This window comes from Gracilinanus agilis, chromosome 1 (genome assembly GCF_016433145.1).
Source record: "Gracilinanus agilis isolate LMUSP501 chromosome 1, AgileGrace, whole genome shotgun sequence".
NCBI lineage: Eukaryota > Metazoa > Chordata > Mammalia > Didelphimorphia > Didelphidae > Gracilinanus > Gracilinanus agilis.
The window spans coordinates 786,114,212-786,186,300 of record NC_058130.1 but is presented as its reverse complement, the minus strand read 5'-3'; the positions used below and the strand labels follow the sequence as shown (position 1 = coordinate 786,186,300).

Below are 72,089 nucleotides of genomic sequence, written 5' to 3'. Positions count from 1 at the left end.
ACAGCTTTGCGCCCTTCAGGACCCGAGACAGCCCACATGAGTTCCCATCACGTCCAGAGGCTGCCACGGTGGGGAGGAGCCGGGAGGAGAGAGGTCCAGTAACTGGAGTCCTCCACCGGGGAACTACAAGACGTGCGTGATGTCATGACACAGGCATTCTGGGAAATGAAGTCCTCCTGTCTAGGCCACTCCCCGTAGAGGCTTGGTAGGGGAGGGGTCATAGGAGGATTTTTTTTTCCCCCAACCTGGGGGGCTGCATCCTTCTCCTCCCCACCCCCATTACCCCTTCCTGCCCAGCCTTGCTGCTTCTTTAGACTCGAAGCTGCCTCAGGCTACAGCCTGGCATACAGCAAGTGCCTAATAAAGAAATGGGAAGCCCAAGACCGGATTATGGGGAGAGGCTGATGCTTTACCATGGCTAGGACAAACCTCTGTTACTTTAAGGTGATAAAAGAAGGTCCTTCCAGTGTGCTGTGTCTCCTGTCATTAAACAGGGGTCCGGTTTTGTTGGTCCTCTTCCGATAACACCTGATTAATTACCTGGCTTGGAAAATTTGACTTTATTTATCCACGTGGACTAATTCTTTTTTTTTTTTTTTTAATTTTAAACCCTTAACTTCTGTGTATTGACTTATAGGTGGAAGAGTGGTAAGGTTAGGCAATGGGGGTCAAGTGACTTGCCCAGGGTCACACAGCTGGCACGTGGACTAATTCTTAAGAACAATGTTAGCACATCACAACAGAAGCTTGCAGGCAGCCTGTTTCTAAGGTGGAGGAGAATCCCAGGAGCCCTCCAGGGTGGGCAGGACTGAGGCTAGTGGAGGAAAGCAGGGAAGTAATCTGAACCCTGCAGTGTGTGTATGGGAGGCTGGAAAGCTTAGAGGTGAGCCCTCACCAGTCTTAGAGGGAAAGAGGGAGACAAAGAGGCTCTCCAGCTGCCCCCCAGAGGCCTGGTCCACTCAGACCTATAAATGATGTGCATTCCTGCAGGCTTAGAAGATGCTCGAAGCCATCCCAGGCCTGATGCTCTAGCAAGAGGGAAAGAATTCACTTATGTCAAGTTCTTCTGAAGCCTGAAAGAGGAGGCTGTAGAAGCTGCTCCTCCTGGGAGTATTACTCAAGCAGGCTTTTAACAGAATGTCTTGTGTCTTTTGTAAATCTGTGTCCTGTGTCCTGTGTGTGCACACTGGGGAGGTTTTTGTGGAAGGAAACCTCTGATTGATGAGGTACTCTTGTCTCTCACCTCCATTTATCCAGAGAAATGGGGTGGGGAGATCAGAGAATTAAGTTTAAGTAATTAAAAAAGAACAATTCTGTGTGGATTTGTGGTTTGTTAAACCTTGAGATAATTTAAGTGAAAAGAAATCTTGCATTTTGTCCTCTGCTCTTTCTACAAGACAGGCTGGAAAATTATTCATTGTTTCTCCCTCTTCTTCCAATGGCCAACAAAGAAGAGAGAAAAGAACAGAGAGATGCTTTGCTCTCATCATTAGATAAATTTTAAGACTGATGTCTGTGGTTTTTGAAAATCACAAATGATTCTGAATTGTATTTGTGGAAGATTCTGTATAATATAAGACTTTGGGTTTACGAAAATGTGGAAACGTTATTTTGATATATGTACTATTGAGGTGTGAGCATCAAGTAAAAATGTAATAACCTCTGAGATTGAGTTTTAAAATTTTTAAGTTTTAAAATTTGTAAATTTGAAATGGAGCCTGTACTAAGGGTCTGAGATATTAAGAATTTCTAGATTTTTTATTGAATTGTAATATATTGATTATTACCAAAACATGTATTTTGTGCAAGCATGATTCTGCTAAAATTGTAAATAGGTGTTTAAATGTAAATGTATGTTTAGAAGTAATTTGTTAGAATTTGATCATGTTTACTCACAAATGATCTGCAATTCATACTATAAATTAAATGTTTGGGGTAAATTGGTTAGCTTTAGAGACTAGTTTTGATTTGCAGTAGAGAAAAAGTTAGTAGAAGAGTAGATATTTACAAACTTGTAAGGTGGTGAGACGCCATTAGAGTAAAGAGGTAGAATAAAAGTTCGGATTATGGAAGCATGAGGAACAAAATTGGGTTATTGGGGGTAATTCTCTCTAAGCTGAAATAGGTGAGACTTGTCATGTAAGGCAAAAAGGTTTTTAGGATCTTGACAGGGTATTGTAAGCTTGAAATTGTGTAAATAGAATTAGCTTGATCCCGTTAATAGTCAAAATTCTACTCTACCTAGGCGTGCTAATGATGTCACCCTAACCTCCCTTAGTGGGGAGGGGAGACGAGTTACCCACACGTGACAATAAGTAACAAATCAAGAATAAGGGACTGCCCTTTGGGCAGTCCAAATCAATGTAGAAATTGCCATTTGTCCATTTGAATTAGAGGTGGACCACAGGAAGTGATGAAAGACACGATCTCTTTAAGTAAGTTAGTGAACTTCCTGTGGGGGCAGTTGCCGTCTCGAACTGGAAGAAGAAGCATCTCCTGAGACCACAGACAGCTTACACTCTATATTGTCACATGGGTAAGTTAGGCTGACTTCCTTGGCCTAGCTGGGCCAATTCTAAACTCTGCCTATCTGGCTGTTGGGCCTTGTGGCTTACAGCTTCATTTATTAAGCTTTATAACCTTCTTCTCTCTCTCCCTTTTTCTCTTTATTCCTACTTTTTACCTACCAGACTGTAAATAAACTCTTCAACCCGATGCTGACTTGGGTCTGATTTAATTACGGAATCAATCTAAATTGTTGATTCCTGGCAGCCACATATTTTAATATATATATATCTATAAATACCTAAATTTTCCTTCTTACAAAATCCAATTGTGGCTATATGAAGTGCTCAGAGGGAAGCCCTTAGAAGTCAGGGTGGTGATCCCAGTCTAAAGCTGAGAGAGGACTCCCCTCTTTTAAGTAAGGCTTATGATCCCTGAGTAGAAGTTCTGGCATGAGCCAGTGACACAGCTTCAGCTTGTACATGATTCAGTGTCCTTTTGAAACATGAGGATAACCTTTCCCTTTTTGACAAATTCTTATGAACAGCACAAAAAACAAATTGTAAGATGGAAGTTCTGAAGTTTCTTTTTCCAAAGTGAATCATAGTGTAAAAGGGAATTCTTTCTTCTCTTTGAGTTTACACTTGTTAAAGGGAATCTTTTATTCCCTTTGTCTATTTTGAGTTAACACTCTGGTTCACAATAACTTAAGTACCCCTACTTAGTACCTCACCAGATTGTGAAGACAGGATTAACTCTCCTTTGTCTACTTTTGAATCAAGAAAAGCTTAAACACCCCTTTTCACCTCAATCAACCAGGAATCTGTGAACTCTTTTGATGAATTTTCACCTCTCCAGAAGGTGAGAAGTAGTTCCTACAAACACTGCCCCATGGGCAGTGCTGGGCAATTTGGAAGCTGTGATTAGCCCTTGTGAAAAGTTGAAGGGAAAAGAAGTCAGTATAAAAAAGGCCCTGAATTTCTGGCACTAGGGAAGAGGACTTGAAGAAGGAAGTCAGCTTCAAGAAGAAGCTCAGCTTCAAGGAGGAGCTGGGCTTCAAGAAGAAAGTTGGCCTCAGGAATCACCTTCAGCTCAAGTCATCATCTTGGTGTACCTCTTGGAAGGAACATGGGTGAGTGGATAGCTGGCTTTCCCTCTCTGTCTTCTGGAGAGTTTAATTCCAGTTGAAGGTCAAATCCTAGCTTAGTCTAGCACCAGGGCAATATTTAGTTAGATAGGCTAATGTCTTCTCTACCCTTTTGTATTTCTCTGCTTTCACTCTTTCCACCTCTTTTGTAAACAAAAGCTATTAAAGTCATTTCTACTTTGAGCAATAATACTTTGAATTGGTGACCACCATTATTACTTATAATTTTCATATATTTTAGTCAAACCATTAAAATTTAATTCCTACAATAGTCAGGGATTAGAGATTAGATCTCCAGAAAATTCTGCATCCCATAGAACCTGGGGTAGAGAAAGTGGTTTGTCAAAAAAGTGTCATATGTTATGATTCCTTTTAGCAAAAGTATCACCAAAGAATCTACAAACAATTCTGGAATTGCAGGAATTGAGAAGATTCTTTTTGGATGAAGACAACTTCTGAAGATGGGGTGCATCTAGTTAGCAATATTGATGTTTCTTGTTGTTTAAAGGGGAGGCAAGTGAGAATAACACAACCTTGAAAGTTAAAATTGGAGGGTTTGTGTGCAGAGACATTAGCGTGTTATTCTCAAGTTATTAATAATGCCAAAGAATTAGTAAAAGCTGGTTTCACCGCCACCATCTATTCCCTATAGAACAGCTTTAAGTATTTGGGTTGGGTCTTTGGAATTTGCCTGGGAACTTGCCTGGGGAAGGTGCCCCAGACTGACATGATCGAATCTTAAGTATCAATCTTGAGTACTTTTGGCTTAGAGGTCTCTCCTATTGAATGTTTGTATTTGGATTATTGAAGCTTCTTCTAGGAGGTCAAGCCCCACTCCTAGATAATCTAGTCCCTAACTACTCCCTTAAAATATTGATTTGTTTGGATGTATCCATTGTAAAGCTATTCTCCAATAGCTTGAATGTGTTCATTGTAAAGCCATTGTAAAGCTATTCAATGCTGTCTCCTACCATTGCAAAAATGTTAAAATCCCTTCTGGGAGACTTGATTTCATCAGGATTCTCCTTATAGTTAAGGGGTTTTTCTCTGTAAATTTTGGGAAGCAGCATGTGTCTTAGGTCAATAGCTTGAGGCAGTGCCCTACATTTTTCTCTGTAAGCCTTGGGAGCATCTGTCTTGGGATAATGACCTGAGACAGTGCCCCCTCCCCTATCTCTCTCAATAAAGCATTATATTTTAAATGAGTAATTTCCCTGGGTTTTATATATAAGTACATGTACATATATATATTTAATGAGCGGTAAAAGAGGGTGAACTTTGAAATTTCCAAGGTCCCCTCAATTTCCACTCCATAAAACAATAATCCTGAGAGGAAAATGGTAATATTATTCTCATTTGACAAATTAGTAAATTGAGGCAGACAGCCCTTAAGTGTCTATTCCAGGGTCACACAGGTAGGTAGAGGTACTTTTAAGTTCTTGATTTGATTAAAAATAAGACAAAGGGTAAGTTAATTCTATCTTCACAGATCCCATTATTATCTTTTAGATCCTTACCTTCCTTCTTGGAATCAATGTTGTATATGGCTTCCAAGGCACAAGAATGGTAAGAGTTAGGCAATGGGGTTAAGTGACTTGCCCAGTTTCACACAGCTAGGAAATGTTTAAGGCTAGATTTGAACCTAGAACCTCCCATCTCTAGTATACCTGTCTACCAATCCACCAACTCACCTAGCTAACTCTATGTTATTGTAACTTTAACAGAATATTCATATTAGATGGCCTAATAAAGGGTTTTAGATGTATTAGAAACAGAGAAATAAGAATAAGCAGATCTGTGTAAGGCAATTTGATAGTTCTGTTTCAGGTTTCAAACTCAGTATATTGTTTATGAAAAGGTGAAAGCTGGCAAACCATTATAAAGATATGCTACAGAAAAGCAGCTTCTCTTACAATCTGGATGTTGCTAGATTATAAACTAAATTTTTTAAAAAGTGTAAAAATAGACATTTGAAAGAAAATCCATGTATTTTATCAACCCTGTTGATCATGTGTTTTAGTCAAGTATTGTTTATTAATTTCAATCCCAATTTCAGATATAAATCTAATTCTCAAGGACTGTTTCATTCTGAATTTGACAATCCTTTATGGAAACAATAAAATAATTTGGGTTATCATAAAATTATACTATTATGTGATAATGGTCGTAACAGAATCTATAATATGGTATTACACAAAATAATCTATTAAATATAACAATATAATACAATGTGTAATACTGTATCATTTAATATTGTATGATATCGATATTGTTAAAAACCATCAAATGTTTCTTTGGCTATATTTGAAAGGAAAAATTGAAGAGATCTACTTAAATCTCCTTGTTTCCTTGTAAGGATAAGATCAAATGAAATTCTTAACCCCTTCTCCATTATACTGCCTCTTTGAATAAAGGGAAAGTAATTATTAAAGGGAGGAGGAGTAATCAGGACTCTGTTCATCTTATAAAAATATCTTACTGTGTAGCATTCAGATTTTAACCAATGAAGAATCTGAGACTATTTCTCTGAGGATAATATGGTTTTTGAATGAGAGCATGGGATATGAATGAGTAAAAAACGTGTCTCTTTCACCATTGTTCCTAGAAAAGAGGGTGCCTTGCCTCTTACTTATGAAGGGAATTGTGTCCTATTTCTTTTTAGCTCAAAGTTAGGATGTTCCCTGAATCCCCATTGGTTGATATTTCAAGAGATAAGGTGGTCTTGGAGACCTCAACTCCTCTCTTATTACTTCATCAGAGGGGTTGGACTTCTGCTCAGAAATCAGCCAACTACATCATGAACCTGTATCCTTGGAAAGAATGGACTGACCAGGAGGGATCAGGTCTCTTATTCCTTCCACATCTTCCCCATGCACTCTTTGTTTGGTAAGAACTATAAGTGACAGCAAAAAAACAAGAAACAAGTGAGTGCCAATTTATGAGGCAATAGTTAAAAAAAAAATAACAGACGAATGCCAACAAATAGTGAGGAAGAATAACAATTAGAATTTCAAAGAAAAAATCCTTATTGTAGTATTTTTTGCACAATATGAAATTTGAGGTGTTTAATGAGGGCTACTCTGTGGGAAAGTCTATGAAGTCTGTACTACAGCAAAATGACTTTCCTAGTGAATTAGAGGCACTGAATCTTTCATTCTTTGAACATCCCTTCATTATAGAAAGAATGTTGTTCAACACTGAACATACAACTCTCCTCCATAATTTCATATTTTATTTTTTGACAACTATTATGTATAAAAAAACCCCAACATTTAAAAAAAATTGAGTCTTAGATTTTCTTTCCCACACCCAAGAGATGTTAAGCAATCTTATATAAATTTTGCATGTGAAATCTTATAAAACATTTTTCCATATTGATCTTTCTGTGGAACTAAACTTGAACAAATGACAAAAATTTAAAAAGTGAAAAATTGCCACTCAGCTGCCCCCTACATCATTGTATTGTTGAGAATAACTCAATTCACAGTTGTTACGCATACAACATTTTTGTCACAATATGCAATGGTTCTCCTGGTATTGCTGAATTCACTCTGCATCAGTTCTCAAGTCTTTCTAGTTTTTTTCCCAGCTCCTCCTTCTACTCATTAATTATAAAACAACAGTATTCCACTACAATCATATGCCACAATTTACTCAGCTATCTCACAATTGATGAGTTCACTCTTACTTTCCAATTCTTTTGTCACCACAAAAAGAGGAGCTTTAAGTGTTGAGGTTTTTAAAAAATACATATAGGTCCTTTTCCTTTTTGCTTCTTAATGCCATTTGGACATAGTTCAAAATTGCTCTATCCAGTTCACAACTCGACTAAATATTTCATTAATATCTCTTTCCCACTCTAATTTTTGTCCTTTTCCTTTTCTATAATAGATAATAGTCTATTATCTATACAGATAATATAATTAGATAATAGTCAATCTAATAGATGTGGGGTGGTCCCTCAGACTTATAGTGATCACCCTCATCCTGAGGAAAACACAAACAAGTAGAGCACATTCATTCAGTTTTTCTGTACTGTGAATCCTCTGATATGAAGTAAGAAATAATCTCTGTATGAAAGCCTTCCTAGAGGGAATCCATCTAAAACTAGTTTGATGAGAAGACATTTTCTCATACTGAACAAGCTCTGCATTCTCCATTTCAATGTCTTTCATCTTTCAGGATAGCAATCAGACTCTTATCCAAAAGGAATTCTCAACTGGGAATAAGAGAAGATTGTTGCCTGAAGGTCTTACCCACATTCATCATAGTCCTAAAGTTTTTCTCCAGTGTGGATCCACTTATGTTAAATTATCTAAAAGTGGCAATTATAAGATCAACCTCACTCATGAAGTTTTTCTCCAAAGAAGATCTTCTGTCATGAAGCAACAGTAGGGCTTTTCACATGGTTTATATTCATAATGTTTGGAGTGGCATCTCAGGGTCTGCATCCCCACTCAAATTAGCAGACAAGAGACTTGTAAGATTTAAATTAATGTCCAAATACTCCAAGTAGTGTAATTTATAAAGTTTATTATCTAACAAAATAGAACCATGTGACTAAGTTTTTCTACCTGCTCAAAAGTCCCATGTCCACAGTTGCCCTCACAGGAAGAGAAGAGAGCAAGAGATGGAACTCCACAGAATTTATATCCTGTCAGGTGGAGTGGTAGGAATCATAGTTTTTTTAGGGTAACAGATTCTAATTTGTCCTACCTTCCTTAATTTTCCCAGCATTGTTGAATCCATCAGAGCATTTAAGTTTGCAATTTCTAAGTTGAGTCAGAAATTTAGACACTGCCAGGGCCTTTCAGACTGAAACATTTAGGACAAAGAGTTAAGATTTTAGCTGTAAGTTTTTAATACTTTTCACATGGAAATGGCAATCTAACCTCTTAATCCATGAATTAAAAAAAATTTAAGAGGAGAAAAAGTGGAGTTTTGGCCACATTAAAAAAGTGAATAAAGGGCAGATATTTATGTATATATAAAAAGATGCTGGGGGAGAAGATTTCTCTATTCTTTATAAGGAGAGATTAGTATCTCCCTTCAGAAGAGAACCTAACTTTCACTAATTTATTAAAGGAAGTTTCCAATTTGCCATTACTCATATTAATAAATGTCAGATGTAGAATTATGCATGATTTTATCCTTTACAAAAGGTTTCTCTCTAGTGTGGATTTTCTGATGTCTAGTGAGAGATCCCGTCTCTGTGAAAGCCTTTCCACACCGTTTACATTCATAAGGTTTCTCTTCAGTGTGAATTCTCTGATGTACAGCAAGATGGCTCCTCTGTGTGAAAGCCTTTCCACAGTATTCACATTCATAAGGTTTCTCTCCAGTGTGGATTTTCTGATGTGCTGCAAGAGAGCCTCTCTGTGCAAAAGCCTTTCCACACTGTTGACATTCATAAGGTTTCTCTCTAGTGTGGATTCTCTGATGTACAGCAAGATGGCCCCTCTCTGTGAAAGCCTTTCCGCACTGTTTACATTCATGAGGTTTCTCTCCAGTGTGGATTCTCTGATGTGTAGCAAGATTGCCCCTTTGTGTGAAAGCCTTTCCACACTGTTTACATTCATAAGGTTTCTCTCCAGTGTGGATTCTCTGATGTGCAGCAAGATGGGCCCTTTGTGTGAAAGCCTTTCCACACTGTGTACATTCATAAGGTTTCTCTCCATCATGAATGCTCTGATGTTTAGCAAGATGGCCCTTCTCTGTGAAAGCCTTTCCACACTGTTTGCATTCATAAGGTTTCTCTCCAGTGTGAATGATCTGATGTGCAGTGAGAGAGCCTCTCTGTGTGAAAGCCTTTCCACACTGTTGACATTCATAAGGTTTCTCTCCAGTGTGGATTCTCTGATGTGCAGCAAGAGATCCCCTCAATGTAAAAGCCTTTCCACACTGTTTACATTCATAAGGTTTCTCTCCAGTGTGGATTCTCAGGTGTGCAACAAGACAATTCCTCTGTGTGAAAGCCTTTCCACACTGTTTACATTTATAAGGTTTCTCTCCAGTGTGGATTTTATAATGTTGAGAAAGATAGTCCCTTTTTGTGAAAGCCTTTCCACAGAGTCCACAGTCATAAGGTTTCTCTTCAGTGTGGATTCTCTGATGTGCAACAAGACAATTCCTCTGTTTGAAAGCCTTTCCACACTGTTTACATTCATGAGGTTTCTTGTCAGTGTGGATTTTCTGATGTAGAGCAAGATGGCCCCTTTTTATGAAAGCCTTTCCACAGTGTTTATATTCATAAGGTTTCTCTCCAGAATGGATTATTTGATGTGCAACAAGCTCAGAGTTTTGACTGAAAGGTCTCCCTCCTTTATCATTCACAGAAATCATCTCTACATGTTTACTTTTTGGATGTTTAATGAAAACTAAACTGCAGCCAAAGGCCATTCCTTCTTGGTTACCTTGATACGTGGACTTTTCAAGAGGTTTCTCACTTGACTGAACAAGTCCTATTTCTTCAGGAAAGCATTTTCTGTGTTGACTATCCTGACAACATTCATTTCCCGAAATCAATTTCATAAACTGATTTAGGGCTGAAAATTGGCTGAATTTTTCTGCAGTTTCATCAAATTCACAGCCGCTCTTTAGATTTTTATTTACCTTGATATCAGAGTCAAAGATTTCTCTCAAAATCAAGTCACAGGGACCCTCATTCATACATCTTTGGGGGCCAGATCCTTCCACAAAAAGCCTCAGCTTTGTAGACATCTCCTTCACTTCAAAATTAGTGCCTGCATCTGAAGAAAACAAATACTGATATAACACAGAAGGAAGGAGGACATACACACACATAGAGCAATATAAGTTCTTTCCTCTGATAGCAGAAAGTAAACTGATTTTTATTCTATTTCTCCAGGCAAAAAGGAGTTTTTAAACTTAAACAAGCAGAACTAATCTTTGGATACACCATTTGGTCATATCAGCAAGATGGATGAATTTAGAAAGTATTTTACATATAATAACAATGAATCCTCACAATGGACCTACGACACAGGTAGGCCCAAGATTCTTATCATACTTCACAACTAATGTCATGAGTAAAGAATGGAGGTATGACATGACCAACTTCCTTGCAGCTAGACAACAACTCAAACTCTGTGCCTGAGCATACTTTGTCCTCTATATTGGATAGTACATCTTTCTATCTTTCCTAAAAAGTTATTCATCCATCATTAGTACAATTTTGTGAATCTCAGGTAACCTCCTATAGCAAGGATGGGCAAACTAAGGCCCACAGGCCAGATGCGGCCCCCTGAAATGTTCTATCTGGTCTGCGTGACATTATTCCTAATCTGACAAATAAAAAAGGATACAGGCTATAAGAAAAATAAATATTTTTTTCTTTTTTTCCTCTCTTTCATTTTATATCAGTGATGACATACACATTTATTGACTTATCCTAGATATTGGAATGTTATGTTGAGTGAGGGGCACTGGTTGCTGGCAACTTTGTAGAGAAGAGTAAAACTGGCAACTGGGGTGGGGAGGGGGGAAAATCACAAAGGTGATTTAGCTATGGCTCCCAAGGTGGGTGGGGTAGGCGCTGAAAGGGGACTTAAACCAGTTTCCTTAACTTCTTTAAAATCCAAACTTCCTGTAGGGAATTGGACTCTCCTCCTGGGGATTGCAAATTGATAACTCTTCTTCCTCCCTCACAGCCTAGGCCTTCTGAGTCCAGGTCAACTGGAACCCTGCTCTCTAGTTTTCCACGTTTTACCCTAACATCTGCTGTACGCTGTGACTTCTGGGGCTCTAGGAGCTGCTGCTGCCACTGCCTCCGTCCCAGATCAATGGAGCCTCCTCACAGTAACTTACCCCCTCTACCACGTCTAGATATTCTTAATGTTCCAAAATTAGAGTTCTACAAATCCTTGTTCAGATCCACTTTCCCAAATCTGATATCTCATGCTCAGAAAGTTACTGTTGTTTGCTTCATCATATATATGTGAACAGGTGTTTTCTACAATGAAACTTCAAAAGAGTTGCCTTAGAAACAGACTCACAGATGAGCATTTAATGTCTCTTGTAAGAACAAGTGCATCCCAGTTCAAACCAAATTATGAAAAACTTTTGGAAATGCAGTCAGTTTCATTCATCACATTCTCCTTCATAATCTTTCAGTCATTAATAGGGCTTAGTATCACAAAAAATACAAGAATTAAGTAAAATATATCATTGTTATTTTTTAATAAATTATATTGGCCTGCCTAAAATTTTTTCCTTTCCTTTGGCCCCCTCTTTAAAAAGTTTGCTCATCACTGCTCTATACTGTTCTCATTATTTTCGATGCACTATCACATGGTCATTCTTGGTAAATTTTTTATGCTAAGCAGAAAAACAACTTCACTCTTTTTAACTCTCATGCAGTAATTTTCAAAATGGAATATAAATTTCCTTCTTCTCTTTATACATGCAAAAATATTAAGCCATTCAATTTGGAATTATGTCCAATGGGCTTTAAAAAATGCATGCCCTTTGATCTAGCAACACCACTACTGGGTTTGTATTCCAAAGAGATAATTTAAAAATGGTTTTACAAAAACTCTTTTCCCCACTGTTTGTGGTGTGTGAAATTAGAAAATGAAGGGAAATCTCTTGATTAAAGAATGACTACAGAAATTGTGGTATATGATATTGATGGAATACTATTATGCTATAAGGAGCAATGAATTCGAGGATTTCAATATGAACTGGAAGAACCTCCATGAACTGATGCAGAGTGAAATGAGCAGAATCAAGAGAACATTGAACAGAGAAAGTGAAACTTTGTGGAACAATCGAATGTACTGAACTTTGTTACTAGTAGCAATGCAATGATTCAGGACAATCCTGAGAGACTTGTGAGAAAGAATGCTATCTACATTGAGGGAAAGAACTGTGGGAGTAGAAACAGAGAAGAAAAATATGTGATTTATCACTTATATATATGAGTACTGTGAGTGTGAAACCCCCTGTCTCTTTTATGATTATAATAGTATTATCCTTTATGATTACTTTAATAACATAATCATTAGTGTTAATAGTCAAAAATATAGTTTGCTTTATAAGAATTATAAACATTAGCAAAAAAAATAAAGTTTAGGGTGGTATCAACTCTTGTTTACAGGCATTTTGACCTTAAGCTTATAACCCAAGTTTCCACTCAGTCCATCACACCCCTGTTTTTGTATAACAAGATAGTCAGACAGGAGATGGGGGGTCTATGGTTTTTTTTGTATAAAAAGATACTCAGAAAGGCACCCAACTGCTGACTCCTAGTATTTCATAATGATTGTCAGCAGAAAAATAATTAGCCTCCAACCCTTTCTTGCAGAGGCCTTGGAAGGGTCAGCTATAATAATAGACATAAGTTACTGCCCATAGTAATTTTTTTTACACTTTCTAACTTAATCAGCACTTGCATCATTAATTAATAACTGTTCATATGAAAAATTTTGCATCCATTCTATTTTAATTTTGATTGTATTTTCAGTCACTTTGTCATCAGATTTCTTGACATAAAAAAGGCTATCTCCTATACCTCAGAGTCTCTGGTTCTGACCTTGACAAGAGTCCTGCTTTACTGTAAGACTGGTCTCCTCTCAATAAACCTATTATTATTTTAAACCTTGGCCTTCCGTCTTAGAGTCAATACTGTGTATTGACTCCAAGGCAGAAGAGTGGTAAGGGTAGGCAATGGGGGTCAAGTGACTTGCCCAGGGTCACACAGCTGGGAAGTGTCTGAGGCCAGATTTGAACCTAGGACCTCCCGTCTCTAGGCCTTGCTCTCAATACACTGAGCTACCCAGCTGCCCCCTTAAACCTATTATTTAGATTGTAGTTTTGTACTGATGTGATAAATTTTCAGTAAAGTACATGATGTGGGATTTTAGTTTTAAAAGATTGCTCTACTGCAAAAATGAATAATATGGAAAGAAGTATCAAGTGAGAACATTTGTATAACCCAGTGTAATTGCTTGTTGGCTCCAGGAAAGGGGAGGGAAGAGGAGTGGGAAAGAAAATGAATCATGTAAACATGGAAAAATATTTTTAAAATTAAAAATAAAAAAGGGGGGAAATGATCTTATGCCATTTAGTGCACACATACTAACTATTCACCTTATTTTGCGATTTACAATATGTAATGTCTGATGACCTACACTGAGTCCCTTATCCATCTCTCAGAAAATGAACAGCATGATTCAGCATAGATCTGCCAATCCCTAAGTCTAGCACTCTCTTCACTACAACAGATAAAAGTCTTCAAATAACAGCACTTATACACCTGCTTTCACTTCACTCACCTGAACAGGAGCACCTTGGACCTTTTCGCTCTAGCAGCCTTGGTGTTTTCCCTTGCTGAAAACAGGAGGCACAATATTTTCTAGGAACTGGAAGACCTGGGCATAAGAAAGAAGGGATCAGGAGAGAGAAATAAAATATATAATCCATCATAAAGGAAAGGAGACACGAAAGTAAGGCCTACAGAATGGCTTCTGTTGTATTTACTTTTGGGATATCTGTAGGAGGGCAAATATCATGGAAACCATTTTAAATCAGAAAATTCCATCTGGACCTCTTGTAATAATAGGATAGGGACATTCCACAACCTCCATTACAAATAAATTAATGGTAGCCAGTAGTGAAGGGATGAGAAATCAGAACTTGGACTCAGAAAAGCAAATTTAATCCAGCCTAAGAGAGATGGCAAGTGGGTGCCCTTAGGTATATGTTATTTAAACTCTGTTTGCCTCAATTGCCTCAGCTGTGAATTGAGGGAAATAAGAGTATCAAACTCATGGGGGTGTTGTAAAGTTATTGATAATCATGAACTCCTTTACTCAGTAGAGAGCATAGAACAGATATTTTGAACTATTTATTCCCTTTCTTTCCATTCTCATTATCTAGCCATGGATTTGATGGAAGAATGAGGGAGGAATAAGGATAAACTTGCTAGACTAGGCAGAATTAACTGTGAGCTACAGTTTTCCATTCTCATTATCTAGCCATGGATTTGATGGAAGAATGAGGGAGGAATAAGGATAAACTTGCTAGACTAGGCAGAATTAACTGTCAGCTACAGTTTAATACTTTCTTTTTTTATTTTCATGTTGTTATGGAAATAACAGTCCCCTTACCATTACTCTCTAAATGTCTACTTGCATATGTCAAATGTGTTTCTTGTGAACAAAATATACAATTCTGGTTTTTAATACACTCTGCTATATGGTTCCATTTTTGGGGTGAGTGCATCTCATTTATAATTCCAGTTATGATTACCATCTCAGTATTCCCCTTCATCTTGTTTTCCTTTTTTAATCCTACACATTCTCCTTTCACTCTCTATCCACATATTTTTCTTTTAATCACTCCCCCCACTTCCCTTCCCTTCCCTTATATTATTCCCTCCCCTACCACAACCCTTCATATTCTTCTCTTACTTCTCTATAGGGCCTTTTAATCACTCCCCAAATAGCACCTCCTTTATATTATTGCCCTCCCTCCACCACCTTTCTTATTCAACTTGCTGTTCCTCTATAGAATAAAATAAGATTCTACACACCACTTAATCTGGCAGTTATTCCCAATGAGAATAAGTTATACTGATTGCCTGTCACCACCCTCATCATCCCCTCCATTGTAATAGTTTTTCTTCCCATGCCTCTTTATTTGATAAAATTTACCCCATGTTACTTCTCTCTTCTATTTTCTTTCGGTGGTATCCTCTTTGCATCCCTTAAATTTTTTTCACATATCTTAAAACTTTAGTACCACACCTTCTGTCTAAGTATACATCTTCTAACTACTATGAAAATGAGAGAAATTTTAAGAATTACAAATATCTTTCCATCAGGGATATAAACAATTTAACCTTTTTGACTCCTTTAAATTTTCTCTTTCTTATTTAATTTTTTATGTTTCTCTTGAATTTTGTATTGGGACATCAACTTTTCTGTTTTGATCTGTTCTTTTCATCAGTAATGCTTGGATCTCCCCTTTTTTATTCAATAATGATTTTTCTCCTTGAAAGAACAGAGTCCAACTTGATGGGTGGGTAATTCATGGTTATAAACCCAGTCTCCATGCCTTTTAGAATATCATATTCCAAGTATTTTGATGCTTTAATATAGAACTCCCCAGAACCTGGATACTTAACACTAGGGCTCCATGAAATCTGAATTATTTCTTATTGACTTAATGCAGTACTTTTTCCTTAGCATGGAAATTCTTAAATTGGGCTATAATATTACTGGGAGTTGTCATTTGGAGATTTATTGGTAGGAGGCAATCTGTGGTTTCATTCCATTTCTCTTTTCACCCATGTTTCCAGAAAATCAAGGCAGTTTTCTTTGATAATTTCACAGAATATAACACCTAGGCTTTTTCGGGGGAAGATGGAGCCTAATAAATCTTACATTGTTTTTCCTTGACCTATTTGCCAGATCAGGTGTTTTTTTCAGTCAGATATTTCATATTTTCTTCTATTTTTAAATTCTTTTGATTTTGTTTTATTGTTTCTTGATGTCTCATGAAGTCATTATTAGCTTTATATGCCCAATTATAATTTTAAAAGAAGGATTTTCTTCCATGACCTTTTGATCCTCATTTTCCATTTGGTCCATTTTACTTTTCCTAGAACTCTTTTCTACATTGGATTTTTTTACCCTTTTTTTCCCAGTTAGTCAACACTACTTTTTTTTCCCTTTTTTTAAAATCCGTATCTTCTGTGTATTGGTTCATTGGCTCATAGGTGTAAGAGTGGTAAGGGTGGGCAATGGGAGTGAAGTGACTTGCCCAAGGTCACACAGCTGGGAAGTGTCTGAGGCCAGATTTAAACCTAGGACCTCCCGTCTCTAGGCCTGATTCTCAATCCACTGAGCTACCCAGCTGCCCCTCAACACTACTTTTTATGAAACTTTTCTTTATAGGATTTTTGTGCTTCTTTTGCTACTTGATCAATTTTGCTTTTTCAGCTCTTATTTTCTCTTTGTAATACTTTCATTTATTTTCCCCATTTTTCTTCTACTTTATTCGTTTAATTTTTTAAATTCCTTTTTGAACTCTTATAGGACCTGAGACCAATTACCATTATTAATTAACATTTTGCAGGTGGAGGCTTTTATTATCCCAATCCCCAGCTCAGTGTGTCCCTTGCCCTTCTTTGCCTCCTCAGATATTTTCTATTGTTAGATTATTCTTTCTGTTCTTCAACAGAGTAAGATAAGATTCTATATACCCTTTTGCTACAACATTCTGTACATCTGGCTTGGAATAGACCTTCCCTTAATAGCAGATTCAGAGTTAACAATGGAAATGGTCCTTACCCACAGAGAGTAGATTCTGTACATTCTCCAACATGACCTCCAGGTACAGCTTCTTCTGGGAAAGGTCCAATAGGCACCATTCTTCCTGGGTGAAGTCCACAGCCACATCCTTGAATGTTATTGACCCCTAAAACAGCAAATTTCAAGATTTAGAACTGAACCTTCAGAAATCATCTAGTACAACCCTTATGCACTGACTGGAGGAAAATGAAACACACAAGGGATTTACCCAAACTCCTAACCTTGAAGGATGTCAGAGTCAGCACTGGAGACCAGTCATTCAGAACCCAATGCAATATTGACAAAAGCATTTTGTGTCTAAAGTGAGAATCATGTTGTAAAGAGTAAAACCTGGAGAAGTGTCTTACTCTGAAATGCTTTTTCTGTGGAATTAGGGAGATGGAAAGTGCTCTCTTAGTAAGATGGGTCATTCTGTGGAGGAGAAATAGAGAGATGATCTGAAATTCCTCTTTATCACAAGAGTCAGAACTGATTTGGTAAGAACATTTTTTTGAAGAATTTATGAGAAGGCAGCATATACTGTGTATACCAGGGGGAAAATATTACCAATGATCAATGAGGAGAAAACAAAGAAAAAGCAATTCTCTTCTTAAGTTCTTAAAAGTCTGAAACACTCTTTTCTAGAAGAAAGTATAAAGAGGAGTCCATAGAGTTATATGGGATCAGAATGATTTTCCCAAAGTGAAAAAGCTCAGTCTTATGCTACATTGAGAATTTGGGGAACCACTGGGTATGATGTGCCATAGCCAAAACATTATGTCTTTGCTTTATGATAATTTTCTTACTTGAATATAGTCAGTTATTTTATACTTACATAGGAAGAAGTATGATGAGGAAAAGAAGGGTGTTCATTTAAAATATTTTTGCGATTAAACTATTCAAAAGAAAGATACTGACAGTGTAAATGATTGGAATTCTCAAAAGGCATAATTTCTTCTTTTGAAAAAATTAATTGACTGGTCATTTAATGTGGTCAGTTGACACTCCCCAAAATCTAAAAGAACAAAAATAGGCAGGATGAGCTAATATAGTAAAAATGACTATCCTATCTAAATTAATTTACTTATTCAGGGTCATAATGTAAAAGGGAATTCTTGGTTCTTTTTGAGTTCACACTTGTGAAAAGGGAATCCTTTGTTCTCTTTGCCTACTTGGAGTTAACACTGGTTGGCAAATAACTGAATCAACACAAGCTTGAACTAGGTGGTAGAAGCTTGAAAACCACTTAGTGAGTTCACATTTTACTTGATGCTAGGTGAGAAGAAGAGTTCACACACTCAGAAAGATGTGAATCCAAAGGTGACAACTCAGACAATTTGGAAACCATGATTGGCCCCCATGAAAAGGGGCAGGGACAGGAAACCACCATAAAGCAGGCAGGCTGGTGAAGGAGTCTCGTAGAGAGTGAACTCCAAGAAGGAAGTTGGCTTCAAGAAGTAGTTCAGCTCAAAGAAGAAAGTCAGCCTCAGGAGTCACCTTCAGGTCCACTCATTGTCTTAGGTTAACAAGTCCAGGCTGAGATTTAGTTAGATAGGTTAAAGTCTTTTCTACCCTTTTGTATTTCTCTACTTTCTAAATAAAAGATTTATAATTGTGATATATTTAGCCAAACCATTAAATTTAACCCTTGTAATAATAAACTACCAAAAAACTTTTTTATAAAATTAGAAAAAAATTATACTAAAGTTCATCTGGAATAAAGAAAAGATCAAGAATATCAAGGGAACTAACAAAAAAAAAAAAAGGGAAGGATGGTGGTCTAGCAGTACCAGACCTTTAAACTGTACAAAAAAGCAATAATCATCAAAACAATATGGCATTTGCTTAGAGATAGAAGGGTAGATCAATGGAATAGACCAGGGGTAAATGACTTAAAAGAGAAAAACAGTAGTTCTCTCTTCTAGACCATGTCTTTTGTCTGTCTTTCAGTCTCTCTCTCTCTCTCTTCCTCCTTTCCTTTCTCCTCCCTTTTTCCCCCTCCCTACCTCTCTTTCTCTTCCTACCCCCAACCCTCTCTGGCTAGCTCACCACTCAGTCCCTCCCCTGAGATCTCAGATTCATAAATGATCTCTGAGGAGGGGATCTTGGCAGACCTCATCTCCTCCCTCACTACCCTCCTACACAGGGTAAAGATGCTGCTCTAATAACTCTGGACATTTTCAGAAGAAATCTTTGCTCTCCCCACGTGCCCTCCCAGACAGATGGGAGACCCTCCATCTAAGGAGGGCAGCAGGCGGGTGCTGAGCCCTGAACCTCTGCAGCTACTCAGGACCACCAGCAGCAGCAGCATCTCTGCTCAGCTCAGCCTGAGTGGCTGCTGGTGTCTCCCAGCAGCTGCTGCCCTTCCCAGGGAGCCCAACATCCTCCACACTGTCTGTGCCTGGCAGAGAGCTGGCCATTCCCGTAAAGCTGATCCTCGGCTGTATCTCTCTGATCTTTGGGATCCTACACTGCACACGGAGCCTCCACACTGTGAGCCATAGCAGGTTCCTCCTCCTCCAGGAGCCTCTGGAGTATTCTGAAGGCTGTCCCTGTCCTGGCAGGTTTCTGTCCAGCCTGACCAGCTCCTGGAAGGGCTTCTGAAGTCAGTGAAAGCCCCAAAAAGCTCCTGTTAGAGGGATTCCCATAGCTAGAGATGTCATACAACAGGGAGGATGAATGAATTGCAGGGCCTGGGCCTGTCTGGCTGGAACCTGGGTGGCTCCTTCAGGCAGGGGCTCCCGAGGCAGGAGAACCCCAGAACAGGGTGGATGTGGGGGCATCCCACATCCTGGAGCTCCCCCTGAGAACAAGCAGAGATGGCACCCGTGGAGGCCTGGCAGAGACACAGCTCTGAGTTCTGCTAGATTCCAGCCTGGGAGAGCTTGGCCAGGCCTGGGGAGGGGCTGCACTCACCTGTGGCGGGGGTCTCAGGGTCCCGGGGGACATTCCCTCTGGCTCTGGGGTCTCTGCTTGGGCCATACTGGGGTCCTTCAGGGAGGGGGAGCCCCCAGGTGGGGAGATTTTCTCTTTGGATGCCTGTGGGGGAAGGAGAGGCAGGAGGGCTCAGAGGAGCTCCCTGGGCCCTTCCCTGGCCTCAGGGGTGACCCTCCCCAACAGGGAGCCTCAGGCTTGGAAAGGACCTCAGACTGGCCAGGAAGAAGCCTCCCCACCCTCTCTGCTGCCATCTTTGGCTTCATTCCACTCAGACTCTGCATTGGGTGTATAAAAAGGAATTCTGCCTAGAGGTCCTCCTACCATAGAGATGTGAAGGGATTAACTGGCCCACAATGACAGGAAGTAGGATCTGGGGATCCCTGTGCTGGGCCAGCATCAGTTGGTTGGAGCTGTAAGTTCCTGACAGGGGCGTCAGTTGCTGAAAGTTGGAGCTGGCAGTTGTGGGGAAGATGGCTGCTGTCCCGGAGCACAGGAACACCTTCCCCCCGCCCTTGGCTGTCCCCTGGCCAGGCTCAGGTTGGCTGTTTCTCTCATTGACATGTTCTGACCTGGATGTCCACCCCTGGGGAAAGACCTGGACTAGCCCCTCCCACCATTCAATGACTGCATCACCCACCCAGTGCCCTCCTGGCTCCGGGGCTGGGGCCCCATTCTCTCGCCCCGGGGGAGGGTAAAGCCCCGCCATGGCTCCTGGAATAGACAGAGCCACTGCGGCCTGAGCTCCTGTTAGAGGGATTCTCATAACTAGAGACATCACACAGGAGGGAGGATGAATGAGTGGCAGCGCCTGGGCCTGTCTAGCTGGAACCTGGGCTGCTTTTTCAGGCAGGGGCTCCTGAGGCAGGAAAACCCCAGAACAGGGTGGCTGGGGGGCAGCCGGGGTGGACCCTGGAGCTCCCCCTGAGGACAAGCAGGGATGGAGCCCCTGGAGGCCTGGCAGAGACACAGCTCTGAGTTCTGCTGGATTCCAGCCTGGGGGAATCCACTGGCAAGGCCTGGGGAGGGGCTACACTCACCTGGGAGGGGGGCCTCGGGGTCCCGGATGACATTCCCTCTGGCTCTGGGGTCTCTGCTTGTGCCATACTGGGGTCCTTCTGGGAGCGGGAGCCCCCAGGTGGGGAGACTTCCTCTTTGGACACCTGTGAGGGAAAGAGGGGGGGGGGCTCAGAGGGGTTCCCAGAGCCCTTCCCTGGCCTCAGGGGTGACCCTCCCCAACAGGGAGCCTCCAGTATGGAAAGAAACTTTCTGATAATTATAATAATTAAAATTAAATTTTATTATTAAATTGCCTGTAGTTCTTCTTCCTGTCTGTAGAAGGTGCCACCCCAGTGTGTCCTGGCAAGGGGTCAGGATCTGGCAGGGCTACAAGGTGGGATGTCCTAAAGACTAGGAAGAAAAAGGGGTGTATGTGCAGACAGGCCCTAGTTTACTATCCTTTGGATGGGGGGCTGGAAAAGCCTCCACCTGAGGCCAAAAGGTGGTGAGGGAGGTTTGGGAGGAAAAAAAAAGAAAAAGAAAAAAGGTTTTTACTTCAGGCAAAAGAAAACTCCCTCCTGGTAGGTAAAACCCCCTTCAGGGCACAGCCAGGGTGACCAGCTGCTCCCAAGGGGGCCTCCAGGGCAGGGGCTGGGCACTAGCTCGGAGGGCTGCCTGAAGGCTGAGGCTTTCCTGGGAAAGGCTTACAGGGAGCCTCTTCTCTGAGCTGGCCTGGAGGGCAAAAGCCTGGGGTGGAGAGCACAGGCTATGGTGGGGTCCCTGCTGGGGTTTTGTCCTGATTAGGCCCTGAAATGCTGCTCAGGGTTAAGGGAGCAGCTATAGGGATCTTGCTGCTACTTTCTCAAAGCCTCACCTCCCATTTAAGCTAATATTAGCTAGAGGTTCATGGGGTCTCAGAAAGGGCTTTAAAAAAATAAAAAAAGGACTCCCAGGAGCAAGATACTCTTCTTTAAAGGGCTAGAATTGCAGAGATTTGGTTACACCTGGGTTTAGGTCAGGAAATCAGAGCTTAATTCCCAAAATCTGGCTCTTTTGGGGGAGAAAAAGAGAGAAAACTAAAAGCCAAGCTTGTTAACCTCCTCCAATACTTAGCCCCTTCTCACCAATATAGAGTTCTGGGCCAAGAGGTAGTAGCTTTGATCAGTCCTGATTACTGAACCTGGTACACACACTGTAGTTTTTAGCCAATCTCACTTAGATACTAAGAAACTTACTTTTGTAAAAGTGAAATTTGGGAAATGTATCAAACTACATTTCCCGTGGTCCAACGGGTTTCCGTTTCCGGTTTTTGGACTTGGGAAGGCTTACGTCTTGACGCAGGGAAGGGTTTAAATCTCCTGGGTTAGGAGGAAGTGGTCTCTTTTGCCAGTAGGCTCGCTCTTTGGCGAGTAGGCGCTTGGCTAGGAGGCAGTAATGGAGGCGGCAGTTTTGAATGCTTACAAGCGCGTGGTCTGATAACTTTATCTATCAACATGGCTTTAATTAAAATACTAATTTATATTATTATCACAGCCTTTATCATTTTTCATATTTACACTTAAGAATAGTTTAGAAAGAATAAAAAATGAAGAAGCTGAAGAAAATGAGAGTACTCATTGTTCGTGGTCACCAAACTATAATAATTAAAATTAAATTATGAGGCTGTTAGTAACTTTAACAATTTAATTGAATCAAAGTAGTGATAGTGAAGAGAGGGAAATGTAGGAAAGAGTTAGAGAGCAGCTTAGGTAAATACCCTAATTGCTGTCCTGATGGATTAAAGCACACCACCAACACTGGTCCTTCAGGTTCCAATCTCCAGTCAGGAGAGGGTGAGAATGAGACACCGGGGTCTTGGTCTGCCCTTTATAAGCAGTTTTCTCTACCCACTAACTAAACTTGTTAACCTCCCCAGTACTTAACTCCTTCTAACCAATCCAAAATTCTGGGCTGGTAGGTAGTAGCTATCATTGACCCCTTCTCACCAGGTAGATCTGTGAGGACAGGTTGATTGTTGCTTAAAACTCAGCTTACCAGGCAGTAGTAAGGTCAAGGTTCTACTCAACTGTTCTCAGTTAAAGAGAAAAAGGGATTAGCACTCCCTTGTCCACACAGGACTTTTGGGGTATCAGCAGTGGTCAGGAAGCAACAGCAGTAGTTTAGTTGTAGAAGGGAGGGGCTTCCAAAGGACTTTACAGTATCAGACCAAAGACTGTAGCCATGAGGCTAATCGGCCCTTTTGCCTATTTCAAACTTCTCTACAAACTTAGAGAGGAGTAAGAGTTCTGGAATCCAGACTTAATTACTAACAAAATGATTTATGGGTAGTTTTAGAGAGAGTAAAAAGTGAAGAAAATGAGAGTCCTCATCCAACTTTGTGGTCAGCCAAATTTTAATGTTTAAAATTAAATTATGAGGCTGTTAGTAGCTTTATTATATATCAAGCTAGTAAATATTTTCTACTTACCTCATATTTCTCTTCTTCTATATATTATATTAAATTATTAGGAGTTACTAAGAGATTTTTTTGACTTAAGTTAATTATTTTTATAAACAGAGACCACAACTTTTAAAAATTCTCATATTTAATTTATATATTTAATTTCTAAATCTTACACTGGCAATAGAACTGCTGTGCATGAAAGCCTTTCCACATTGTTTGCACTCATAAAGTCTCTCTCCACTGTGGACTATCTGATGGTCAGCAAGAAGTACCCTCCGTTTAAAAGCCTTTCCACACTGTAGACATTCATAAGGTTTCTTTCCAGTGTGGATCATTTGATGTCTGCCAAGAGAGCTGCTCTGTATGAAAGCCTTTCCACAGTATTTACATTCATAAGGCTTTTCTTCACTGTGGATTCTCTGATGTACAGTAAGCTCAGAGTTTTGACTGAAAGGTCTCCACCTTTATCATTCACAGAAATTATCTCTTCATGTTTACTTTTTGGATGTCTAATGAGGTCAAAACTACAGCCAAAGGTCATTCTTCCTAGGTTACCTTGATAAATGGGCATTTCAGGTTTCTCATTTGAATGAACAAGTCCTACTTCTTCAAGAAAGCATTTTCTGTATTCACTATTGTAAAGGGTTAAAATTTTTGGTAGGAGTTTGAACAAAGGTCAGGGAGCAGTTTGTTGAACACAAAACACTTATTTTATTTTGAGGAAAGTTGAGATAGGAAATAGAAAAGAGGAAAGTGAAAGAAATCATATAGCTTTACCTAAAATCCAAATCCTAACAAAAATGTTCTGAAAAACCCTAAATCTATCTGCCGTCAAGGGTGATTTCTTCTGCCAGGGCCAGGCCTGGCCTAACTTCTCTATACAGACTATCTAAGAATTTATTCACTACCTACCTACCTAAGCTAATCAATAAGCATTAATCAAACTTCTACCACCTTACAGGGTGTTAAGGCCGTAAATCTGTTTTCTCTATCTCCAACTTTCGGTTAGTCCCAACTGCCTGTCTCAGAGAGAGAGAGACAGAGACTGCTTCTGGTCTCTAGGGAACCCAGAGACAAAAGCCTCTAAAGGCTAAAGCCAAAAAGCCCACTCAGTAAAGTCAGGCCCACATTTATGAAACTCAATTAAACACCAACCCACACTACCAGCAACCAACCCCTAAGGACCAACTCATGCCCAGTAGTCAACTTTCCTGCAACTGCCAGCCTTATCTGCCCACAACTAAGCAACCAACTCAGTCACTCACATCCTGCAACTCACCCCGGCTCAGCAGAATGCTATTACTGAGAAATCTTTCTGCTCCCTTGCCTCTTAAAGAGACAGAGGGAGAGATTAAGAAAATTCTCTAACACTATCCTGACAATAGTCTTTTTCTGAGGTCTATTTCATATTACTGATTTAGGATTAAATATTGGCTGAATTTCTTTCATCAAATTCACAGCCACTCTTTAGAATTTTATTTACCTTGATATCAGTTACAGATTTCTCTCAAAATGAACCTCATTCTTGTATCTTTGGGGGCCAGATTCTTCCACAAAAAGCCTCAGCTTTATTGACATCCCCTTCACTTCAAAATTAGTCTCTGCCAACCAGGAGAACCTCATACACAGAGACGGATATACTGTGGCACAATCAAATGTAATGGACTTTTCTACTAATAGCAATGCAATGATCCAGGACAATTCTGAGGGACTTATGAGAAAGAATGCTATTCACATCCAGAGAAAGAACTGTGGGAGCAGAAACACAGAAGAAAATGGGGATGTAGACTCTAACCGATCACCCTAATACAAAGATAAATAATATGAAAATAGGTCTTGATCAATGACACATGTAAAACCCAATGGAATTGCTAATTGGCTATGGGAAGGGGGTGGGAGGAGAGGAGGGAAAGACTATTTTTAATTAAACAAAAAATTTTAAATTAAAAAAAATAGTCTCTGCCTCTGAAGAAAACAAATTATGCTATAAACACAGAAGAAGGACATACACACACATAGAGCAATATAAGTTCTTTCTTCTGGTGGCAGAAAGTAAACTGATTTTTATTCTATTTCCCCAGGCAAAAAAGTTTTTAAACTTAAACAAGCAGAACCAGTCTTTGGATACACCATTTGGTCATATCTACAAGATGGATGATTCTAGAAATACTTTCAAATATAATAACAATGAAACCTCACAACAGACCTATGACACAGGCAGGTCCAAGATACTCATCATACTTCACAACTCATGGTATAAGTAAAGAATGGAAGAATGACCTGACCAACTACCTTGAAGCTAGACTACAACTCAAACCCTGTGCCTTAGCATGCTTTGTCCTCCATATTGGACAGTCTGTCTCCACTGCCCTTTCTATCTTTCCTAAAACGTCACTCATCTGTTATTGTTATAATTTTGTGAATCTTAGGTAACCTTCCAGATATTCTGTTTTCATCATTTTGGATGCACTATTCCATGGTCATTCTTGGTAAATTTTGTAAGCTAAGCAGAAAAACAACTTTATTCTTTTTAACTCTCATGCAGTAATTTTCAAAATGGAATATAAATTTTCTTCTTCTCTCTATACATGCAAAGATATTATGCCATTCAATTTGGAATTATGCCCAATGGGCTTTAAAAGAATGCATGCCCTTTGATCAAGCAACACCACTACTGTTTGTATCCTAAAGAGACAATTTAAAAAATGGATGTACAAAAATACTCATATCCCCAATTTCTGTGGTGTATGAAATTGGAAAATAAAGGGATATCCCTTGATGGAGTAATGACTGAAGAAATCGTGATATATGATGGTGATGGAATACTAGTGTGCTGTAAGGAATGATGAATTGGAAGATTTCTATATGAACTGGAAGAACCTCCATTAACTGATGCAGAGTGAAATGAGCAGGACCAAAAGAACATTGAACACAGAAAGTGAAACTTTGTGGAATGGTTCAATGTAATGAACTTTGCAACTAGTAGTAATACAATGACAAAGGACAATCCTGAGGGACTCATGAGAAAGAATGCTATCCACATTGAGGGAAAGAACTGTGGGAACAGAAACACAGAAGAATAGCATATAACTTATCACTTGTATATATAGGTACTTTGAGTGTGAAACTCCACATCTCTTTTATGATTATAATAGTATTATCCTTTATGATTATTTTAATAATATAATCATTAATCTTAAATTAATAGTCAAAAATATAGTTTGGGTCATAATAATTATAAACATTAGCTAAAAAATAAAGTTCAGAGTGGTATCAAATCTTGTTTACAGGCATTTTGACCTTAAGCCTACAACCCAAGATAACCCAAGGAGTTTCACAGACTATATTAAGTGTATACATTACATTTTTCAATTAAAGAATAACAAGGAAACCATGAGGAGTTTTCAGAGCAATTATGTCAAATAATTGATGCTTATGCCAAGATGAGTTCTAACGAAAAGGAAATCAAATAAAACTTGTGGGATGAAATATATTCTCTGCATGTGAATCCTGGGAAACTTTCTGCTCTAAACACCTGATTGGTAAGATCTTTCATTTGAGGTAAGAGCTTTGGGGACAGCCACTAACATTATTTTGAGTCTTGAGTTCGCTTATAGTTGTCTGCTGGGTCCTTGATCATGAAGCTGGTAATCCACCATTCCTGAGAAAAGCCACAAGTTACTCAGAAGGAATATGATCTGGAACAGTTACAGGTGGAGACTTTGTCTGGTAGAACTCAAGGGGGTGATTCTCAGCACGCCTGGGGGGTAGAAATCCTTTTTGACTCATTTGAAAAGCTGTACTAATCTGTCCTGAGATCTGCTTTGCAAAAAGATTTTAGTGGGAACATTTAAAGAATTTCTTCAAGCAACAGGGAAGCAAAGAAGCAAATCTACTAAAGAGGAGACCTATCCCTGGCTGTCTGAGAACGGGTGCTTTTTGAATCTCAAAAGAACTATCTGGGACATGTCAAATCTGAGATGGAGTTTCTTGACACTAAGGATGGAAGAGATAGGCATTAGGTGAGGGTGAGGGAGAGCATTTCTTCCGTGCCCAAGATGAGGCTCCCTCCATGGCATGTGGGCACAGGATTCCCCCCACCCTCACGGCCCACGGACTAAGCTCATGTAGTCTGCTTCTCCCACTGGCGCATTCTGACCTGGAGGTCCCCCCTGGGGAAGGGCTCTGACCAGCAGCTCCCTCCATCCAGTGACTGCATCCCCCACCCAGTGGCCTCCAGGCTCTCGGGATGGGGCCCTATTCTCCTGCCTAGGGGAGGGCAAAGCCCCGCCAAGGCTACTGGTAAAAACAGAGCCACCCAGGCCTGAGCCAGGCACTTCCGTGTTTGCATCTTTTTTTTTTGTGGTCCTTTAAAGTGACAGACAAGAAGAAACACACAGAGACAGCCCTTCCCCCCCATCACAAGCATTTACACTGGGCTAGGTCGCTCCTGCCCCTCCTCTCGGCTGGCACATGCGCAACCCCACCCCCCCACCTAAGCAAAGTGAAACTGGACCAGTGGGGTCTTCCTGCTGCCCAGGAGGTGGGAGCAGAAAGTCTCAGTAGCCAAGGCAAGGAGGCAGGGCCGCGCCTGCGCACTGACTCCCTCTCCTCAACCTCTCACCTAAAAAGGGGTCCAAAAACCACAACTGTGAGCCTTCCAAGAGCTGAGAAGACCTACATGAGATTCCCAGAATGCCTTTGGGATGCCACAGGGGTAGATGCCAAGACTTCCGTTACTTCAGAATCTAGGCATTCTGGGACATGGCTTATATTAAGTCATGAAATTCGGGATATGGAGTCTGGCCTGGGGCCCTGTGTTTAAGAAGGGGGTGTTATATAGGAATTTGGGGAGTGGTGGCGGGGTGAGGAGGGGGTGGTGCAGCTTCCTCTTCCCCACCCCCATTTCTCCTCCAGCCACGCCCAGATTCTTCTTTAGCCTGCAAAATGCCTCAGGAGATAGCGTAGCACACAGAAAGCGCCTAATTGAACGACTGACAGTTGGATCAATGGCTCTATGCTTCCCCATCGGGACACACTCACAGACTCTCCCCTCCCCCCAGCACTGTAACAGCCCCGCGCACCATCTCTGCCAGTCCTGGCTTGTTGCGCATGCTTTCGGCCACACGCCCAGGCTCACTAACCCGGAAACGGTGCTCCCTGGTCTTCCCCTTCCCCCGTAATTAGGGAGCAAAAACTCTCAGCTGCCAGAGCAAGGAGCCCCGGTCCCCCACCCCACCCTCAGCACCATTGACCCTCTCCACTTCTCCTCTCACCTAGCAAAGGTCCTAGAAAAACAGCAAGAAGCCTTCCAGGGCCGAGACGGCCCACTTGAGTTCCCGGCATGCCCAGGGGCTGCCACGCTGGGGAGAAACAAAGACTAGGCAGAAGGCAGGAAACCGGATTTCTGGGAAATGGAGTCCTCCACCGGGGGACTACAAGACGTGCATGGTGTCATGACAGAGGCATTCTGGGAAATGCAGTCCTCCTCTCTAGGGCACGCCAGTTGGAGGCTTGGTGGCGGAGGTGTCATAAAGGAATTTTTCCCCAACCTAGCGGGGCTGCAGCCTTCCCCACCCCCCCACCCTCCACCCCCATTTCCCCTTCCCGCCCAGCCATGTTGCTTCTTTAGAATTGCCTCAGGCTACAGCCTGGCTCAAAGCAGGTGCCTAATAAGTGTCGATTGACTGGATGACTGATCAATCTATGGATCTCTGCTTCCCAGGGCCTGGGGAGATGGCACTTGGATCCCTGCTTCTGACAGAAAAGGAAACTGAGGCATGTGCAGGTGGAAAATTTGCCATACCTGAGCTACATTCCCAGCATCCTTTTAAGTAAGTCCTCATTTGTATAGGGGCTTGGTAGATAAATTTGCCTGGGACCCACACTGTGTGGCTCTTTTTGGGGAGCTTAATTGAGCTTTGCTTTGGTTAAAGTGTGGCAGGTGTGAGTCTGTGCTCTGCTCACTTGACTGAAAATTGTAATCATTACAGGCAGAGGGCAGCAGCTGACTGCCCAGGCCCCCCTCCCACAGGTTCCCATCCTCCAGGAATCTCTCTGAACATCCTGCTGTTCCTTCTGCTTTGGGGGGAACCTGGGAGCTCCCCAAAGGAGGGGCCAACCCTATCCCCAGGTGGAGGAATCAGGTGACTCGGGGGCTGCCCTCCTGGCCCCAGAACCCCCAAGATCTGGGCTCAAAGGTGGCCTCAGACACTGCCCAGCAGGGGGAGCCTGGCCAAGGCCCTTCCCCAGCCTTTACCTCAGTTTCCCCCATTGTGGAATCCAGAGAATAAGAGCCTGAGCCTGGGGCTCTGAGCCAGCTGAGGAGGGTCTCCTTCAGCACCTCCCCCAGCCCAGGAGGCCCAAAGACCCTTCAGAGGCCTGGAGGGGAGGCCCAGGAACTCCCCTCCTGCCCTTTGTGAGGCCACAGAAGGAAGCAACAGCCACTGAGCCCAGTCTCTGGGCCCTGATGGACAGAGGACAGTCTGGGGGGGGGGGGTGTCTATATGTCTGTCTGCAGGGCTGCTGAGCTCAGGCTGTTCAGACCTGTCTGACTCTTCCCCATCCCTTTGGGGCTTTTTGGGCAGAGAGGCTGAGCGGCTCTGCCCTCTCCTCCTGCAGCCCATTGGACAGGGGAGGAAACTGAGGCAAGCAGGCTAAAGTGACTTGTCCAGGGTCCTGCAGGGGGAGAACTCAGGCCTCCCTGACTCCAGGGCCTGAGCTCTAGCAGGCACTGAGGGGCTAAAGGCCTGGAAGGGCTCCTCTCCTTGGACAATTCTTTGATCATTGGTCTCCATGGGTTTGAGAAGAGAGAGAAGATCCTTCCTTGAGAAGGTGTGAGGAGCATGTGCTCAGCAATTCTGAGGGGAAGATGATGTTTGGAGTAGATACTGTGGAAGGTGGGAGAGGGGAAGCATCATTTCCTGCCTTCCTTCACTGCCAGCCCTGCTGAGATTGCGTAACCTCAGTGTGTAGATGGTCCAGTCATTGCACTTTTGTGATGTCACCCTCTGCTGCAGCTGAATGTCAAGTTGGTAGAGGGTGAAGGGAATGCACGGGTGGGAGAGGGGGAGGTCATGGTGAGAAGCAAGGACACACACTCGTGAACACGGACACATGAAGACACGAAGACATTCACAGGCAGACACACGGAAACACACGCTCAGATACCCGTAGCCCCCAGGAGTGAGAGAGGGCCCCAATAAAATCACAGCCATAACTTAGAGAGAGCCAAACACGTAGCCAGGCACCACGGGAGGCCCCCAAACCCCTCCTTTCCACCCTTCCCCGCAGAAACTGAATGATCTTCCAAGAAATTTCTGATGTGTGCATTCCCTGAGAAACCTGGTTAAATGGTTATAAACATGGACATATTGATTTCTTATCCTACAGAGAACTCTACGTTTCGGTGAGGTAAAGTAAGTCATTGTACTAAGATTGTAAATCATTACTAACCATCGTCCATGTGAAAAGCTGACCTGATCCCTTAGCCTGCATCACTTTCTCTATAAAATACTAGATGTGATCAATAAACCTCACTTCCAATTGCTACCAGCTTCATCAGCCCTCCTGACGCGTGTCATCCTTCTCCCACGCCTCATTCTCGTCACTCCTTTGGGACCCCCAAATGCTTGTCAGTCACCTGACGGGGACATGCACACAGACATGCTCACAAACACTCATGGACACACAGAAACAGACACATGGACACATGCAGACACACTGACACAAAGACAGATGAAGACACAGAGAGACACAAACACACTCATGGAGATACACAGACACGGACACACTCGGACATAGACACACACATAAACATGGACACTCAGACAGGGACACATGGACACATGCAGACACAAAGACAGACACACAGACACATTGATATAGACACAAAGAGAAAGACACACACAGGCTCCTACTGGGGTTCTTCTGCTCCTTCCCCTCTTGCACACATGCTGCCCCTCGCCCCCAACCCTCCACCCCTTGTGCATGTGGACATATGTGCCATGCACTTCCCGGCTCATTAACGGGGAGTTGGGGTAGGGAGAGAGGGTGCAGTGGGATGGGGTGGGAGGGCAGAATCCTATTCCTAGTCCTCCTCACACTGCTATCCTGACCCAACCAAAAGTAAAAAAATATCAACTAGGAAAATAATAATAAAATCAAAGCCAAAGAAAACATTCTCTCACTGTCCATTTTGCAAAATGGACTTTTTATTCTACAACTGGTGTCCGTCTCCTCTACGTCAGGAGGCAGGTGACAGAGGTCCTGGGAGGCCCCTGGTCTACTGGCTGACCATTGAAGTAATGGCACGTGTGACGTCGTTGGAGAGCGTTTGCCCTCACAATGATCTGACCATCATCACTAATGGTCAGATACCTGTAGCCCCCAGGAGTGAGAGAGGCCCCAATAAAGTCACAGCCATAACTTAGAGCCAAACACGTAGCCAGTTTGAAATCTGCATTAGTTCATACAGCACTGCCCAGATTTCACCGAGTGTCTGTGCTTTATGAGACAATAATTGTGCCGTAACAACCACAAGTCAAACGTTCAGTTGTTGCTCCAATGTAGGGCATCACATCTTTCTTTCCTGTACACTGACATACCAAAAGGAGCTGGTATCAATGTCTTTGTCCATTTGGGCTTTTCCCTTTCTTTTAGGGAAAATGGCCACTACTGGTATCACCGAGTCGATGAGTAGAACTAGTTTCATGATTTGGGGGTGACCTCACAATTTCACAGTTAATTATTCAGCCCCTCATCTTCAGTGAATTAAATGGGTCTATTTTGCCAACATTTCCCCCTATCATTTTTGTCACTGGTATGGGGGCAAGGGAAAGCCTGAGAGAGAATTTAATTTTCAGTTATCTATGACTGATTTAGGGTACTTTTGTTTAAACTTGTTGATATATTATATGTATTTTTTTCCTGGATTGATCTGCCTTTTCCCAGGTGAAAAGGAAAATAACTTCTAAGAAACGCACAATTGAGGAAAACAAATCCCCAATATTTATGATTCTCCTCGTATCATCTTCATCAGTCTGAAATTCTTTCCAGTCATTTGTGATATGGATTAGTGATTATACAGATTGAGCATTTTCCCCATATACTAGTTGAAAATTTACATCTCTTTGAAAGCTACCTATTCATCAAGTCTGAACTCAGAAGCTACCAAGCTGTAGGAGTCACTAACTCACAATGCTTAGCCTTTTCCACTCTTGTCTTAGAAACAATACAAAGACCAAAGGTTAGGGATAAACTAAAAAAAGGAAAAAAGAAAGCTGAATAAAGCAAGGAAATGTTAGTGAAAGGATATTAAATTAGACAAGTTTGACCCATGTGTGGAGTCCTAGAAGGTCCATTCTGCCCACTCCAACTGAGACAATAATAAGTGGCAGAGACAGGATTTGAACCAGGGACTGAAGAGTCCAAGCCCAGTGGGCTTGCTTCCTGTTGTACCATGCTGGTTCCCAAACATATAAAACACATGTACCAGTGGATGTGTGTGTTAGGACTCTGGCTATCTCCTACAGCATTGAGTTTCAACTGAAAAAGATGCTATATGTTACCTGGGTTAATTCCCTTGTTTCACGGAACACACTGAGGCCCCAGAAGAGATAGACACATGTCAAAACCAGAATCAACCCACATTCTCTGAATGAATTCTTCATGGGCAACAGCAGGGAAGGGCATGCCTGGCCTTCAGGACTACCAGCCACCTCCTTTCCTCTCTCAGCAGAGGACATCAGAGGGGATCCTGGATCAGCTACTTCCTGTGTGACTCAGTCTGAGGATCTAAACATATGAGGTTGGGATGAAAAGGCTGAGAGGGGTGGGAATGAGGAGGCAGGTGGGAGAGGATGGGGAAGGGAATTGCACATTTTCTGCATAGAAATCATTTAAGAGATTCTTCTTTGTGCCCAGGCCAGAGCTAAGGAAAATACAAACAGCCCAGGTAATAAAAATACCAAAGTAAAGACCTTCTTTGTGCTCAGGCAGCTGAACTTCCAAAGGAGAAAGTGAGCATTGAGGGGGCTTTTGGTTGGAAAAATTCCTGGGCTGGAGAGGAAGGCCTCAGGGCACAGACTGACATCCATTATTCAGGCACAGGAACAGAGTGATTTGTTCTTTGTTGTTGGCTGAACTGGAGAAAAAAAGAGAAAGAACTGGGATGGCAAAGAAGCCAAAACAAAGACTTGGCTGGGGAGGTTGGGTGGAAGAAAGGTCCTGAGAGTAGAGTGAAGTGATGCTTTCCTGAGGCTTCCCTGCACCAGTGATTAAGGAGACTGGACACTAGGGAGCATTGCAGAGTCCGGGAGCCAAGGGTATGGGCAGGACTTCCCCATGGATATTTGTTTGCAGTTTTGTTTAAATTAAGAGATAATTTGCCCTCTTGCTAAAACCCATGGCTTGGCGGTGGGAGTGGGGAAGAGAGAAGGAAAAAAAGAGACAAAGACAGAGACAGACAGGAGAAAGAGATAAAGACCAGAGGCAGTAAAAGAGAGATAAAGACCAGAGACAGAGAGAAAAAACATGAAACAGAACAAGAGAAAAACAAAATCAAGAGAGAGAGATAAAGATGAGAGGGAGAGAGAAAGAGAGGGAGAGAGAGAGGCTTAGGAGTGGATTAAATGCCCACAAAAGATCTGATCAGGTTTCTGGATAGGGACAAAAATGGATTCTGCTCTTAGAAAGGAAACAGGGGTAAGGTTATTGTTAGCTGGGAATTTTCAAACTGCGGGAGTGATTAAATGAGATCTTTTCTTTCTTTTAAAGTGCTAACAGTTTTGAGGAAGAACTATAATGCTGGGAAATACAATGATTCTGCCATGCTGAGTAATTGACTAGCCATGGGATTTCACCTGTGTAAGGAGGAAAAAGGGGTTTTATGGGTTCAATATATTAAAAGGTGGTCTCCAGGGGAAATTTCCCCAATTAAGGAATAATCTCAAGTCAAATTGACTTTTATGTTGATTTATTTACAATTAGGAAGATTGAAGGTAAGGAGATTGAGAGAGAAACTCTGGCCTGGACCAGGTAAGAATTTAGAGGCCCAGCAGAGGGGCACAGAGGTTCATTAAACGAGGCTTCTAGCCACAAGGCCTCCTCCAATAAGAGAGACCTCCTTGAGCCTAGAGCCTCCAGAAACTCCAAGGGAAGAGAAAGAGAGTCAACCTGACTTACCCACATGACAATTCAAAGGGAAGCAGTCAGAGGTCCCACCAGTCTCAGCATTCCAACACTCCTCCATGAACAAGAGGTCCTCACCTGATGCTCTCTTCTACCCAATACCTCAGCTGACTGAGGATCCTCTCCTTTTAAAGGGGTCGCTTATGCATCACTTCCTGCTCCTCCCCCCTAATTCACATATCCAATCACAATAGATGCTTCTCATAGAAATCCTAGGGGGCGGTGCCTCAATTTTGATTGATTGCTCACTCTAGCACACATGGGTTAGGACCTCCCAGAATTGGAAGCTGCTCTCACCTTTGTGTAGACTTAATTTAATTATCACACCTGTCCAAAGGGTAATATGGAACTATGGGCACCTAAGAGGTTTAATATCCTACTTGGTTTATGGCAAATGTTATGAATGTTAATTCTTATTAATTGCTCTTATTATTATCTTTTAGATCCTTTCCTTACCTTCTTGGAATCAATGTTGTATATTGCTTCCAAGGCACAAGAGCTAGACAATGGGGTGTAACTGATTATCTCTTATGGAAGTAATAAAATAATTTGTTTTGGTTATCATAAAATTATAATGTTATATGATAATTATTGTAACCTTTTAATCTATAACAGTATTATACAACATAATGTATTAAAATATAATATAGTCATATATCATTTAATATTGTATGATACCGATAATGTAAAAATCCATCAAATATTTAATTGACTATATTTGAAAGGAGAAAATTAAAGATATCTGCTTAAATCTCCTTGTTTCCTTGTAAGCATGAGTGCAAGTGAAATTTTTATGTCCTTCTCCATTAAAATGACTCACTGATTAAAAGGAAAGTAATTATCATAGGGAAGAATAATTAGAACTTTGTTTTTCAGATTTTAACCAATAAAGAATATGAGGCTATTTCTCCAAGGATACTATGGTTTCTCAATTCGGGCAGGGCATTCCCATTAGCAAAAAATGTCTCCTTCACCATCATCTCCGGAAAAGAGGGTGCCTTGCTTCTTGCTTATGAAGGGAATTAAGCCTGACAGTTCAGCCTTAGGATGTCCTGAGACACCATTAGTTGATATTTCAAGAGACAAGGTGGACTTGGAAATCTCAAATCCTCCCTTATTACTTCTTCAGAGGAGTTAGACTGCTTCTCAGACCCAGAAATCAGCCAATAGCATCATGAGCCTGGCAGGGATCAGGTTCCCTAATCCTACCACATCTTCCCCATGCACTCTTATTTTGTTTGTTTGGTAAGATCTATATGTGCCAGCAAAAACAAGAAACAAGTGAGTGCCACTTAATCAGGGAATGGCTAAAAAAATTGTAATAGATAAATGTCAACAAATAGGAAGAATGACAAGCATTAGGATTTCAGAGTAAAAGTCTGTATGATTGTAGTATTTTTTCCACAATATGAAATTTGGAGTATTTAAGAAGGGCTCCCCTGTGAAAAAGTCTGTGACATCTGTGCTACAGCAAAATGCCTTTCCTAGTGAATTAGAGGCATTGAATCTTATCTCTAGCACAATGTGTCCAGAGTATAGTCAAGTATGAACTTAAAGTGAAGCCCTTCCTTTAATCATTCCTTGCATACCCCTTCATTCTAGAAAGAATATTGTTCACCACTGAACATACAACTCTTCTCCATCATTTCATGTTTTATTTTTTGACAACAATTATGTGTAAAAATAATATCCAACATTTTTTCAAAAATCTGAGTCTTGGATTTTCTCCCCCATGCCCAAGAGATATTAAGCAATCTCATATAAATTTTGCATGTGGAATCATATAAAACATTTTTTTTTCCATATTGATCTTTCTGTGGAATTAAACCTGAACATACAAAAAAATTTTTTAAAGTGAAAAACCTTTTCTTTAGTCTGGATTCAGACTTCATCAGTTCTTTCTCTAGAAACACATGAAACTTTTTTTCATGAGTTCTTTGGGATTGATCACTGTATTCTTGAGAATAACTCAATTCACAGTTGTTCTGCATACAATATTTCTGTCACAGTGAGCCACAGTAGTTCTCCTGGTGTTGCTAAATTCAGTCTGTATCAGTTCTCAAGTCTTTCCAGGTTTTTCTCAGCTCCTCCTTCTCTTCATTAATTATAAAACAATAGTATCTTATTGAAATCATATACCACAATTTACTCAGTCATTTCTCAATTGATGAGTTCCCTCTTACTTTCCAATTCTTTTGTCACCCCAAAAAGAGCAGCTTTAAGTGTTCCTTTTTAAAAATACATGTAGGTACTTTTTCTTTTTTTTTTTTTTTAATGCCCTTTGGACATAGTTCAAAATTGCCTTATCCAGAATGGTTGAATCAGTTCTCAACTCTGCTCAGTAGTTCATTAGTATCTCAGTTTTCTCACATCTCCTCTAACTTTTGTCCCTTTCCCTTTTTGTCATAATAGCCAAATCTAATAGATGAAGGGTGGTCACTCAGATTTATAATAGTGATCACCCTTGTCCTGAGGAAAACACATACAACTTAAGCACATTCATTAGGTTTTTCTGCACTAAGAATCCTCTAATATAAGAGATGATTTTTGGAAGAATGCCTTCCTACAGGGAATCCATCTGGTATTGATCTGTTCAGAAGACATTTTCTCATACTGAACAAGCTCTGGATTCTCCATTTCAATGTCTTTCTTTTTTCATGACAGTAATAAGATTTCTATCCAAAAGGAATTCTCTCTTGGGAAAAAGAGATCATTGTTGCCTAATAAGCCTTACCACATTCATCATCTTCCCAAAGTTTCTCTCAAGGGTGGATCCTCTAATAATCTTAAATAATCTAAAAGCTGCAACTATAAGATCTGTGAGTTAAGAAATCCCCTATCTCCCTTTATGATTGTTTGATTACCTATTCTAAGGTTTGATTTCATTAAAATTATAGTTTTAGCATAGTAAATCATTGTAAGCATAGGTCTTAGGAAAATTCTAGGAATCTCTTACTTGTGTGACTCAAAAAAAGAAGGTATTAGTGTTTTGATTAAAATGTAATTGTAGCATAAGTCAAGCATGATAAAACTGAAGTGAATGTATTTTTTAGCATCTTGCTTAACAAAGAATAATCTCAAGAATAGATACCAGTAACCACCCCTTATTTTACTCATCATATTATTTATTTTATTTGCTGACCTGACTGCTTAGGTAACATTTTTATAAATACTTTAATTTTATAGTTGCTGACTCCCACTTTTATATTGCTATGATTGTGTTTTGCAAAATACTGTAGACTATATGTTTGATTTGTTGACAATCATAAATCTATGAATTTTAGCATAAGTTTGGTACATTAGGAGGCCACTCACAAGACTCTGAGCCTTTTGGTCTTGATCAGAAGTCTGGTTTTATTGTGAGACTGGTCCTCTCTCAACGAACCAATTTCTTTTTGGCTTGGAGACTTGTTTCACATATTTGCATTCCTACAGTTAAAATTATGCAACAGAACAACCTCACTCATGAGGTTTCTCTCCAGTGAAGATTTTCTGACATAAAGCAACTATGGAGGTTTATGTGAAAGCCTATCCAAGTTGATGACATTCATAAAGTTTCTTGTCAATGTGGATGCTCCGATGCCTAGAAGAGAGTCCCTCCATGTGAAAGCTTTTCCACAGTGTTTACCATTCATAAGGCTTCTCTCCAATGTGCATTCTCTGATGTGAAGCAAGATAGCTCCTCTGTGTGAAAGCTTTCCACAGTGTTCACGTACATAAGGTTTCTCTCCAGTGTGGATTCTCTGATGTGCTGCAAGAGAGGCTTTCCATTTGAAAGTCTTTTCACAGTGTTTACATTCATGAGGTTTCTGTCCAGTGTGGATGCTCCGATGTGCTGCAAGAGAGACTTTCCATTCAAAAGCCATTTCACAGTGTTTACATTCATAAGGTTTCTGTCCAGTGTGGATTCTCTGATGTGTTGCAAGAGAGATTTTCCATTTGAAAGTCTTTCCACAGTGTTTACATTCATAAGGTTTTTGATCAGTATGGATGCTCTGATGTGCTGCAAGAGAGTCTTTCCATTTAAAAGTCTTTTCCAAGTGTTTACAATTATAAGGTTTCTCTCCAGTGTGGATTCTCTGATGTACAGCAAGAGATCTTTTTTCTGTAAAAGCTATTTCACAATGTTTACATTCATAAGGTTTCTCTACAGAGTGGATTTTCTGATGTGCAGTAAGAGATCCCCTCCCTGTAAAAGCCTTTCCACAGCATTTACAATTATAAGGTTTCTCTCCACTATGGATTCTCTGATGCTCAGCAAGACAGCCCCTCCATTTGAAAGTCTTTCCACATTGTTTACATTCATAAAGTTTCTCTCCATCATGGATTCTCTGATGTGCAGCAAGCTCAGAGTTCTGACTTAAAGGTCGTGACCCACCTTCATCACTCACAGAAACTTTTTGGATGTCTAATGAGGTCTGAACTCTGGCCAAAGACCATTCCTCCTACATTATCTTGATACATGGGCATTTCAGGAGGTTTCTTAGGGGATGGAAGAAGTCCTACATCTTCAGGAAAGCATTTGCTATATTCTCTATCCTGACAACAGTCACTTCTGTAGGTCAATTTATTATACTGATTTAGGACTGAATATTGGCTGAATTTCTCCGCAGTTTCATCAAATTCACAGTCACTCTTTGAACTTTTATTCACCTTGATATTAGAGTCACAGATTTCTCTCAAAATGAAGCCATGGGGACTATCATTCATGCATCTTTGGGGGCCAGATCCTTCCACAAAAAGCCTCAGCTTTGTAGACATATCCTTCACTTCAAAATTAGTCATTGTTTCTGAAGAAAACAAAGTATGATATAACAACAGAAGGAAGGACACACAGAGAGAGAAATATAAGTTCTTTCCTCTGATGGTAGAAAGTAAACTGATTTTTATTCTATTCCCTCAGGAAAAAAAGGAGTTTTCAAATTTAAACAAGCAGAACCAGTCTTAGAATACACTATTTGGTCATACATGCAAGATGGATGATTTTAGAAAGACTTACATATACAATAACAATGAAACCTCAAAATGGACCTATGACACAGGTAGGCCCCATATTCTCATCATACTTCACAACTCATGTCATGATTAAAGAATGGAGGAATGCCATGACCAACTTCCTTTCAACTATATTACAACCCAAACCCTGTGCATGAATATGCATTGTCTGCATTATTGCACAGTCATTCTCCATTGCCCTTTCTATCTTTCCTCAGAAGTCACTCATTCATTATTCTTAAAATTTTGTGTATCTCAGGTAAACTTCTAGATATTCTGTTCTCATCATTTTGGATGCAATATCACATGGTCATTCTTGGTAAATTTTGTATACAAAGCAGAAAAACAACTTCACTTTTTAAAATTCTCATGCCATAATTTTCAATGTGGAATATAAGTTTTCTTTTCTCTGTAGATACAAAGATATTATGACATTTAGTGTAAGCATACTAACTATTCACCTTATTTTATGATCTACAATACATATTGTCTCATGACCTACACTGAGTCCCTCATCCCTCTCTCAGAAAATGAATAGCATGATTCAACATTGGTCTGCCAGTCCCAAAGTCTAGCACTCCCTTCACTACAACAGATAAAAAGTCTTTTGGGATAACAGCCATTTTACATAAGCTTTGGCCTCACTCACCTGGGCAGGAACTCTTTGGGCCTTTTTACTTTAGAAGCCATGGTGCTCTCCCTTGCTGAAAACAAGAGATAAAATTTTCTCTAGGAACTTGAAGCCCTAGGCATGAGAAAAAAGGAAGGTATCAGGAGAGAAAAATAAAAAATACAGTCCTCTTAACATAAACAGGGAATGAATGTAAGGCCTACAGAGTGGCTTCTGTTATATTCACTCGTGGGACATACAGAGGAAGGCAGAAATCATAGAAACTATTTGTAATAAGAAAATTCCATTCTTTATTTACCTCTTTTAATAGTAGGATAGAAACATTCCACAGTCTCCATTATCTGGAAATTAAAGATAGCTGGTAGTGAAGGGAAAAGAGATCAGAACTTGGAGTCAGAAAAGCAAATTTAATCTAGCCTCAAAAAGATGGTAAGTGGGTACCCTTGGGCAAGTTATTTAAACTCTATTTGCCTTGGTTCCCTCAACTGTGAATTTAGGGCATGTATAGTTGGAATTCTTGAACTTTTTGTGCCTCAACATTTAGGTATTCGTAAAGAAAATTCCCTAGCAAGATAAGAAGAAGGAGGTATTCTGAAAACTTAAAGGTTCCCAATTGGACAAAATCCAGAAAGTTTTCTAGTAGAGTAGCATTCAAGCTACAGGGTGTTGTAATCAGGGGTTTAGATTAAAGGAAAGGGGAAAAGAAAATAATTTTCAATGTATTTTATCTAGTTATTGTATATTTTTTATATTTTTAATTTTTATATATATTATTATGGGTGGGGGTAGGGTAAGGGGTAGGGGTATTTTATCTTATTTTATTTTATTTTTATGGATTGTCATTCTGGATTTTGTCAGTAGATGGCGCTACTGGCTAGTGGTTAAGTCAGGGTGTGATTCCTCTAAGGATGTAAAGGGACCTTGAGCTAATTAACTTTTTGGGTGGAGGTGTGTAAATAGAAATTAGCTCTATCCCATTAATAGTCAAAAATCTACTCAACCCAGGCATGCTAATGATGTCACTCCCACCTCCTTTAGTGGGGAGGGGAGACGAGTTACCCACACGTGACAATAAGTAACAAATCAAGAATAAGGGACTGCCCTTTGGGCAGTCCAAATCAATGTAGAAACTGCCATTTGTCCATTTGAATTAGAGGTGGACCACAGGAAGTGATGAAAGACATGTTCTCTTTAAGTAAGTGAGTGAACTTCCTGTGGGGGCAGTTGCCGTCTGGAACTAGAGGAAGAAGCATCTCCTGAGACCACAGACAGCTTACACTCCTGTATTGTCACGTGGGTAAGTTAGGCTGGCTTCCTTGGCCTAGCTGGGCCAATTCTAAACTCTGCCTATCTGGCTGTTGGGCCTTGCGGCTTACAGCTTCATTTATTTAGACTTCTAACCTCCCTCTTCTCTTTATCCCTACTTTACCTTCCTGATTGTAAATAAACTCTTCAACCCGATGCTGACTTGGGTCTGATTTAATTACGGAATCAACTTGAATTGTTGATTCCTGGCGGCCACATAATTTTAATATATAGCTATAATAACTAAATTTTAATTCTTACAGAGGACAGGCAAGGAAACCTTTTGTCCGAGATTAGGTTTAGAAGAGGAAATGGAAGGTAGCTGTCCTCCACACTAGAACCATATGCTTCTAACCACGTGCTTCCTTCTTTGGGCAAAATGCCACTTTTCTGAGTTGGTCTGGGGCAATAAGAGTTTTTATAAAAATATTTTAGTTTATTTGGGCTCTAAAAGCCTTAGAGAGTAAAAAGGACCAGTTTTTGTTTATCTGTTTGTTTTTTACTTTAACACTGCTCTTCCTGACTAATCTCCCCAGGACTTCTCTCTTAAGTTAATTCTAGAGACACATGGGGCTTGGAAAAAACAGAAAGTAGATTTCCAGGAGTAAAAAAAGGTAAAACTTTGTTCATTTCAGCTTAATAATCACTCTCTCTAATAACAAAAATCTGAGCAGTGCTCAGTAACTTTCTCATTTTTCCAGAGATTTTTTTGGGCTGCGAGATGCAATTCTGTTTGGGCATGGAGCAGGATTGCTTACCCTCTGAGAGGGAGTGAAAGCCTTTCCCCCTTTTTTGCCCTCACAGTTAATTAAAAATCAAAGGAATCTACTTGCTGATAGCAAGGTAGCTGAAAGATAGAATCACCTCCCCCACCCAGGTGGAAATCTGAGGGTCAGCTAATTGGGTTGTTGTTTTTTTCCTTAGGAAAGAGGGGGTGGGGTTTGGAAACAGCTTCCCCAAGTGGGGCCTCAGGGCTGTTCCTCTAACATTAGAAATGGTTGTGTTCTATTTATTATGAGGAGAAAAGAGAAAAAAAAATTGAACTTACCTTTTGTAGCTATGAAATGTAGAAGAGACTGACTTGAGATTTACAGAGTAAAAGAAGAGTCAAAAAATGTGAGGGAGAGGGCAGAGCAAGAAATTTAGCTTAACAAGCTAGACTATTGTTCAAGCCCTGTCTTTACTCCAGGAGGGTTCCAGTAGCCCCCAACAGAGGGCCTAAGGGTTGAATTAATAAGGGTTTCAGACAAGAGGCCTCCTCCAGACAAGAGACCCTTCTGGGGGCTAGTGCCTCAAGAAAATTGAGGGAGATTGAGGGTATGTCTGCCTAAATGTAAGGGGAGAAATGTGTAAGGGGTAAAAATAAAAAGCTGGACTAAATCATTTAAAAGTAGGGTCCCTAGGAATTGATTACTTCATTCCAAATGATGTTTATGGCAATTTATTTACAAAAGGAAAGAGAGTCAAAGTAAGAAAATCATAGAGGGGTTAGGGTAAGATATCTAACCTAACACATTAAGTATTTTGCTTCAGCCTCTGGCTCAAACCAGGCAAGACTAATTAGTCCTCAGCCAGAGGCCTCATCCTTGAGCTGAGCACCAGTCTAAGAGCTTAAGTCATGAAGCCTCTCTCAAGAAAGCATGCCTCTCTCCTGAGGCTAATCTCTTCAGAAAATACAGGAAACGAGTCAGTCTTTTTTACTCACCCACTTGGTAGTTGTAAGGAGAAATAGAAAGCAGTCCAAGGTCCTCAGCCAGAGCTCCTCAAGGGTCCAGTTCAAGGCGAAAGACCTCCAACTCAAGCTTGGAACTTCGAAGAAATCTCACAGGAAGTTGTTTAAAGGCACTTCTTTTGCATCACTTCCTGTGCCTTCCTCTCACCTTACGTGTTCCAATTACAGCTAAAACTTTGCTTAGGACTGCCCAGAGGGTAGCAAGTTGATTCTGATTCGTCACCCACTTTTGAATAGAGGGTTACATACTTCCCCTACTTAGGATAAGTGGGGTGTGTACATTTTTGGTGATTAAATCTAAAAATTGGCAGGGGGAGATTTAATCCCATCTACACAAGCAATAAGAGTACTAAACTCACAAGGGAGTTGTGAAATTAATGATTATTATGAACTTCTTTTCCCACTAGAGGACATAGAACAGATATTTTGAAATATTTATTCCCTTTCTTTCAATTCCCATTATCTAGAATAGGATTTGAGAGAGGAATGATAGAAGAATAAGGATAAATTTACTAGTCTAGGCAGAATTAGCTGTCAGCTACAGTTTTATACTTTCTTTTTTATTTCTATGTTGTTATAGAAATAACAGTTCCTTCAGCTTTACTTTCTAAATGTCTACTTGTGTATGTCAAATGTGTTTCTTGTAAATAAATATTATAGGATTCTGGTTTTTAGTCCACTCTGCTATCTGCTTCCATTTTATGGCTGAGTTCATCTCATTTACAATTACAATTCCAATTGTACAATTGCCATTTCAGTATTCCCCTTCATCTTGTTTTCCTCTTTTAATACAACATTTTCTCCATTCATTATCTGTCTACATGTTTCACTTTTAATCACTCCCTTCAATTCCTTCTCTTATGTTATTACCATCCCTAACACAACCCTTTTTATTCTCCACCTACTTCTCTATAGGGCCTATTAATCATTCCCCTAATTCCACATATCTTATGTTATTGCCCTTCCTCCACCACCTTTCTTATTCTCCTCTTTTCCTCTATAGAGTAAGATAAGATTCTACACCCCACTGAGTCTGGTTGTTATTCTCAAGGAGAATAAGTTATACTGATTGCCCATCACCATTCTCCTCTTACCCTCCATTATAGCAGTTTTCCTTCCCATGTGTCTTTATTTGATATACTTTACCCCACTTTGCTTCTTTCTTCTTTGTTCTCTCAGTGTTATATTCTTCTTAATTTTTTCACATACCTTCCTAAACAGTTTAATACCATGCCTTCTATCTAAGTATACTTCTTCTAACTAGTATGATAAGGATAGCAATTTTAAGAGTTACAAATATCATCTTTTCACTAGGCATATAAACAATTTGACATTCTTGACTACTGTAAATTTTCTTTTTCTTATTTACTTTTTAATGCTTTTCTTGAATTTTGTATTGGGCCATCAACTTTTCTGTTTTGCTCTATTCTTTTCATCAGTAATACTTAGACCTTCTCTTTTTTTTTAATTAAATAATGACTTTTCTCCCTGAAAGTATATAGTCCATCTTGATGGATGGGTAATTTATGGTTATAAACCCAGTCTCCCTGCCTTTTAGAATATGATATTCTAAGAATTTTGGTCTTTTAATATAGAATTTCTCAGAACCTCTATAATTAACACTGGAGCTCCATGATATCTGAATTGTTTCCTACTGGCTTACTGCAGTATTCTCTCCTTAGCATGTAAGTTCTTAAATTGGGCTATAATATTCCTTGGAGTTGTCATTTGGGGATTTATTGCCAGAGGCGATCTGTGGATTCTTTCCATTTCTCTTTTAACCTATAATTCCAGATTAGCAAGGCAGTTTTCTTTGAAAATTTCACATAATATGATATCTAGGCTTTTTTTGAGGGGGTGGAGGAAGTAGTCTAATAAACCTTAGAATGTTTTTCCTGCATCTATTTTATAGGTCAGGTGTTTTTTCAGTCATATTTTTCATATTTTCTTCTATTTTTAAATTCTTTTGATTTTGTTTTGTTGTTTCTTGAGGTCTCATGAAGGCATTACCTTCTATATGTGCAATTTAATTTTAAAAGAAGGATATTCTTCCATGACCTTTTGATCCTCCTTTTCCATTTGGTCCATTTTACTTTTCCTGGAACTCTTTTCTAAATTGGATTTTTTTACCCTTTTTTTTCCAGATAGACAACACTACTTTTTATGAAATTCTTTTCTTTATTGCATTTTTGTGCTTCTTCTTTTGCCACTTAGCCAATTGTGCTTTTTCAGCTCTCATTTTCTTTTTGCAATACTTTCATTTGTTTTCCCCATTTTTCTTCGACTTCACTCATTTCATTTTTTAATTCCTTTTTGAACTCTTCCAGCACCTGAGACCAATTACCATTATTAATTGATGTTTTGCATGTAGAGGTTTTTATATCCCAATCCCTAGCTCAGTGTGTGCCTTGCCCTTCTTTGCCTCTTCATATATTTTCTATGGTTAGATTTTTCTTTGGCTACAAAATCCTGTGCATCTAGCTTGGAATCAAGACATTCCCTTAATGGCAAATTGAGAGTTAACAGTGGAAATATCCCTTACCCACAGAGAGTAGATTCTGCACATTCTCCATCATGACCTCTAGGTACAGCTCCTTCTGGGAATGGTCTAATAGGCCCCACTCTTCCTGGGTGAAGTACACAGCCACATCCTTGAATGTTATTGACCCCTAAAACAGCAAAATTCAAGATTTAGAGCTGAACCTTGAGCATTCATCTAGTACAACCCTCATCCACAGACTGGAGGAAAATGAAGCACAGAAGGGATTTACCCAAACTCCTAACCTTGAAGGGTATGAGAGCCAGCACTGGAGACCAGTCATTCAAAATCCAATGGGATACAAAAGTATTTTAGCGCCTAAAGTGAAAATCATGTTGTGAAGAGTAAAACCTGGAAAAGTGTATTATTCTGAAATGCTTTTCCATGTGGAATTAGGGAGATGGGAAGTGCTCTCTGAGTGAGATGGGAGATTGTCAAGGAGATTCTATATTTGCAGATTGTACATCGGATTTTATAGGAATACAGATGTTGTGTGTATTACTGTTACTATGCAATTTCCAATAATGTCATGTCATGTAATGATCATAGATTTGGTAAATAGCAAGCATATAACTATATTTGTCAAATGATTCTTTAAAAGGTTCTGCTTCTGAATTTTTTTGTAGAAATTATTTTAATTTATGGATTAATTGGCTATAACTTGACCTACTTAATTTGATATGGACCTAAAAAATTAAACATTGATGCTCTTGTTTGCTTCAAAATACAAGAAGACAAGAACCATTTTTCGATCTTATTAGCACTAAAAAATTCATACCCTTTACATTTAGCTACTCTGTTTACTCGATTAATAGAAATGGGCTATACAACTTTTTCAAAACTTTCTTCACTCCTTTCAGTTCTATATACTTAAAATTATTCTCTAAACAGTTTAGTCCCTCCTTGGAACTTTTATTAAAATCCCTTACTAAAACTGCACCTGTCTCAATTCTTTCCTATTCAGATCCAACATTCCTTGTACCCCCTATCACTCCAAATAGTCTGTACGATACCCAAAGTATCACTTTAATTACTAATCAAAAACCCAAAAGATTCAAGGTTTAAAAAAAAGACTATACCATTTAAACACAGTATCTTAACACACTGCTTTATCCAATGTATATCAGACATTACTTTAGTCCATTGTACAAACTGGTAACTAAGATCAATTCTTTTGGTTACCTAAAATCCTTGATATATGCTGTCTGTATCAGTTACACTGATTTTTACATTCAACCAATGAAATCACATTCTTATCCTGAAAGTATATGTCTTAATAGTATTCAAAACTAATTCATATTCTGGGAAGATGGAGGCTTAGAAGGAATAAAACTTCAGACCTCCATACCCTTCCACACTGAGTTAAAAAAACGAAGCACTTCAAGGGGAAAGAAAACCAAATCTAACAACAGGCCAGAGCTGGGGGATCCTCCTGCTGGACTCAGCTAAAGAGCAGAGCAGAGAAAGAGGCCATTCAGGACAAAATAGCCAAAATCTAAAGATCCAGCAAGAATACAGCCAATTACAGGAGGGAAAGAAGGAAAAAATATGAGTAAACCACAGGAAAAAAACCCAACAAATTACAATCGACAGCTTCTTTCCAGGAAATGAACAAAGAGCAAATTAAACAGAAGACCAAGGATCTCTAAGCAAAACCACAGAAATTCCAGCAAATTGGACACAGGCTTTGGAAGAACTCAAAATCTGATTAACTCAAAAACTTAAAATTCAATTAATTAAAAAACTCAAAAAACAATCAAGAGAGGCTGAAGAAAACTGGGAAAAGGAAATACATGAACTAAAACAAGAAAAGTGTCTTGAAAGCCAAAATTGACCAGCTTGAAAATGAAGCAAAGAAGGTGAAAGATGACCTGCAAAGAAAATCAGACCAGAAGAAGAAGGATGACCAAAAAGGCGGGGATGAAATTCAGTCTTTAAAAATTATAATTCAAAAACTAGAAGCAAATGATTTTACAAGGTTGCAAGAATCTATAAAACAAAATCAAATGAATGAAAAATTTGAGGAAAATACGAAACACCTTATTCGCAGAATCTCAGATCTGGAAAACAGATCATGGAGAGATAATTTAAGAATTATTGGTCTACCAGAACATCATGATAAAAGAAAAAGCCTGGATATCATCCTACAGGAAATTATATAAGAAAACTGCCCTGACATTCTTGAACAAGAGGGAAAAATGGAGATTGAAAGTGTAAATATTAAAAATGATAAAGGCTGGTATAAATATATATTAGTATTTTAATTAAAGCCATGTTGATAGATAAAATCATTAGACCACGCGCTTGTAAGCATTCAAAACTGCCGCCTCCATACTGTCTCCTAGCCAAGCCCTACTCGCCAAAGAAGAGAGCACTCCCTCCTAACCCACGAGATTTAAGCGCTCCCCTGCGTCAAGACGTCGGAAACGGAAACCAGTTGGACCATGTTGGATCACGGGAAATGTAGTTTTGATACATTTCCCTTGTCCATAGAAATATATACATTTTTAGATGGTTTCTTCCAATTTCCTTTTTACAAAAGAATCCACAGATCACTTCCTACATTTAATCCACAACTGACAATTCCCAGGAATATTATAGCCAAATTCAAAAATTACCAGACCAAGGAAAAAATATTACAAGATGCGAAGAAGAAGTCATTCAGATACCAGGGAACCACAGTTAGGATAACATAGGATCTGACTGCATCTACATTGAAGGATGGATGGCATGGAACATAATATTCTGGAAAATAAGGGAACTTGGTCTACAACCAAGAATCAACTGTCCAGCAAAACTGACTATATTCTTGCAGGGGAAAGTATGGTCATTTAATAAAATTGAGGACTTCTAAGCATTCATAAAGAAAAACCTGAACTTAAACAGAGAATATGATGCCCAAACACAGAATTCAAGAGAATCACCAAATTAAGAAAGCGAGGTAAAAACAAAAAAAAACAAAACAAAACCTTTTTTTAAGGGACACAATAAGTTCAAATGATCTGTATCCCTATAAGAAAAGATGATATTGGTAACTCTTAAAAATTGTTATTATCATCAGGTTAGCTAGAAGAAGTATACTTAGTATAGAATAACAAACTGTAGAGAATGAAATGTCAAGCTAAAAATATATATGTGTGTGTGTTTGTATAAATATATATAAAACTAGAGGTTAAAAAAAAGAAGATAATATTAAGAGAAATGGGAAAAGAGACAAAATGGAACAAATTTATATTCCATAAAGAAGTGCATGGGGGAGCAAGGGAGAAGACCAATACATGGGAAGGGTAAAAAGGTTGGAGAGAGGAAATACTTATTTTCTTAAGTGCATTGAAATTAACTTAAAGAGGGAAGAACAATCAGATACATTGGGGCTGAGAATTGATTCATGCCCTATAGAGAAGTAGAAGGGTAACAAATGGCCTAGTGGGGAGGGAAGCAATACTAGGGAGGGAGAAGGTGGGGGTAGCTTAAACAGACCCTAAAGAATAATAAGAGGGAATAAGAAGTGATGGGGGAGAAAGGGAAGTACAATAAGGGAGGGGATTAGGGGGACTGATTAAAAACAAAACACTGGTATAGAAGGAAATAGTGAAAGAAGAAAGGGCAGGACAAGGAGACGGAATCAAAATGTCTGGGAATACACAGTTTATAATTATAACTCTGAATGTGAATGGGATGAACTTGCCCATAAAATGGAAGCAAATAGCAGAGTGGATTAGAAACCAAAATTACCATATGTTGTCTACAAGAAACACACATGAGGCAGGTAGACATACATAGGGTAAAAATAAAAGGTTGGAGTAAAATCTATTGGGCTGCAACTGAGAAAAATAAGGCAAGAGCTGCAATCATGATATCTGACAAAGCCAAAGTAAAAATAGATCTGATTAAAAGAGATAGGGAAGGTAATTATACCTTGATAAAGGGAAGTATAGATAATTTTAAAATATCAGTACTCAACATGTATGCATCAAATGTTATAGCATCTAAATTTCTAAAGGAGAAACTGGCAGAACTCAAGGAGAAAATAGATTAAAAAAAAAACTATACTAGTGGAAGACCTGAACCTTCCCCTATCGATCTTGATGAATCAAACCAAAGAATAAATAAGAAAGAGATAAGAGAGGTGAATGAAATCCTAGAAAAATTAGAGTTAGTAGATATGTGGAGAAAAATAAATAGACTCATAAAGCAATACACTTTCTTTTCAGCAGCACACAGTACATTCACAAAGATTGACCATGTACTAGGGCATTGACGGGCAAACTTTTTAAAGAGTGGGCCAAAGGAAAGGAAATGCTCATCTGTCAGTCTGTTTCTAAGGCAACTCTTTCGAAGTTTCATTGTACTGTAGCCTATTCATTGTATTCATCAGATTAGGAATAGCATCACGTGGCTAGATAGAACTTTTCAGGGGGCCACATCTGGCCCAAGGGCCCTAGTTTGCCCATCACTGTACTAGGGCATAGAAACATGAAAAACAAATGCAAAAGAGCTGAAATAATAAATGTAACCTTTTCAGATCATAATACAATAAAAATAATAATTAGTAAGGGTAAATGGATAGACAAATCAAAAACTAATTGGAAACTAAATAATATGATTCTCCAAAATCAGATAGTTAAAGAACAAATCATAGAACAATTAACAATTTCATACAAGAGAATGACAATGATGAGACATCCTACCAAAATCTGTGAGATGTAGCCAAAGCAGTATTCAGGGGGAAATGTATATCTTTGAGTGCATATATTAACAAATTAGGGAGAGGAAAGATCAATTAATTGGGCATGTACATTAAAAAACTAGAAAGAGAATAAATTAAAAAATCCCCAGAGGAAAACTAAATTAGAGATCATAAAAATTAAAGGAGAAATTAATAAAATCAAAAGTAAAATAACTATTGAATTAATAAATAAGACCAGAATCTTGTACTTTGAAAAAACAAATAAAATTGACAAAGTACTGGTCAATCTAATAAAAAAAGGAAAGAAGAAAACCAAATTAACAGTATCAAAGATGAAAAGGGAGACCTTACCTCTAATGAAGAGGAAATTAAGGCAATCATAAAAACTATTTTGCCCAATTATATGGCAATAAATATAGTAATCTAGGTGATATGGATGAATATTTACAAAAATATAAATTGCCTAGATTAACAGCAGAAGAAATAGAATACATAAATAATCCCATATCAGAAAATGAAATTGAACAAACTATTGAAGTACTCCCTAAGAAAAAATCCCCAGGACGAGATGGGTTCACAAGTGAATTCTATCAAACATTCAAAGAACAACTAATCCCATTACTATACACATTATTTGACATAATAAGCAAAAAAGGAGTTCTAACAAATTCCTTTTTTGTCACAAATATGGTACTGATCCCAAAGCCAGGTAGATCAAAAACAGAGAAAGAAAACTACAGACTAATCTCCTTAATGAACATAGATGCAAAAATCTTAATCAGAATACCAGCAAAAAGACTCAAGCAAGTGATCACTTGGGGTTATTCATTATGATCAGGTGGGATTTATACCAGGAATGCAAGGATGGTTCAACATCAGCAAACCATCCACATAATTGACCATATCAACAAGCAAACAAACAAAAATCACATGATTATCTCAACAGATGCTGAAAAAGCCTTTGACAAAATACAACACCCATTCCTATTGAAAACATTAGAAAGCATAGGAATAGAAAGGCTTTTCCTAAAAATAATAAACTATATATTTTAAGCCATCAACAAGCATGATCTGCAATGGGGATAAATTACAAGCCTTCCCAATAAGATCAGGAGTGAAAAAGAATGCCTATTATCACCTCTATTATTTAACATTGTACTATAAACACTAGCAGTAGCAATTAGAGAAGAAAAAAAAATTGAAGGTATTAAAATAGGCAACGAGGAGACCAAGCTATTATTCTTTGCAGATGATATGATGGTCTACTCAAAAAATCCTAGAGAATCAACTAAAAAGCTAGTGGAAATAATCAACAACTTTAGCAAAGTTGCGGGGTACAAAATAAATGCACATAAATCATCAGCATTTCTTTATATTTGCAACACAGCACAGCAGCAAGAGTTAGAAAGAGAAATACCATTTAAAACCACCCTAGACCAGTGATGGGCAAACTAAGGCCCATGGTCCAGATGTGGCCCCCTAAAATGTTTTATCTGGCCCTCCCAACATTATTCCTAATCTGACAGATACAATGAGTAGGATACAATACAAGGAAACTTCAAAAAAGTTGCCTTAGAAACAGACTGACAGATGAGCATTTCCTTTCCTTTGGCCCCCTCTTTAAAAAGTTTGCCCATCACTGCCCTAAACAATCTAAAATACTTAGGAGTCTATCTACCAAAACAAACACAGGAATTAAATGAACACAACTACAAAACACTTTCCAAACAATTAAAAAAACATTGATTGTGGGGGCAGCTGGGTAGCTCAGTGGAGTGAGAGTCAGGCCTAGAGACAGGAGGTCCTAGGTTCAAACCCGGCCTCAGCCACTTCCCAGCTGTGTGACCCTGGACAAGTCACTTTGCCCCCATTGCCCACCCTTACCACTCTTCCACCTATGAGACAATACACCAAAGTACAAGGGTTTAAAAAAAAAAAAAACATTGATTGCTCATGGGTAGAATGAGCTAACATAATAAAATGACCATTCTACCCAAATTAATTTACTTATTTAGTGTCATACCTATCAAACTATTAAGAAACTTTTTTACTGAATTAGAAAAAAACTCTAACAAAGTTCATTTAGAAGAACAAAGATCAAGAATATCAAGGGAAATAATGAAAAAAAAATATGAAAGAAGGTGGCCTAGCAGTACCAGATCTTAATTAAACTGTACTATTAAGCAGTGGTCATCAAAACAATATGGTACTGGGGGGCAGCTGGGTAGCTCAGTGGATTGAGGGCCAGGTCTAGAGACGGGAGGTCCTAGGTTCAAATCCGGCCTCAGATACTTCCCAGCTGTGTGATCCTGGACAAGTCACTTGACCCCCACTGCCCACCCTTACAACTCTTCCACTGAGGAGCCAATACACAGAAGTTAAGGGTTAAAAAACAAAAAACAATATGGTACTGGCTAAGAGACAGAAGGGAGGGTCAGTGGAATAGACTTGAGGTAAGTGACCTCAGCAAGACAGTCTATGATAAACCCAAAGGCCCAGCTTTTGGGACAAAAATCCACTATTTGGGAAAACTGGAAAATAGTATGGGAGGTATTGGGTCTAGATCAACATCACACCCTACACCAAGATAAATTCAGAATGCGTGAATGACTTGAATATAAAGAAGGAAACTAAGCAAGAGTTAGAAAAAATTACAAAATGTAAAATGTGTAATTTTAATTACACTAAATGAAAAAGTGTTTTGTACAAACAAAACAAATGCAACCAAAATTAGAAGGGAAGCAACAAATTGGGAAAAAAATCTTTATAACAAAAACCTCTGACAAAGGTTTAATTACTCAAATTTATAAGGAGCTAAATCAATTCTACAAAAAAATCAAGCCATTCCCCAATTGATAAATAGGCAAGGGACATGAATAGGCAATTTTCAGACAAAGAAATCAAATCTATCAACAAACACATGAACATTCTCTGTCTTTTGCATACTATATCACCAGTGGATCCCAGAAGCCTCTTTTCCTTAAAAGTCAAGTCTTGCCCTTTATAGCTCAGAGAAATCCTGCTAAGCAGCAGTCTAGAAACAAATTTCCATACCCTCAAACAAGCCTTTCACATCCCTACAAGGCTGATCACTCAGTTATCCTTACATATTTTGGCAATAATTAACATATCACACTTTAGTCACAAAACCTGAATTAAGGAACAGGAGTGCTGGATTGAGTAGCTCCATAGTAAATATAAATCAGGGCTAGGCCCTGGACCTAGGCCATCCAAAGGGATAAGACAAGGCCACACAGGAATCACTTCAGGGTAACTGTGCAAAGAAATTCCAGAATCATTTGTGATTTTTCCAACACCAAATACATTAATTTTAGAAATTATCCCTAGGTCAAGGATCCAATTATAAGAGTAGAACATATATCTTTCTCTTTCACCCCTCCTTCTCTCTCCTTCTCCCTCTCTCTTTTCCCTCAAAACCTTCTGCTTAAAAAGTAGAACACAACTTCCATTCACCCATCACAAATCTGCATACTCAAGCTTTATGGACATTAAAGTCTCTCTTCTATCGTCAACCACAACATACCTCTTCACTTTCTCTGATTCACTGTTACCATCATAAAAATAAACATACCATTTGTTATCCTTTCAAATGCTAATCAATAACTCCCAAGAATTGAGACACTGTAACTTTAGCATAGTGCTCATCAATTATAGGTTTTAGATAATTTTAGTAACAAGTTACATAATAGTCATAAAATTCTGAGTAAGCATTTTTCACATATATGTCATTTTTTAACATCCTGTCTGCTCCTTGGCTACTGTTTGCAATCTATATTTTTATACAGATTAAAATGTAATCATAGTATCAACTAACATCTGGGGGTCTCTCAAAGTATATTCCCAAAGTTCATGTGAGGTAACTTATCAGTTACATATCACTCAACTCATTTTATCATTCTGGACATGGAACGTTTGCATTAAGAATCCATAGCTTCAGACAAGCTGGCAACTTCTACTTGCTTGCACATCTCCTTAAAACCTCTGAAATATACAATTAAAATATAGGTCTTACTTATGCACTATGTTGCTATATCTGTCCCTAAGTATCAATGTGAAACAGTTATAAGTACTTCTCCTTCCTGTGTGCAAGGAAGGGGTTAGTAGCTTGTGAGCTATTTATCTTAAGGCTGCTTGGCTTGGTTTAGGTTTTTAATACTTAACAACCTTGTCTCTTATTCCTCTTTAACAAGTGAGATCACCACAATATAAAAATTTGCATGTATCAAAATCTTCATCATAAATTATTTCAACTGACTTTAGTTTGAACACAACTTCCAAATAACTTTAAGTCCTTTAGCAATCTTTCAGTATGTAAACAACTGAATTTCAAAGCATTTACTCTTATTCCTTTCAAACCTCTGTTTAAAACAGAATAGAACCTCCAGTTTAGTTTCCTTTTACCTCAAAACATTGCTACACAACATTAAATTTCATCAATATTTTTCTGATTTACCATTTGTTGTATCTATTTTGCACTAGAATTCACACCTATTATTTCTTTATCCATTACTCTTATTTCCTCTGGCTTCTCCTCCTTTACCATTATTGCAAAAAGAGGAAAGGTATAGGGGCAGCTGAGTAGCTCAGTGGATTGAGAGCTAGACCTAGAGATGGGAGGTCCTAGGTTCAAATCTGGCCTCAGACACTTCCCAGCTGTGTGACCCTGGGTAAGTCACTTAACCCCCATTGCCTACCCTTACCACTCTTCTGCCTTGGAGCCAATACACAATATTGACTCCAAGACGGAAGATAAGGGTTTAAAAAAAAAAGAGGAAAGGTACTATATTTAATTGCATGTAATTCTCAGGTCAAACCTTATTAGATTCCTGGGCTGGTCAAATTTTCCTTGTTAACTTCATAGGGCTTACATATCATATATCCTTAACCTATTCAGGTGGAAAACTTAATTCTCTTTATAGTCCAAATGCATACATATTTTGTATTCATTCTAGCAATTTGTGTCTGAATACATGTTAATCTCTAGATCACGAATTTCCTTCTTATACATTTTACACATTTTAAAAAACAATTCATACAACTCTAGTCAAATATAACACTGTTTAGAAATTCCATCTTTTGCAAAATACCAAATTCTTAGTACCTGTATTATTAAATCCCATGCACAGATTAACCACTTTAAAAACTTCTTGTGTGTCATATTATTACTTGTTGCTAGTTCTGACAGCACATACATTAAAAGAACATCTCATTTGAAAAATCCCAAGTTTAAATTCTCGAATAAGTTCTCTTAACAACTTAACTTTTTTTCTGAATGACTTTTACATCTACAAAGCAGCCATTACAATTTCTGTCCTCATAGAATAAACATTCCCTCTCTGTGTCAGGCTGACTATTAATCACGTTTAGATAATTCTCAAATTCACTGAAACTGTTATGTATTGCAAGACCTAACAAGACAAACTTCTAACCATGAGTTTTTGTGCTCAATAAAATCTGGCTAACATTTCACATTTAACTACAGTTACCACAATAAATAAAATTACATTGTACCATATCAAAATCATTAGCAATCCTCCAAAGTTGCATACATCAACCCTTAAAATTAAATCTTAAGTGAAAATTGCCTCTAACTGTGGAGTGAAAATATCCCTTTTCTGCTCTAAATTTTTCTCTTTTTCACTCCTTTGGGGGCCCATCCAAAGGAAGAAAGAGGAAAAATCATTGAACAGATATTTGCTTTTGTTCTCTACTGAGGATTTTTGACTGTGGGAAGTTCAATCTTCCATCTCCCCCTTATTCTTTTTGTGAGTGTCCAGTTTAAGAATACGTAGAGATGAGACTGTGACAAAGACAACAATAAACAGAAACATACAACATTGTGACAAGCATGCTTTAAAAGTAAAAAAATCAGTGTTTTAGGATCCATTCTTAAGAAGAAATATTTGCAGTGAGAAAATTTTTTAAAACATTTTCAGCATATAGGCCCTTTAGCTGAGGAAGCTGTTCTGAGCTAATCTACTATGATCAGCCATCTGATTGGCTGAGCCAACTTCCTTGTCCCCTAACTTTCCCTGCACCCTACATGGTGATAGATCTAAACCGTCTCTCTTTTTGGCTGTGATTTTTAACAAAATGTTCTTGTAGCACCTAGACAAAACTGCTATCTGTTTCCAGTGGGGGTTTGGAGGTGAGCTGTTCATAAGGTTGACTGGGTTTCTTAAGGAAAGTACTTTTAAGTCCCTTCCCCCCTTCCTACTCACATTTTAAGCCTTCGGCCCGAGCAGGCACAGCCTCTCTAGTGCTAAAGTTTGGGAGGTTTGGAAAGTAGGTGGAGGGAGTGCAGAACAGCCACTATGAAAGAAATTCCCCTTTGTGAAGCTGCATCTTAAACTCTTTTTGCCCCTTCCTTTGATTAATCTTACAGCTAGCCACACAAAAACAACAAAGACTCAACAAAAACCTACAGAATACACTCTCTCACACATTCATACACCTTGGAACCCTAAGGTTCCTCAGAAGTCACTGAAAGAGGTCTCTTTAGCAACCTGGCTATGGGATTAAAAAGCTGCGCCTGGCCATCCCAACAGCTTCCACTGGATCCAGATTTTCAGGACTCTAGGACAAAAACAGCACTCCCGGGTAAAACAAGACACTGGAACAAAACAAACTTCTAGAGCAAAACAGAAATAACCAGAACAGAAAAGAACAAACCAGCTTAAAATTTGTCTGAGATCTCAATCACCAGAACAAGGGTGGGCCCAGAGAAGGCATTGTTCACATACACAAACACACATTCACAGCAGCCCTCTCTGAAGTCCTTACCTCCTGGTCCGGGGGATCATCATCTCCCTGGGGAGCCTACAAATGAAGTGGGGTACTTCATAACATGAGTCCAAACACCCAGAAATTCAATAACTGGAATCATTATTTACTGATTAAAAAAAAAAAAAAAGGAAAAAAATCTACCAGCTGGGATGGCCTTCCCTAGTGGAAGCTGTATCAGTGACAATAGGTTTACAAGATACAGGTTCTTATTTGTCAAGAAAAGCCTCATCACAAGCACAGGTGTGTGTGGTCAGTGATAAGTGGATAACACTCAAGAGATATTTACTTTTCACATGTACCTAAATACTCATCCCTAGTTAGCTTATATGTTTGCCTTGCATTCCATCCTGACCTATTTATTTGTACTTAAACACTCATCCAAATTTAGCTATGTCCCTTTGTTGTTCATAGGGAAATTTGGACTCTGACTCACCACTTGCCTAAGTTGCTTGGCCTCCTGGAAGGATTAGGTGAGTTTCCTAAATAATGCAGGAATGTATTAATCTACTTCAATTCTACTTTATTCTCTAATCCATTTCATTTATTCAGTCTACTTCACCACGATGGAGACCAGCCATGATATGTTTAACAATATAAACCCTTTTAAAGGCTAGGGTTAACACTATGATTCTTTGAAGATATTAAGTCTAAGGATTTCTGTCTTTCAATTCATTCAACCATTTTACTCAATTAAATATCAATGATAAACGCATCCCTCACAATACTAAACAAAAGACTTCTTTGAGTAGGTATGACCCACATCAGAAAGCTAAAATCCTTATATGGAAGAAGTTTCAAAGGATTTACCTTTCACCTAACTTTATTTTTTTTTTTTTACTTTCAAAGATACAGACTAAATCTAACAAGTTTCAATCACATAAATTCTACCAGATGCAGAAACTATCATTTCAATCTCTTTTTAGATCAGACTCATCTATTTTTCTCTACTGCTAACATTATCAGATTCATGTTTAAAATAAAACAAGAATAAATAGGAGTATGATGTAAGTATGGTCAACTGTCTAGAAAATGTGCAATAGTTAAAGTGACTTCATAATACCTTGAAAGATAATTAGCAGAGAACTTTCCTAAATTCCTAAATTACAACAAAACAGAAATTTGAACATAGCACTGACCCAAGAAAGGTGCTCAGAAATCTAAAATTTAACCACAGAATCATCACATGTAGAGATGGTTTTTTGATAAAGTAATTATTAGTGAAGTTATTAAAAATCACAATCTTAAGAAACCCTTAAGGATGTAAAATCAAAATTCCACAGATGAAAATTCAATCTTAAATCATAAAACCTTTTGTATTACCTTGGAAAGCTTAAATTGATAAAATTGCCAGGCCTCAGTATGTCACAATTTGCAAGCAGGAGTGGATGTGGTCTTACAATCAAGCATTTTAAAGAAATTCTTAAGGAATTTCACAGACTGTATTAAGTGTAGACATTACATTTTTCAATTAAAGAATAACAAGAAAACTGGGAGGAATTTTGAGAGCTATTATATAAAATAATTGATCCTTATGCCAGAATGAGTTCTAACTAAAAGGAAATGAAATAAAACTTGTGGAATGAAATATATTCTCTGCATGTGAAAAACTTTCTGCTCCAAACTCCTGATTGGTAAGATTTGCCATTTGAGGGAAGAGCTTTTGGGACAACCACTGTGGGAGGCCAATAAGAGAAACAGAGTCTTAAATAGATCAAGATCTGAGACTCCTCTTTTGACCCCTTTTATGATCCACATCTTTTCTTACTAAAAAACATTATAGTTTCTAGGAAAACTTTAAGTTCTTATTAAACCAGCACTTAATGAGTTAACAGCCTTTTTTCACTCAGGAGTAAAGCTGCAGCTCTGGGTACATCTCTCTAACTGCTCCAGGCTTCCCAAGGTCATGGAGTGGCAAGCTCAGACAAAATAACTTTTAGATAAAGTGAGGCTCATTGTTAACCTTGAGACTGTTTCTCATCCGGCATTATCTTCGTAAGAAAATTCTTTGTAAAACTATAACTTTATTGTGCTTTGATGTGACATAATTTGTGTTTCTGCACAAACGTGAAGTTTCGGGGAGGTTCTTTCTTTTGTGTGAAACGAGTCTTGAAGTATATATAATAAACTCCATGCTCCTGGAGCCAGAGCGGGAAGCATGAGCTAAAAGACAGCTCCCATGTGTCCTGTTATTTCCTTATCAACTAAACTGTCCTTATCAGATTATCTGAGATGATAAAAGATCTCCTGAAACCACTAACATTTTTGAGACTTGAGTTCAATTATAGTTGTCTGATGGATCTTTGATCATGAAGTTGGCGATCTACCATTCCAGAGGAAAACCAAAAGCTACTCAAAAGGAATATGATCTGAAAGTTACAGGTGGAGATCTTTGTCTGCAGAACTCAAGGGGTGATTCTCAGTACATATGGGGGTAGAATCCCTTTTTGACTCAGTATCTTCACTTTGCCATTTCCTGTTGAAAAGGAATGTTTCCCACCTAATTATTTCTGAATCTAGATGTAAAATGGAAAATAGGAGCATAATTCAAATTTTAAGCTGTAACTCTTTTCAGTCATATGTGGTCAACTGATATCCCAAAGAACCGAGTGAATTGGTCATTAAACTGTCTGTTAATGTTAATGAAATAGAAGATTATAGCGAAATCCTACATAAAATGGAGTCCCTGGAATATCTCGTTCTTTCTAACTATAATTAAGGTGGAATAATTGTGTAATATCTTCTCCATCTGAATGTGGACAATAAGGAAATATGTTCTACTGCAGGCAATTCGATGGATAAAACTCGTCTGCATACAATGGTGAATTACTGAAGTATTTCTTCACTGAAGCCACATTTTTGTTTTAACTGGAGTATAATTAGCCTCTTATAAGTTAATTCATTCCTGGAGTCACTGAGGAGAAATCCATGAACCCAAAAGGAATGTTGTTTATGTTTTTATCTATAGGGTTAGAAGCCCATTTGCATTTCATCCTCCTCAAGGAACTGAAATGAAAAAATACCGAGAAAACAATAAGTTAGATAATTCTTTAAGTTCAATGAAAATTATTCTAATAGGACATGGAAAGTTCTAAAGTAATATTGTAGGAGTAAAAATGAATAAATACTCCCAGTATTTAAATATATATATATAGGATTTAATAATCAAAAAGAGAAGGAAAAGAAAAGATTCCTTCAGTAAAGTGAGCAGAGCAAAGAGAACCAGAGACTCACACCTGCAGCACTTTACCAAAAGTACAAGCTCCCAAAAAAGAGCCCCACAGTGTGGGTCTCAGCCAAATTTATCTCCCAAGCCTCTGTATGTCAAATGAGGGTGTAACTTAAAAGGATGCTGGAAATATAGCTCAGGGGTGGAAGATTTTCCACCTGCACAATATTAAGTGCACTCTAAGTTCCTAAGAGTTTAATAATATTTGAAAAGCTGTACTAATCTATCCTGAGATTTGCTTTGTAAAAAGATTTTAGTGGGAACATCTAAAGAATCTCTATAAGCAACAGGGAACCAAAGAAGCAAATCTCCTAAAGAGACCTATCCCTGACTATTTGAGAAAAGGTTGGACATCTGAAATCTGAGATGGAGTTTCTTGATGTTGAGGATGGATGATGACATTGCAAAAAAGTCTGGTATTAGTTAATATTCTCAACTGCTATTGGATGACCTTTGCTTTCTGGATTACTCTCTCTGTACACTCATTTCTTCTGTTTACAAGCTAAGAGGATAAACAGAAGCTTTAAGACCATCATAGCAATACTTTAGGCTAAACACACTTCAGATTGTCTGCTATTTTATCTTGATTTTCTAAGAAAAAGGAATTTATGTGATGAAACTGTCTGGTTTTCCTTTTTCTGATGATTTTTTGAAAAACACTTCTATGCTCTTTCATTTGATTCTATTGGAATTTTCTCCTGCTTTTGTCTTGCTGACAACTCTCTTTTGAGTGACCTGTACAATCAGAACCTTCTGAAACTACTTCATTTGGAACTGATTTTTGCCAAGGCTGCAAAGTGATATTCTTCTTTCTACTTTGTTGGCTTAAAGACAGTTAAAGAAAGCTGCCTAGGGGGCAGCTATATGGCTCAGTGGATGGAGAATCAGGTCTAGATATGGGAGTTTCTGGGTTAATATCTGGCCTTAAACATTTCTAAGCTGTGTAACCCTGGGCAAATCACTTCACCCTCATTGCCTATCCCTAACTGCTCTTCTGCCTTGGAACCAATACACAGTATTGATTCTAAGACAAAAGGTAAGAGTTAAAAAAAAAAAAAGGTATACCAACCTGGGCACCCCAAGTAAGTTCTGCACTGGAAAAAAACAATTTAACTCATGTTTAATCTTTTACTGTCCTGCCCATGGTAAAGGATGGTGCTCTACTAACTCTGGACATTTTCAGAAGAAATCTCTGTTCTCTACACCTGCCTTCCCAAACAAATGCAAGTCATTTCATCCAAGGATGTAAGCAGGAGAGTGCTGAATCTTGAACTTCTGCAGCCTACTCTGGGCCACCAACAGCAACAGCATCCCTAAGTGGCTACTGGCGTCTCATAGCAGCTGCTGCCCCCTTTATAAGGAGTCAAACATCCTCCACACTCTGTGCCCTGGAAGTAAGCTGGCCAAGGTTCAATTCATTCACATAAACTGATGATTAGGTGTATTTATCAGATATTTGTGATCCTACACTGTAACCTGATACCTCCAAATTTTTAGCCAAAGCAGATTCATTCTCCACATTCTCCAGGAACCTTGTGTTGTGAAATGTTGTCACTGTCCTGGCAGGTTTCTGTCCATCCTGACCAGCTCCTGTAATGGCTGCCAGAAGTCAGTGAAAGCACTGAAAAGTTCCTGTTAGAGGGATTCCCATAACTAGAGATGTCACACAACAGGGTGGATGAATGAATGAATGACAGTTCCTGGGCCTGTTTGTCTGGAACCTGGGCTGGCTCATTCAGGCAGGAGCTACTGAGGCTGGAAAACCCCCTGAACATAGTGGATGTGGGGGCAGCCAGAGTGGACCCTTGAGCTCAAACTGAAGACAAACAGGGATGGCACTCCTAGAGGCTTGGGAAAGACTCAGGTCTTGGTTCTGCTGGATTCGAGCCTGGGGGAGCTTGGCCAGGGCTGGAAATGGGCTGCACTCACCTGGGAAGAGGGCCTCTGGGTCTCAGGGGCCATTCCCTCTGGCTCTGGGGTTTCTGCTTGGGCCAGACTGTGGTCCTGCAGGGAGGGGGAGCCCCAAATTGGGGAGACTTCCTCTTTGGACACCTGTGGGGAATGAGAGAGGAGGAGGGCTCAGAAGAGCTCCCAGGGCCCGTCCCCTGGCCTCAGGGGAGCCTCAGGCATGGAAAGGACCTCAGACTAGCCAGGAAGAAGCCTCCCCACCCTCTCTGCTGCCATCTTTGGCTTCATTCCACTCAAGACTCTGCATTGGGTGTGTATAAAGGAATTCTACCTAAAGGTCCTCCTACCACAGAGATGTGAAGGGATTAACTGGCCCACAGTGACAGGAAGTAGGATCTGGGGATCCCCCTGCTGGGCCAGCATCGGTTGGTTGGGGTTGTAAGTTCCAGACAGTTAGGGGGGTCAGTTGCAGACAGGACCGGCGGTTGCGAGGAGGATGGCTGCTGGGCGTGAGCACAGGAACCCCCCACCTTGGCTGCCCCCTGGTCACGCTCAGGTTGGCTGCTTCTCTCATTGGCGTGTTCGGACCTGGACGTAACCCTTTGGGAAGGACCCGGACCAGCCCCTCCCCCTATCCAGTGACTGAATCCCCCACCTTGTGCCTTCCCAGCTCCGGGGCTGGGGCCCCATTCTCTCGCCCGGGGGAGGGCAAAGCCCCGCCATGGCTCCCGGTATAGAAAGAGTCCCCGCGGCCTGAGCCAGGAACTTCCGTGTTTGTCCCTTTTCTGTGGTCCTTTAAAGTGATGGTCAGAGAAGGAGACACACACCGAGACAGCCCCTCCCCCTCCCCCACAAGCATTTACACAGGGACCCGCGAATCCTGCCCCTCCTCTCTGCTTGCACATGCGCACCCCCCACCTCAGCAATGTGAAACTGCTCCACCCGGGTCTTCCCGCTGCCCAGGAGTTGGGAGCAGAAAGTCTCAGTTGCCAAGATAGGGAGCCAAGGCCGCGCCTGCGCACTGACTCCCTCTCAGCCTCTCACCCAGAAAAGGTCCAGAAACCACAACTGGGAGCCTTCCAAGGGCTGAGACTACCCACAGGCGATTCCCAGAATGCCTAGGGGATACCACAGTGGGAGGGGCCAAGACTTCTGTGACGTCAGAACCTAGGCATTCTGGGAAATGGAGTATGCAGGTGGGGGAGGGAAGGACATGGCTTACCTTACATAAAGTCATGATAAGAATTCTGGGAAATGGAGTCCTGCCTGGGTGCCTGGGTTCAAAGCCATGGTAGGGGAAGAGTTACACAGGAATTTGGGAGGGGATGGGGGGATGTGGTGTGGGAGGGTGCAGCCCCCTCCTCTCCACCCCCATTTCTCCTCCAGCCCTGCCCAAATTTTTCTTTAGACTGGAAAATGCTTCAAGGGACATCCTGGCACCGAGTAGGCTTCTAATAAGTATCTACTGATTGATTCACCGACAGACGGATCAATGATGTACGGCCCGGGGAGGTGGCTCTAGGATCCTCCATTGGGGCACACACACACACGCACACACACTCACAGACTCTCTCCTCTCCCCCAGTGTGCTGCGTCTCCTGTCATTAAACAGGGGTCCGGCTTCATTGGAGGACTCGGTCCTCTTCCGATAAAACCTGAATAATTACCTGGCTTGGAAAATTTGACCTTATTTATCTACGTGGACTAATTCTTAAGAACAATGTTAGCACATCACAACAGAAGCTTGCAGGCAGCCTGTTTCTAAGGTGGAGGAGAATCCCATGAGCCCTCCAGGGTGGGCAGGACTGAGGCTAGTGGAGGAAAGCAGGGAAGTAATCTGAACCCTGCAGTGTGTGTATGGGAGGCTGGAAAGCTTAGAGGTGAGCCCTCACCAGTCTTAGAGGGAAAGAGGGAGACAAAGAGGCTCTCCAGCTGCCCCCCAGAGGCCTGGTCCACTGGGACCTATAAATGATGTGCATTCCTGCAGGCTTAGAAGATGCTCGAAGCCATCCCAGGCCTGATGCTCTAGCAAGAGGGAAAGAATTCACTTATGTTAAGTTCTTCTGAAGCCTGAAAGAGGAGGCTGTAGAAGCTGCTCCTCCTGGGAGTATTACTCAAGCAGGCTTTTAACAGAATGTCTTGTCTGTCTTTAAAGGGCAGTCGCGTTTTGCACAACATACAAAACAAATGCATTCAATAAAACAAATGCATTTAATCCACCAAAGTTCAATTCTGCACATCCAAAAGTTTGCTCAGGATCTCTTGGAGCAGTGTGTGGTGTCCGCAGGGATCTCTATGGTATCTTCTGTAAGGAGATCACTTTTTGGATTCAGGGAGGCTGCAAGTTCCTTACCCTAAAATCACCTTTCAATGAACTTAAACTTTTCATTATAAGAAAAATCACACAGGGATATATGGCTGAGGCATGAGGCCTATGAATCATTGCCAAATAAAAATATTATGTTTTTATAAGATTTATTAATTATCACTAGAAGTAAAGGAATAAAAAGTAACAAAGCGTGCCCAAGCTAATCTATCTGTTCTTCATCTCCCCCTTCAAATATTCCTTCATTTCCGTCTCCCATGTTTCAAGAAGCAAATCCCTCTATATATTTCCACTGAATAAGAAGTAAAAATGTCAAGATAACGTTGTGGAGGAGGCCCCTTTGTGGAGGCATTTCGTGGTAGGAGACCAAGTTTGTTGTGGTGAGAGTGGTGCTGGCTCCTGCCTATGAAAAGGGAATTCTTTGTTTTCTGTGTATTCTGAGTTTACACTTGTGAAAGGGAATTCTTTATTCCCTTTGTCTATTTTGAGTTAACATTTGGTTAATAATAATTTAAGTACCCCTATTGAGTTCCTCACCAGATTATGAAGACAGGATTAACTCTCCCTTGTCTGCTTTTGAATTGAATCAACAAAAGCTTGAATATCCTACTTAGCACCTAGGTGGAGGACCTCACAAGCTACTTAGAAGGTGGGAAGTCTTCCTGCCATTTCAACTTCATTCCCCAAACTGACTCTCCCTGTTCCCTTTTTGTTGGGTTGAGTCTCCCCTGAGGTCAGGGGAAGGCCTCTTGTAGCTCCTCTGGGGCTGCATTTTCTGTAATTCCCTATAGATATACAAAGAGAAAGTCTCCCCATTCTGGGGATCCTCCTCCCTGAAGAAGGCCGAAATCTGACCTGAGGAGAGACCCTGGAACCTGAGAGAATTGAGTCAAGAAGATCCTGTAATGGAGGTGATCCCGTCTTCCTTCCTAGGCACAGATGTCCAACAGGAGCAGTTCTGGAATCTCCCTCCCTTTGCGGAGCTCATGGCATTTCCCTCAAATGGTTGTGAGAACTGTACCACCAGCCTGAACCTTTGTTCTGTCTTGGTTCCCTCAGATCAGCCTTGAAGTCTAAAAGGGAAGATTTCCTCTTGAATTTGAAAACAGCCCATTCTGTGAGATTGCAGTTCAAGCCTTCCCTTAGACTGAATTAACAGCAAGGCCTGGGGGCTTATTGGTGTAAGGGGAAGGTGTGTGCCCCCTGGAAGGGTGCCAGCATCCCTTCGGTTTCCTATATCCTGAAGACACTTGCTCCTTATCCCATGTGACTCTGACAACCAGAAGACTGGTTTGTGATCTGGGTGATGGTTGGTGTCTGATGAATCAGAGGCTCTCAGAACAGTGACATTTCAACTGAGGCAGAATTTTGAATCTCTAAAGGGGACACACAAGACAATTTCTCTGTACCTCCCTCTTGTCACTATTCAGCTCCATGTTCAGTTTGGTAAAACCCAAACACCTTGCTTTTCCTTTAAAATAAGTGAAGTTTGACTTATCCCAAATAACCCTACTAGGATCACTTCCATCTAAAATAGCTGTGAACCGTCAGGCCTAGAGACAGGAGGTCCTAAGTTCAAACCCGGCCTCAGCCACTTCCCAGCTGTGTGACCCTGGGCAAGTCATTTGACCCCCATTGCCCACCCTTACCACTCTTCCACCTATGAGACAATACACCGAAGTACAAGGGTTTAAAAAAATAAAAGTATATTAAAATAGCTGTGAACCGAATCAAATCTAGCTTTTAGAACTGCTAACTGAAATTTCACCTCATATCAGAATTTAGAAATTTATTGACCCACTTCGGTTTCTAATTAATTTTGAAGTCATATTCTCAGTTACCCCCAGATATTGATCACTGTGGAAATATATGAGAGAAAATGAAAAATCATTTGCCTATTACACAACAAATAAAAATACAAAAGTTTTCTACATTTTACAAAGGCACAAAAAAGCCACTTAAAAATTAGACAGACAGTACAACAAAAAGAACTCTTAATTCTGCAATGAGGTAAATGCCAAATTAATAAAATATTCCATATAGTCTGCTTAATTTTTTTTCTCTTTCAAAATTAAATGACCAAGTCGGAAGACAGTCTCAGCTGAAGTTACTCCAGGCTTTGTCAGATGTTACAATATCAGGCCTTAAAAACGAGTTTCCTGGCTCCAGGTTGTACTAAGTTTTTCAAAAGCAAGCTTACTTGCTTAAGCCCAAAGAGAGGCTTTTTAAAGCTGAAGTCTTTTCATTCTAGCCAGGTAAGAAGTTGTTTCTAGCAAAGGCAGTAGAGAAAAAATGTGCCACTGACATAATACAGTTAGCGTCAATGTCCTGCTTTAGGAGCTGTGGCAGCATTGGCAGTGACCAAGTGCAAGGATTCCAACAGTCCCAGGGCCAGGCCCCCAAGCACATCATTTGTGCCTGGAGTAGCTGCCTAGGGGGACCCCTGAGAGGTTCTCTGGCTCCAAGGACACCTCCACCAGGGCTGCCTCCCTGACCATCTCTGGGCTCCAGCCTGAGGATGAGGCTGATGAGGTCACAGTCAGTCCCATGATGGCAGCTACAGTCACACAGGAGTCCAGACCTATGGGGAAGTGAGGCTGAACCTCTGAGCTGCTCTGCTCTGGTCCATCACTAGCTCAGTCACAACCAGGAGCAGAGAGCTGCTCCCTAAGGGCAGAGCCATGGCCAGGTCCCTGAGGGAGAGAGAAAAACTAGGGACACTGTCCAACTTCCTGCCCCAAGGTGTAGATGAGGCACCATTGAAAGGTATTTCCCCCTTTCACTATCTCCATCTCGTTTTTTTTTTTAAAAAAAGCTGCTAATAGCCATTTTGAGTTAGGGGCTAATACTTTATAAATAGTGACCACTTTTAGAACTCTCATATTTGGTTAAAGCTAGTTTAATTTTTACAGAGCAATAAGAAGAATCAACATTTGTATAGTGTTTACCATAAACCAAGTAGGTATTAAACGTTTGGGGTGCCCATGCTTCCATATTACCCTTTAGGCAGGTGAAATCCCACGCTGGTCAATTACACAGACAGGAGGAATCATTGTATTTCCCAGCATTATAGTTCTTCCTCCAAACTGTTGGCACTTTAAAAGAAAAGATCTCATTTAATCACTCTTCAGTTTGAAAATTCCCAGCTAACAATAACCTTATCCCTCTTTCCTTTCAAAGAGCAGAATCCATTTTTTTGTCCCCATTCAAAGGCCCAATCAGATCTTTTGTCTTCATTTAATCCACTCCTAAACCTCTTTACCTATCTCACTGGAGTTTCATGAAAGCAGCTTCCCATTTAACCTCCTCCCAGCTTCAGGAGCCAAAAATCTCCAGCTGCAGTTTTACAAAGAGTAACCACGTGAAGTTTACTACATGAAAATTGTAGCTGTCCTCCTTCATAGCTTGACCTGAGCCTTCCCTTAACAATTACACCCTAAATTGTTTATGGAAGTAATCCTTTTATGCCACTGATTCTTGTTTATAAATGCTTACCTTCTATCTTAGAATCCATACTGTGTATTGGTTTCAAGGCAGAAGAATTATATAGGGTAGGCAAGGGGGATTAAGGTACTTACCCAGAGTCACAGAGCTAGGAAATGTCTGAGACTAGGTTTGAACCCAGGACCTCCCACCTCTAGGCTTGGTGCTGTTTTCATTGAACCATCTAGAGTCCATATTGCACTAATTCTTCATTTCTTTATGCTTGCTTATTGTCTGATATCAAAAGGAATTCTTTGTTCTCTTTGAGTTTACACTTGTAAAAGGGAATCCTTTATTCCCTTTGTCCTGTTTTGATTTAACACTTTGGTTCACAATAACTTAAGTACCACTACTTAGTACCTCACCAGACTGTGAAGACTGGATTAACTCTCCTTTGTCTAATTTTCCTGGGCTCCTGGGGGCTGGCAGGCCTAGGAGGACCCCCGGAGGATGCTTGGCCCTCCCTGCTCCCTCCTGAGGGCAGGCCCAGCCACCTCCCAGGAGGCCTCTCCCTCTCAGCCTCCCTTTAGGGCTCCTTCCCAACTCAGCCTGGACAGGCCCAAAGCCTGAAAGAAGGAGAGTCTGGAGTCCAGGGAAGGGCCAGGAGGGGGGTGGGAGGGGGCCCACCCCCCCATCCCAGGGGAGAGCAGTCCATGCCCAGCCCAGGCCTGTGTATTGTCTCCTGCTGAGGTCCCAGAGACAGCAGAGAGAAATGCAGAGCAGCAGTCTCAGGGCCCCGAAGTCAGAAAAGGAAGAATTGTCCAGGGAGAGGAGCCCTTCCAGGGCCTTTAGCCCCTCTGTGCCTGCTAGAGCTCAGGGCCGCCTGGAGTCAGAGAGGCCTAAGTTCTCCCCCTGCAGGACCCTGGACAAGTCACTTTAGCCTGCTTGCCTCAATTTCCTTCCTTGTGCAATGGGCTGCAGGAGGAGAGGGCAAAGCCGCCCAACCTCTCTGTCCAGAAAGCCCCAAAGGGGTCAGGAAGAGTCAGACAGGCCTGAACTGCCTGAGCCCAGCAGCCCTGCAGACAGACACACAGACACCCCCCAGACTGTCCTCTGTCCATCTGGGCTCAGTTGCTGTTGCCACCTTCTGAGGTCTCACAAAGGGCAGGAGGGGAGTTCCTGGGCCTCCCTCCAGGCTTCTTGAGCCTCCTAGGCTGGGGGAGGTGCTGAAGGAGACCCTCCTCAGCTGGCCCAGAGCCTCAGGCTTTAAGTCCCAGGAGACCCAGAGGAATCAGCTCTGTTTCCCCCCAGATCCACTCTGGACCACCTTCCCCACAGCCCCCAGGCTCTTATTCTCTGGATTCCACAGTGGGGCAAACTGAGGTAAAGGCTGGGGAAGGGCCTTGGCCAGGCTCCCCTCTCTGGGCACTGCCTGAGGCCACGTTTGAGCCCAGATCTTGGGGGTTCTGGGCCCAGGAAGGCAGCCCCTGAGTCACCAGATTCCTCCACCTGGGGATAGGGTTGGTCCCTCCTTTGGGGAGCCCCAGGTTCCCCCTAAAGCAGAAGGAGCAGCAGGATGTGTAGAGAGATCCTTGGAGGATGGAAACCTGTGGGAGAGGGGCCTAGGCCTGGGCCTGGACTGTCAGCTGCTGCCCTCTGCCTCAGTTTTCTTTTCTGTCAGAGGCAGGGATGCAAGAGCCACCTCCCCAAGTCCTGGGAAGCAGAGATCCATGGATTGATCAGTCAGTCAGTCAATCAGTAGATACTTATTCACTTATTAGGCACTTGTAGTGTGCTAGGCTAGCCTGAGGCAGCTTCCTCTCTAAAGAGGCAGCAGGGCTGGATGGGAGGAGGAAATGGGGGTGGGGTGGAGAAGGCTACAGCGCCCCCTGGTTGGAGAACAATTCTTTATGACCCCTCCCCCACCAAGCCTCTACATGGAGGGGCCTAGACAGGACTCCATTTCCCAGAATGCGTCTGTCATGACATCGTGCACGAGGAGGACTCCATTTCCCAGAAAGCCTGATTTCTCCCTAGTCATTGGCTCCTCCCCAGCGTGTTAGCGTCTGGGCATTCTGAGAACTCATGCGTACAGGCTCCGTTCCTGGAAGGCTTGCTGCTGTGCTTCTAGGATCTTTGCTAGGTGAGAGGAGAAGGGGAGGGGGTTCGTGGTGAGGGATTGGGGCGGGGGGGGGGGGAAGGAAGCCGGGGCTCCCTTCTCTGGCAGCTGAGACTTTCTGCTCCCTAACTCCCGGGAAAGGGGAAGACCTGGGGGCACCCTTTCCTGGTTAGTGAGCCTGGGCGTGTGGCCGAAAGCATGTGCAGCAAACTGGGACTGGCAGAGGTGGTGCGCGGGGCTGTAAAAGTGTGTGCTGGGGGGGAGGGGAAGAGTCTGTGAGTGTGAGCGTGTGTCCCAACGGGGGATCCTAGCGCCACCTCACGAGGCCCTGGTGATCCATGGATCTATTGATCCATCAATCTGTCATCCAATCCATAGACACCTATTGGGGGATTTCTGGGTGCCATGTTTTTGCCTGAGGCATTTTCCAGGCTAAAGAAGAATCTGGGCTGGGCTGGAGGGGGAATGTGGGTGGGGAGAAGGAGCCTGCAGTCCCCTTCCTCCTCCCCCACCATGGCTTTAAACCCAGGCACCCAGGCGGGACTCTATTTCCCAGAATTCCTGACACATGGCTTTATGTAAACCATCTCCTTTCCCCTGGCATACTCCATTTCCCAGAATGCCTAGGTTCTGACGTCACAGAAGTCTTGGGACCTCCCCCTGTGGCATCCCCAAGGCATTCTGGGAATCTCGTGTAGGTAGTCTTAGCTATTGGAAAGCTCCCAGTTATGTTTTTTGGACCTTTTCTGGGTGAGAGGCTGAGAGGGAGTCAGTGCGCAGGCGCGGCCTTGGCTCCCTGCCTTGGCCACTGAGACTTTCTGCTCCCAACTCCTGGGGAGCCAGAAGACCCGGGTGGTCGGTCCAGTTTCACATTGCTGACCTGTGGGGCGGGGCGTGTGCGCATGTGCAAGCAGAGAGGCGGGGCAGAAGCCACGTGTCTCGGCGTAAATGCCCGAGAGGGGAGGGGCCTGTCCCTGCGCGTCTCCTAGTCTGACCATCCCTTCTAAGGACCGCAGAAAAGGGTCGAACACGGACTGCCTGGCTCAGGCCGGGGTGGCTGTGTCTTTACCAGGAACCATGGCGGGGCTTTGCCCTCCCCCGGACGAGAAAATGGTCTCCAAGCCCCAGAGCAGGGGGCCGCTGGTTGGGGGGGGGTGCAGTCACAGGATGGGGGAGTGGCTGGTCCTGAGCCTTCTCCAGAGGTAGCTGTCCGGGTAAGAACGTGCTAATGGGACAATCAGGCAACGTGAACCTGGTCGGGGGCAGCGAGGGTGGGGGGTTCCTGTGCCCACATGCCGTGGAAGGAGTCTGATCTTGGGCAGGGAAGAAATGCCAACATGTTCTCCCCCACCCCTGCCTGCTTCCCCTCTACCCCTCCAGCTTCCTCGCCACCCAGCAGTTTCCCTCAATCCACCCAATGCAGTTTCTGAATGGATTGAAGCTAAAGATGGTGGCAGAGAGGGTGGGGGAGCTTCTTCCTGACCAGCCCAAGGTTCTTTCCAAATCTGAGGCTCTCTGAGCCCCCCTGTTGGGGAGGGTCACCCCTGAGGCGGAAGGGCCCAGGGAGCTCTTCTGAGCCCTCAAACCTCTCTCATCCCCCCACAGGTGTCCAAAGAGGAAGTCTCCCCTTCTTGGGGTTCCCACTCCCTGAAGGACCACAGTCTGGCCCAAGTAGAGACGCCAGAGCCAGAGGGAATGGCTCCTGGGACCCTGAGACCCCCCTCCCAGGTGAGTGCAGTCCATCCCCTGCCCTGGTGAAGCTCCCCCAGGCTCAAATCCAACAGAACTAAGGCCTGTGTCTTTGCCAGCCCTCCAGGGTACCATCACTGCTTGTTCTCAGTGTGAGCTCAAGGG

The 72,089-nt window shown here is 40.8% G+C and overlaps 1 protein-coding gene and 3 long non-coding RNA genes across 4 annotated transcripts in view; all 4 read right to left on the bottom strand.

The window, feature by feature from the left end:
• Positions 1-10,051, bottom strand: part of LOC123230463 (zinc finger protein OZF-like) — a 10,164-nt gene extending 113 nt beyond the window's left edge. The window contains exons 1-4 of the mRNA XM_044656615.1: positions 9,986-10,051; positions 8,810-9,880; positions 7,633-7,639; positions 1-123 (exon numbers count right to left, since the gene is read on the bottom strand). The exon at positions 1-123 is cut by the window's left edge and continues 113 nt beyond it. Coding sequence (XP_044512550.1) covers positions 1-123; positions 7,633-7,639; positions 8,810-9,880; positions 9,986-10,051 — 1,267 coding nt within the window. The remainder of the gene's footprint in view (positions 124-7,632; positions 7,640-8,809; positions 9,881-9,985) is intronic.
• Positions 10,052-19,928: 9,877 nt separating this feature from the next.
• LOC123245927 lies at positions 19,929-28,680 on the bottom strand. The gene is made up of 3 exons (XR_006506123.1): positions 28,621-28,680; positions 20,943-21,065; positions 19,929-20,007 (listed from the first exon to the last, which is right to left on the bottom strand). It is a non-coding gene; the product is annotated as an uncharacterized LOC123245927 (long non-coding RNA).
• Positions 28,681-39,245: 10,565 nt separating this feature from the next.
• Positions 39,246-41,147, bottom strand: LOC123245919. The gene is made up of 3 exons (XR_006506122.1): positions 40,459-41,147; positions 40,179-40,274; positions 39,246-39,324 (listed from the first exon to the last, which is right to left on the bottom strand). It is a non-coding gene; the product is annotated as an uncharacterized LOC123245919 (long non-coding RNA).
• A 3,482-nt stretch (positions 41,148-44,629) lies between these two features.
• On the bottom strand, positions 44,630-63,357 carry LOC123245904. The gene is made up of 3 exons (XR_006506120.1): positions 63,286-63,357; positions 62,389-62,511; positions 44,630-45,866 (listed from the first exon to the last, which is right to left on the bottom strand). It is a non-coding gene; the product is annotated as an uncharacterized LOC123245904 (long non-coding RNA).
• Positions 63,358-72,089: the final 8,732 nt, after the last annotated feature.